The sequence below is a fragment of the Equus asinus genome, chromosome 20, assembly GCF_041296235.1.
Source record: "Equus asinus isolate D_3611 breed Donkey chromosome 20, EquAss-T2T_v2, whole genome shotgun sequence".
Classification (NCBI taxonomy): domain Eukaryota; kingdom Metazoa; phylum Chordata; class Mammalia; order Perissodactyla; family Equidae; genus Equus; species Equus asinus.
The window spans coordinates 40370009-40442097 of NC_091809.1; the positions used below are offsets into that span (position 1 = coordinate 40370009).

Sequence of the window (72089 nt, forward strand, 5' to 3'; positions counted from 1 at the left end):
TTCCCTGATAGGTAATGATGTTGAGCATCTTTTCATATGCCTGTTGGCCATCTGTATTTTTTCTTTGGAGAAATCTCTGTTCAGATCTTTTGCCCATTTTCTAATTGGATTGTTGGTTTTTTTGTTGTTGAGCTGTATGTGTTCTTTGTATATTTTGGATATTAACCCCTTATCTGATATGTGGTTTGCAAATATCTTCTCCCAATTGTTGGGTTGTCTTTTCATTTTGTTGATGGTTTCCTTTGCTGTGCAGAAACTTTTTAGTTTGATGTAGTCCCATTTGTACATCTTTTCTTTTGTTTCCCTTGCCCGGTCAGACATGGGACTTGAAAATATGCTGCTCAGACCGATGTCATAGAGTGTACTGCCCATGTTTTCTTCTAGAAGTTTTATGGTTTCAGGTCTTACATTCAAGTCTTTAATCCATTTTGAGTTGATTTTTGTGCATAGTGTAAGGGAATGGTCTACTTTCATTCTTTTGCATGTGGCTGTCCAGTTTTCCCAACACCATTTATTGGAGAGACTCTCCTTTCTCCATCGTCTGCTGTGGGGTTTCATTCCGGGGATGCAGGGATGGTTCAACAACCGCAAATCTATCAACGTGATACACCACATTAACAACATGAAGAATAAAAATCACATGTTCATCTCCATAGATGCAGAGAAAGCATTTGACAAGATACAGAATCCATTTATGATAAAAACTCTAAATAAAATGGGTATAGAAGGAAAATACCTCAACATAATAAAGGCCATATATGACAAACCCACAGCAAATGTCATTCTCAATGGAGAAATACTGAAAGCTATCCCTCTAAGAACAGGAACCAGACAAGGATGCCCACTGTCACCACTCTTATTTAACATAGTATTGGAAGTCCTAGCCAGAACAATCAGGCAAGAAAAAGAAATAAAAGGGATCCAACTGCAATAGCCAATTAGTTCCCTTCTCTCCTTCCTACTGCATAACATTTTTAAGAAAGATTTGTCCATCGTATGCTCTTGGCTCCCTTGTCGAATATTAGCTGTCCATAAATGTGTGGGTTTACTTCTAGGCTCTCAATTTTGTTGAGATTGAAAAGAAGAAGTGAAACTATCACTCTTTGCAGACGACATGATTTTATATCTAGAAAACCCTAAAGAGTCCACTAAAAAACTTTTAGAAATAATAAAGGATTACAGTCAAGTTGCGGGATACAAAATCAACGTACAAAAATCGGTTGCATTTCTACGCACTAACAAAGAAGTAGCAGAAAGAGAAATTAAGAATACAATCCCATTTACAATTGCAACAAAAAGAATAAAATACCTAGGAATATACTTAACAAAAGAGGTGAAAGACCTGTACACTGAAAACTATAAGACATTGTTGAAAGAAACTGAAGAAGACACAAAGAAATGGAAAGATATTCCGTGCTCTTGGATTGGAAGAATTAACATTGTTAAAATGTCCATACTTCCTAAAGCAATCTATAGATTCAACGCAATCCCTATCAAAGTTCCAACACCATTTTTTACAGAAATAGAACAAAGAATTCTAAAATTTATATGGAACAACAAAAGACCCCGTATAGCCAAAGGATTCCTGAGAAAAAAGAACAAAGCTGAAGGTATCACACTCCCTGATTTCAAATTATACTACAAAGCCGTAGTAACCAAAACAGCATGGTACTGGCACAAAAACAGATACACAGATCAATGGAACAAAATTGAGAGCCCAGAAGTAAACCCACACATTTATGGACAGCTAATATTCGACAAGGGAGCCAAGAGCATACGATGGACAAATCTTTCTTAAAAATGTTATGCAGTAGGAAGGAGAGAAGGGAACTAATTGGCTATTGCAGTTTGTTTTTGTTTGTTTAGCTGGAATGGGCTCTGAATTGTTATTCACAGCTGCCAAAATGTGACAACCGCCTGATATCTCTAAAGATTCTAAATTCTGTAACTTTTTTAAAGATTTCTCTGGGCTACCTGCTCACTGCCTCTGAGATACCACAGATCTCGATCCTTCTTGGCTTTCCCCTAACTAGGGAAGAACTGAAAAACACACCTCTGCCACAAAGGGAAAAGTCATCAGGGTTATTAAGGTCTCTAGTGAGAAGGAAAAGGGAAATAGGAAGGCAGAGGCTCCTAGAGCCACCAATATTAGTACAGAACCCTTCCTTTCCTCACTTGGATGTTTATTGCCTAGTGCTGTGCCCATCCATCCAGCACATAATGACTGCTAAGGCTCACAGGGAATGGAAAGCATTAAGATGAAGGCCATCTCCTCCAGCACAAAATTGTCATGGTCCAATGGGTTTATCATTTTCATGACCATAGTGGCCATCATTTCTAACCCTGAAGAGGCCCCATTTAACCCTAATTCTGGAGAATTATTCTTAACAGGGCTCTCCACTAATTACAGAGTGGTGCTAGTACATTTTAATTGGGTCTGCCAAAGCCATACAAAAGTCACTAAAACTCGTAGGAAAAAACTTACATTTTCTTTCTCTGTTCATTGAAGATGTAAATCTTACCATGTCTAAAATGTGAACACCCCGGGACGTAATAAAAATTCTGCCCAGACTGAAGAAAAAAGAAAAAGAGGGAAAGAGACCTTTTTAAAATACAAACTGCTGTTTAGACTTTCTTGCCACAACCTCTATAAGATTACTTGTCAGGGGAAAATACAGATTTTAAAAATCTTCTCCACAAATAGTTAAACACTGTAGCCATCTGAGTGAGTAAAATTAACTTTTTCCAACTACTATTTATAAGCTAGTCAGTTTTATATTGTTGTAAAACAGAAGCTACCGGGTCTCTGTTTGTGTCTGTCTGTGTGTCTATGGATGTTTGTTTTATATATGTGATATTTTTCTACCTCTGGGTGTCATTGCCAAAATTAATTTGTAAAGAGCTCTATTTAACTGGCTTAAAAGAACAAACAGTGTTTATACAAACTAAGGTTTCTTAGAGTTAATCATTATAATTAATATTTGTAATTATAACTACTAGAAATTGTAAGGAAAACATCTCTATATGCAAGGACAATAAGACATGTGCTTTTGATCAGAAAAGATATGAGGATTGGAGAAGAAAGAGACTATAGATCTGAGGATCTTACATAAATCTTCAAGAGACTATATATCTGTACAAAAATACATTTTATATGAATATTCTTGTATACATTCTTCAATACATTTTGAAGATCGCAGAAGTTATTATGTAAAAAACATTTCAGGATGAATATGACTGACCTAACATACAAACCTCTTCTTAGAATATGACAAAGCTGAAGGGAGAAGTAGTTCAAAGCCTTCTGCCCATCAATACATTTCAGTCCATTTTTGTCAGAACATTAAATCTCTGTCTGGTTCATATTAAATCTCTTAAGTCCCCTTCAATCTTTTGGATACCCTTGAATTATCAAGTAACAAAGAAATGCAGATATTAGTCTATCTCATTTTCATATTCTTAACAGGGTTGATTGAATCATGATATGCATCATGAAAGTAGGCAATAAAACACCTCAAGCCCAGCTTCAGGAAACAAACTTTTACGAATAATCTATGCTAGTTAACTCCCTTCATATATCAAAATGACCTTCAAAATTCTCTTTTAGTACAATTTTCTCTTATTACCATAAATAATTGATTCTAAATGAGCAATAGGGGGTTTTATCAAGTGAAGTAAAATGAAGGGTGTTGATGATCCTCTTTAGGGAGTCTCATCCAGCGACAGCATCTTCATCTTGTAACACTGAGCATATCTGGCTTACCAATCCGTTACCTTGGTAATGATAGGCCTGGGACTCCCAGTATCTTGGTGTGAGAGAAGGATTAAAGACTCAACTGAGAGATGGTTTGGAGAAGCAAGAAACAGGCAAAGAGATGGAGAAGATTTGAACAGAAGGTAAATGGCAACTTGAATAAAGTTGTGTCATGGAATCTGAGCGGGAAAAGAACCTCTGGATGAGCATTTATATTTGGTTGTCTGGACTTCACTGGAAAGAACATTTTCCTAACACTGGCATGGAACACAAGTAGAAAATAGATGGCAAACCACTAGCTAGAGAATTTTGGTGGTTGAAGGAAGCTCAGTGATAATGATCATTTGGGTTGAAGACATGGCATTGAGAGTCTCAGCGTTTTATTGATCATGAACCCAATGGTGCTGTGGTTTATATGTGTGAGCATCAATCACATCCTGCTATCCATGAAGTTTCGCATTTAGTAAGATAAAATATCTATTAATGTGTTCTTCCAGAATTGTTCCAGGTTCTTCCAGGGGTTATTGTGGCCTTATCGTTCACTCAGACTGGGAATCATTTTCTAAAGGAGGATTTCTCTTTCTCCTGAAGCTTACCTCTTTACCTCCGTCACTTCCCAGCTTATGCAGATTGGCATGCACAGGGAGCTGTGCATTTAACCTTAGAAAATTAAAGAACAATAGAGGTGTATCCGTCAGCATGGTAATTCACAGCAAAATAGAACATAATCCCGACTGAGGAGAAAATTAGTGACGTAGTAGAAAAAATGAAAACAGAGAACCCAGAAATCTTATGATTCTGCCCCAGCTTCACCACATATTTGCCACATGAGCTCAGAAAATGAAAGAGAAAGGGCCTAGAAGGTAAGTTGCAGGGCAGAGGAGGCCTCTGAGCATGACTGGTGTGCACTCAAATGCAAAATTCAGTGGATAGGAAGTGTGAAACAGTGCACAAGACCAGAGCTATCTCCATTTCACTAACGCAATGCACATGCAATGCCTGGGCTGGCCAGATACTCTCAGGGCAGAATAATTTCACCTGTCATTAACACCTGGAATGGATCCCTGTTGTCCACAGCTTATTCTTCAGTTAAGAATCCTTAGCTTTACGTAGTGTCCTTTATTTTATTAAATTCAACTTTCCTGCCTAGTTTTCTTTCCACCAATCTCTTCTTTCTTCCTGTTATGCATGACCATGTCCAGTTGCTCACTTCCCTCTGACTAGCAAGTACTTCCTCTCACCTCTTTGCCTGAAATTCATTCATCCTTTCATTTCTTCTGTTCTATCACAGATTTTGTTCATCATCAAAGGTCTTATTCTCATGTAACCTTTCTCGCAAAGCCTTCCTAGAGCCCCAAGGCAGAATTCATAATTATACTGCCCTGCACTCTTATCGCATCTGTGCGAATATCATAGCTATAGAGTTTTAAGAAGGAATGGTTAAGGGGAAGTTCTTAAGTCAGACTGCTTGGGCTGTAACCGTAGCTCTGACTTTTCCTAAGTGTATAACATTTAAAAATGTGTTTAATCTCTCCAGCCTCACTATCCTCATATGTACAATGAAGATAATATTAATATCAACCAGATAGCTTAATCGTGAGAATTAAAGGAGATAGTAAATAAACGTACTTTAATTAATGCCTGGTACATAGTAAGTCTCATTCTCATGTGTTTGCGTCTGTTATTATCACATTTTATTATGAATGATTCTATGTGCATCTGGTTCTTCACTGATTGGTGAACTGCTACATGTCAAAGACTATTGCTTAGCTCCCTTTACAGAATTAATGATGAGAATTATGATTGAAATAAAGTAAGTAACCAGTAAACACTTGACTGATCAGCAAGGTGGCTTGTTGCATAAATTATATGAGCATATTAGGCTGATCTTTGACAAATTGAAATCCAGAGAAAAATTTGTCTTTGGTGTCTTCTCTTCTCCATTTTTGTTACTCTCCTTCCCTGTAACTTGAACAGAGACCTCTTTTTCTTAGGAAATTATCTCATTTTGTTTATTTCTAGGATAATTTGCATTTGAAATGAGATTTTAGAAGATGAGAACACATTAATTTGTAAAGGCAGAAATTAGACAAACATCCTTAAAGAGGGCTCTGAACTACCCAGTACCCCGCTCTTTGTTGGTCCACTATTCCGGGAAGAACTAAAATAAGCATCAATGATGGAGTCACTATAGCTTAAGTTTCTAGGCTGTGCTTCCTGTTTTGCGTTGTCTGCTATCAGACCTTAGGCCATGTCTTCCTTTCAGCAAGAATCAATTAATGTGGGTATACTGTAATAAAATAAGAGAGAATAAAATTAACTGCTGAATGAACTAAATAATTGGGTCTTATCATTTTTGTTGTTGTTGAAGAAAATCTGAAATATTTGTCAAATAAAAAAGCTTGTCATGGGGGCCGGCCCGGTGGCGCAACAGTTAAGCTTGCATGTTCCGCTTTTCGGCAGTCAAGGGTTCACTGGTTCGGATCCCGGGTGCGGATATGGCACCCCTTGGCAAAAGCCATGCTGTGGTAGGCGTCCCATGTATAAAGCAGAGGAAGATGGTCATGGATGTTAGCTCAGGGCCAGTGTTCCTCAGCAAAAAGAATAGGATTGGCAGCAGTTAACTCGGAGCTAACCTTCCTCAAAAAAAAAAAAAAAGCTTGTCATTTTTGAGATTAGTGTATATGGGAGAAGGAAAGGGCTGTGAACAGGAGAAAGAAAGCTCCTGTGAGTTTCTACACTTAGTTTTTCTTTCGTATATATACATATATGTGAAAGAATAAATGCACATATATACATATATAAATTGATTTGTTCAGCTTCAGATATATAAGTATATGCGTATTTATATATCTCAATTTGAATCACGTGGTTGCTATAGAAACCCTTTTTCCCCAAAAGTAAGTAGAAGAAGAAATAAAGCATGATGAATTACTTATGGATTTGTCTCTTTTTCAATAACTAGAAGAACTTAAAGCATAAACGAGTTTTCCTGTTCTTTCATTTTAAAGGTTATATTCAGATATGAATAGAAAGCACGGATTGAGAGAATATTAGAAGAAATTAGGAGATAAATGGATGCTTTTAGTTTGAAAATAGCAGTTAATTTAAGTATCCCTGACAAGACATTTTTAATGTAATTAATATTGAAAAGAGTCTTCTACATCTAGTAATGTAATTTAAATACCTTTTCCTATGTAAGACTGTGCATTAACAAAACCCTCCCCCCAAAAGCAGATTTAGCTGAATTAGTGATGGAGTACAAATTAAATGCCATAAAATGTACTTAATGAAAAGTTTTTAATATATTTTTTTCTTCAGATGAATGTCAGATTTTTATTTGAGATTTATTGAGCTTTATTGGGATATAATTGATATAGAATTATCTGTTCATATTTAAAATATATAACTTGGTATTGTCTACCTACACATATGTGTATATAAATAAATATACATATATACATATATGTAAAACCATTACCACAATCAAGCTAATGAGTGTATCTATCATCCACAAACGTGTTCCCTGCCCATTTGTAATCCCTCACTTCTGCGCTCGGGCAAACAGTGATCTTCTTTCTGCCAGTATAGATTAGTTTGATTGGTCTAGAATTTTATAGAGGTGGAATCATGTAGATGTACTTTTACTGGGAGTGGGTGTTCTGGCTCTTTCAGTCTAGCAGAATTATTCCGAGATTCACCCATGTTGCTTTGTGTATTAATAGCTCATTGCTTTTATTGATGACTGACACTCCGTTGGAAAATAAACCACCAGGTGTGTTCTATTAACAGACATTTCTGCCATTTTCAGTATAGACTATTGTAAATAAAGCAATTGTGAATATTCATATGAAAATATTTGTATAAACATTTATTTTCATTTCCCTTGCTTGCATACTTTGGTGTGAAATGGCTGGATAATGTAGTAGATATACATTTAAATTTTTAGGAAATTGGAAAATAGTTTTAATTTTTTATTAATGTTTTATTGAGGTTGTAATGGCTTATAACATTATTTCAGGTGTAATTATTATGTATCAGTTTCTGTGTAGACTACATCATGTTCACCACCAATAGTCTAGTTTTTATCCATCACTTGGAAAAATAGTTTTTAAAAGTGACTGTATCATTTTAGATTCTTTCCCATAGATTACGATAGTTCCAGTCAATCTACACCATCATCTACAATTTCAATGTTACTCGCTCTAATATATGTATAGTAGTATCTCTTCTTGTGTTTATTTGCCATCCATATATCTTCTGTGGTGAATTCAAATATTTTTTCCATTTCATGGGCTGTTTGTTTTCTTATTATGGAGTTTTGAAAGTTTTTACATATTCTGCATACAGAACTTTTATCAGATATATGGTTTGCAAATATGTTCTGTGACTTGTCTTTTATTCTCTTAACGATGTCTTTGAAAGAACAATGTATTTTAATTTTAGTAAAATCCATATTATCAATATGCTTTTTTATGAATCTTGCTTTTGGAATCGTATCTAGAAAATCTTGCCTAACCCAATGTAACAAAGGTTTTCTTCTAGAGATTTATATTTTGGGGTCTTATATTTAAGTCCATGATCCATTTTGAATTAAGTTGTATGCGTCTGTATGATGTGAGACATACATCAAGAATTTTTTACTTCGTTGATATCCAATTAATCCAGCTCTATTTGTTGAAAAGGTTTCCTTTCTCCATTGAAGCATTTTTTATCTTTATAAAAAATTACTTGCCCACTTATGGGTGTATCTATTCCTGGAATCTTCTTTCTGTTCCATTGATTTATTTTTCCATCGGCATATGAACACTACATTGTCTTTATTGTTTTATGTTTTATAATTTTGCAATTTTATACTGAGTCTTGTAATAAAGTAGCATTCGTCCTCCAACTTTATTCTTTTTCAAACTGTTTTTCTCTATTCTTGGTCCTTTGCATTTCCACGTGAATTTTGGAATCTGTTTGTGAATGTCTAAAAAAATTTATCATCCTAAGGTTCTCATTTTTAAATGTTTTCTAATGTCTCAGGAAGATGCACATGTTCTCTTCAATTGCCGGCTTCAAAGAAAATGTGTGTATTAGGGAATAACTGAGTTTGACCCCTTAGATCCATCAGAATATACAAACCAAACAAACCTTCACACTTGAAAGGGTGGGGCTCAACGTTAGACATTCCTTATGTGTACTCTCAAATCAATTTGGCTGCACTGTACCTAGAGTACCAATCACTGTATTGTATTTAAGATGCTCTGTTTAAGCATCTACATCTCCACAAGGCTGCAAGAACCACAATGGAAAAGCCTAGATATTATTTCTCTTTGTATCACCACCTAGCATGAAGCCTGCCACACATAACATATTTATAGGTTGATCTGAAGCATTCTTCTGGATCATCTATGCTTTAGTATATTCTACACTTCACCATTTCCTCAACAGTATTTTCCAGAGCCCTAGAAATTTCAAGCACTGAACACGTATCGTCTTTGTCCTTTAAGAATTGACTGTTTAGGTGATCAAAATGTACAAACTTCCAGTTATAAAAAAAATAAGTGCTGGGGATGTAATGTACAACATGGTGACCATAGTTAATAATACTGCATTGCATATTTGAAAGTTTCTGAGAGTAGATCTTAAAAGTTCTCATCACAAGAAAAAAAATGTGTAACTATGTGTATGATGGATGTTACGTAGACTTATTGTGGCAGTCATTTCCCAATATATACATATATTAAATCATTTGTTATACACCTGAAACTAATATAATGCTATATGTCAATTATATCTCAATTTAAAAAAATGGATTGTTTAAAAACAAAAATTAAATATAATAAAGTCAATTTACTAGGAAACTTAATTGCATCTGCAAAATCCCTTCAGCTATGCCATATAACATAGCATACTCACATACTTATGGGAGTGAAAGCCCAACATACTTACAGGTTCTGCCCACACTCAGAGTTCCATATGGGGTTTACATACCAGGGGCCTATTATAAAATTCTGCCTGTCACAATCAGATAAATTTTAAGATATGAATGGGTCTTCTAGAGTGTGGAGCTTACAAGGTTAGACTGTAATACTTTCAAGAGGCTGCTTATTTCCCCATAGTTTTTGGCCTTCAATTAAAATATAAAATCAAATTAAAACTTTGGGTTTGTGGTTTACTAAGTTGTGTTTCTTAATACATAGTCTTAGACAATATTACATTGTGTTTTTTCAGATTTTATTTTTTAGAGTAGTTTTAGAATCCCAGCCAAATTAGCAGAAAGTACAAAGAGTTCTCATGTACCCCCTGCCCCTCCCCAGCCTTCCATACTGTCAACTTCTCACATGAGAGTGCGTTAAAATCAGTGAACATGCACTGACATATTGTAACCCACAGTTCATAGTTTACATTAGGGTTCACTGTCGTTGTTCATTCTGTAAGATTTGACAAATGCATAATGGCATGTTTCCACCATTATAGTATCCTACAAAATAGTTTAACTACCCTAAAAACCTTCTCTGTTCACCCATTCATCCTTCCTCATTTTTAACCCCTGGTAATCACTGATCTTTTTATTGTCTCCAAAGTTTTGCCTTTTCCAGAATATCATGCAATTGGGATCCTACAGTCTGTGACCTTTTCAGTTTGGCTTCTTCCATTTAGTGATATATATTTAAGTTCTTCCATGTCTTTTTGTGGCTTGATAGTTCATTGCTTTTTAGCCGTGAACACTATTCCATTGTATGGATGTACTACAGTTTGGTTATCCACTCAATTATTATGGACATGTTGGTTGCCTTAAAGTTCTAGCAATTATGAATATAGTTATTATAAAGATTTGTGTGCAGATTTTTGTGTGGTCATAAGTTTTCAGCTTATTTGAGTGAATACTAAAGAGTGGAATTTCTGGGTTACATTGGTAAGAGTATGTTTAGTTTTGCAAGAAATTACCAAATTGTCTTTCCAAGTGAGTGTAACATTTGGCGTTCTCACCAGCAATGAAGGAGAGTTCCTGTTGCTCCACATCCTCACTGGCATTTGGTATTCCAAGTTTTTCAATTTTAACTATTTGAATAGGTGTGTAGTTGTATCTCACTGTTTTAATTTTGAATTCCCTAATGACATAATGTTGAACATCTTTGCATATACTTTAAACTTTCAAATACAACATAAATTTTCATATACAACAAAGTATGTTGAACATTTTTCATACACTTATTCACTGCCTGTGTATCTTCTTTGGTGAGCTGCCCACTCACATCTTGTGCCATTTTTTAATGTGTTTTTTTTTTTTGTTTTCTTACTGTTGAGTTTTAAGTCGTTCTATATTTTGGATAACAATCTTTTATTAGATATGTCTTTTGCAAAGATTTCCTTTCAGTCTGTGGCTTGCCTTCTCATTCTCTTGACAGTGTCATTCACAGAACAGAAGTTTTTAATTTTAATGAGATCCATCTTGTCAATTTTTTCTTTAACAGATCATATTTTTAGAGTTATGTATAAAAAGTCATCACCAAACTCAAGGTCACTTAGAATATTTCCTGTGATATCTGTTAGTTTTTATACTTTTTGTTTTACATTTGGGCTTATAATCCATTTTGAGTTAATTTTTATGAAAGGTATAAAGTCTATATCTAGATTCTTTTTTTAATTTATGCATATCTGGTTGTCCCAGCACCATTTGTTGAAAGACTATATTGTTCCCTTCAAATAACCACTGTACCTTGATCAAAGATCAATTGACTGTATTTATGTGGGTCCATTTATGGGTTTTCAATTAGGTTCTATTGATTTGTCTATTCTTTTGTTAATTCCACACTGTCTTGATTATTGTAGCTGTATAGAAAATATTGAAGTTACATAGTGTCAGTCCTCTAACCTTGTTCTTCTCCTACAATATTGTGTTGGCTATTCTGCATCTTTTGCCTCTCCATATAAACTTTAGAATCATTTTGTCAGTATTCAGAGGGTATTGAGCTGATTTCAGGGAGTTTCTGAATTCCATTAATTGATTTGTGCATATCATTTTATTTTAAATAAATAAATAAAATCAGAGTTTCGAAATGGGAGTAGGGAGACAGGTTGGCATCTTCATACATGCAAAGTTTACCACTAAATTAATATTTATTTTTCTACTTAATAGACTTTATAAATCCCTCTCAATTTTATTTAATTCAAGATTATATTTATGAGATGTTTAAATAAATATATTAAAAGGTAAAGGTGTAATTTTATTGGGGGTATATCTTTATTTTTTTAACTGAAAAATTATAAGTCAAATTGTATTTGAATTTTACTTTAATTCCTATTGTGGGAATTGACAAATAAAGGCGTTTGCCTTCCCATGTAGAGAGAAGTGAAGATATAAGACAATTCCCATTCTACAAAATGCTAATCTACTTCTTAAGCCTGTATTATTTAGTGCAGTATTGTCATATTAAACACAACAAAATGTGTTAAGCATATGATATTCAGTCAACTTCAAAGCTGAGCCACTTTCAGCACAGTGATAAGAGAGTTTTATTCATCTTATAAATGTTTATTTTAAAATTAACTTTTAAAATTTAGATAAAAATTAAATTATTACCTTAAATTAATTGTTTTGATTGATGTGTACATTTATTACTGAAATATATTGTTTGTTATATCATGAGTAAAAAAGAGCAAGATAGAGGTTCAAGAACAGATAGAAGGCACATCCCATAACCTTATCTGAGGGTTTCTAGTTTTCCTCTTATAGTCTCTTCAACTGATGCCATTCCAATACTGTTGTTCCAGGTAGGTCTCATTCAACTAATAATATATTTCTCCTTGTTTTATTCCTATAACAGAGAATTTTCTTATATGCATTATTGGGTTGATATTTTCTTTCTTCCCTAGCCATTTTATCCAATGTCAATTTCCCCTTTCGTTCTGAAATATAGCAAACTGAGAAAAATATTTAAAAATATTCAGTATACATTAATAGCATACATATGTATAAATTTAATATATGTATCTATACAAAGTCATCTATAAAATTATTTCAGTATTATACTTGACAATAATATCTGTACATGTCTTTGACTGTAATGATAGGCAAATCCTTGCCATTTTTATAGTTTTACTGCATATAGGGGCCCTTAAAATATAGTTTATTTTTACCAGGTTTTCAACTTTTTAAGTTCATGCAAAAATATTATGCATACTTTTTCTTAATTCTCTTTTTTAATAACAATGCTTTGGAGATTCAGTCATTTCACTGTATGTAGATCCTTTATTTTACTTGATATTATCTTGTAAATCTATAATAATTTTTCACTTTACACTTGAACTTTAAAATGATTATAAACAATGGTGCTAAGAAAAGCCTTTTGGTCTAGGTTTAATATCATGGAATAGAATTAATGGAGTATAGCATTGCTTATCTTCAATTTCACTAGATATTGACAATGTTTTAAAAGTGGAATTGTGTACCAATCTACAAGTTCAGGAACCAGGAATGGAGAAGCGAGAAGAGTAAGACAGGAAGAAAAATATCCAATATAAAACTATGTTATTGAGATACTGTTTATGGGCAACGGGAGCTCAATTTTATTAGTATTTGCTGAGGAGTGCATATTGCGCCTCTCAGAATTGTCATTGTAATGATTAATTTTATGTGTCAACTTGACTGGGCTAAGGGATGTCCAGATAGCTAGTAAAACATTATTTCTGGGTATATTTGTGTGGATATCTCTGGAAGATATTCGCATTTGAATTGGTAAATTGAAAGAGATAATAACTCTCACCAATACGAGTGAGCATCATCCAATCTTCCTGAGTAGAACAAATAGGTAGAAGAGTAAATTCACTCTCTCTGTTTGAAATAAGACATCTTTGTCTTCTGCCCTCTAACATCAGCACTTCTGGTTCTTCAGCCTTAAGACTTGGCCTGAGACTTAGACCATTGGCTCCATGGATTTCATGTCTTCAGGCTTAATCTAAAACTACACTAATGTCTTTCCCTGTCTCTAGGTTGCAGACATCAGATTGTGGGACTTCTCAGCCTCCAAGCCATAAGAACTAATCCCTCATAATAAGTCTCTTTCTACATATCTCTATATATCCTATTGTTTCTGTTTCTCTTGAGAACCTTGACTATTATAGTGACGCTGAGGGACTAGAAAATGGAACATGTATACACAAGATCTATTGGCTAAGGGTTCTTCCCAATGGAAATTCTGGGTTGGCTCCAGCAATGGGAAGAAGGCCTCAGGAAAATATGAACAGACAGTGCTGAACTTTCTCCTTAAGATTAGGAATAAAGCCTTATGTACCTCAATTAACACTCTTACTCATTTTATTGGAAGTCCTAACTTGTACAATAATATAAGGAAATCAAAGATATACATATTAAGAAGGATGACATAATACACTTTATTATCAGATAGCATGATTGTCTTTATGGAAAATCTCAAAGAATACACACAGAAAAAATCCTAACATGAATAAGCAAGTATAGCGAGGTCACAGGAATCAAGGTCAATACGTAAAAGTCAGTTGCTTTTCTATATACCATCAATGAACAATTGGAATTTTAAATAAAAATAATAAAATTCATAATACAAAAAATGGAATGATTAAGCATAAATCTAACAAAATATGTACAAGAATTTTATGTGAAAAACAACAACACTTTGATGAAATAAATCAAAGATCTTAATAAATGAGGAGACAGTTCATGTACATGGACTGGAAGACATGATGTTGTTAATGTGTCTGTTCTTCAAAACTTGATCTATACATCCAGTACCATCTCAAATGACATGCCAGCAAGGAGTTTTGTAAATATTGACAAAATAATCTTACAATTCTTAAAATGGAAAGGCAAAAGGCCATAATAGTCAACACAGTGCTGAAGAAAAAATACATATCTGAAAATGACTTGTGTTCAAAATATATGAACTACACTTAAAACTAAAAAAAATAAAAGGGTATGCAACCTACTGAAAAGTGCACAACAGATGTGAACAAACAACCAAAGAAGATGCATAGATGGCCTACAAGCATATGAAAAATTTTCAACATTATTTGTCATCAGGGAAACTTCAATTAAAAACAACAAGATACCACTAAACACCAATTTGAATGGCTGAGATCCAAAAAATTCCTGACAATGCCCATTGCTGATGAGGATACGGAGATGAAGGAACTCTCATTGATTGCTGTTGGGTATGTAAAACAGCTTAGCCACTTTGGAAAACAGTTAAACAGTTTCTTACAAAGATAGACATATTCTTACCGTATGATCCAGCAAATATAGTCCTAGGTGTTTATCCAACTGATTTGAAAACTTATGCCCACACAAAAAAATGCAAATAAATGCAACAGCTTTATTCATAATCTTCAAAAACTGTAAGTGACCAAAAAGTCCTTAATTTGCTAAGTAGATACACAAAGGGTGGTACAACTATACAATGGAATATTTGAACAATATAAAGAAATGATCTGTCAAACAATGAAAAGACATGGATGAATCTTAAAGGCATATTGCTATGTGAAGGAAGCTAGTTTGAAGTGGCTACAATCTGTGTATATGTGACGTTCTAGTAAAGGTAAAACTACAGAGACAAAAAATACATCAGTAACTGCCAAATATTTGGAAGTATAGACTGGGAAGCACAGGAGATTTTTCACAGCAGTGAAATGATTCTATATGATGCTATAATTGTGGATATGCAAGACTATGCATTAGCAGAAACCACTGAACTTTGCAGCACAAAAAGTAAATCCCAATGTATGCAAATTTAAAGAACAAAATCACTTAGGTTGAGGAACTCAGGATGGATGCAGAATGTGACAAAACAGTCTAAATGTATTGCAAATGTATAAAACAATCTCATTGATGGAGTTGAGGAAAAGATGCTACCCTAATAAACTTAGGAAAATAAAAACTGTACATAGGCATTGTACTCTAGTTGATAAAGTTGATTCCCATAAGGGTATGGGGTAGCAATTCTGATACTGCTATACAAGTATAGAGGAATTGGACAGTTAAGTAAATGTATGGCAGATAATGGAAACCAGATTTCTTACTATTTGAGTTGGAGTTTACATGTAAGCAAGGAGAAGAAGCTAGAATAATCCAGGTGCTAATGGAATAGAGTTATAGACATTATGAACTCATGTTTAGCTTTATATATAGAGAGAGAGAGAGAGATGATTATACATAACAATATTTATAGATATAAGTATCATAAGTTAATAAACCTATATGTATTTTCTTGCTCTGTCAGCTGAGAGGGCCTAGAAGCAATGACACCATGGTAGCAACAAGCACACCTGGTACTCAGATCTCAGTTTCTAAGACCATTCTCCAATAAAAGGAAGCAGGACTCCCTGGAGAAATAGCTGATTCTAAGACTTGGCAGAAAGTTTATAAGATGAGCCCGGGGCATGTTGTACTGCCTGGAAACAAGAAAGTTATAAAAAACAATTACATTCACGATTGATGGATATTTGTCAAAGGGACACAAGAGCCAACTGAAAGAGCTTCCCATGGCCAATGCTAAAACAATTTGAGCAAGAAAATAAATATAGTAGTATTGAATTATAACCCAAAGTATTAAGTATGTATCCGTGAGTCCATACTGATAATATAAATACATGATTGGACACATAAGTAAACAGGGAAAAAGAAAAGATCCAGAAATAAGAATTCCAAATAATTTTTGTAGATATTCCTCCCTGAATGACTTGGAGCATAATTTCCCACTCTGTAAGTATGGACTTCACATAGTGACTTCCTTCCAAAGAGTACATAGAAGAGGGAAAAAAAGATAACAGATAGCTGTTCAGTGCAGACACCAGACAAACACTACCTCAAACAGATCAAAAAGGTTAATATCAACAATGATAAGTCACGCTGAATGTTGACAGTATGTATCTTTGATGTGATATAGTGAAATGACACTTTAACTTTGTGATCTTCCTTTCAAAAACCCATAGCCAAAGTGTAACAATACAAAAAACATCAGATAATTCCCAATTAATGGACATTCTACAAATTGCATAACAAGTACTCCTAAAAATTCTCAAGGTCATCAAAAGCAAGGAGAATCTGAGAAACTGTCACAGCTAAGAGAAGACTAAAGAGACATCATAGCTAAATGTAATTTGATATCCTGGCTGGGATAATGGAACAAAAAAATGGAACTTGTAAAAACTAGGTGGTAAATGTGGACTTCAATTAATAATATATGTATCAGTAATTGTTTATTAATAGTGATTCATGTGGCATACTAGTGTAAAATGTTAATAATAGGGGAAATCAGGTACAGGTAAATGGGAATCCACTATCTTCATCATTTTCAATAAATTTAAAGCTTCTAAAAAATAATGTTAATTTAAAAACATGAAAAGAAAATCAAGGTGGGTACTTAAATAGAATACTGTCAACGCATGCTGAGTTTGAACTTGCACAGAATGAACAAATGTATATGAAGTTGAAACGAGAGGCTGTCAGAGGATGTGAGGGGGTTACCAGAGGTGTCTGGTACAATTTTGAAACTATATTATTTGAGTAACTACTCTATACCCTGGTAGAGCTTCAGTCAATTCATAAAAGGGAGATTAAAAGAATAAACATTCAAGTCACACAATTACCATAAGCAGTCAGTGTTAAGAAGAAAGGAGGTAATATCTGAGAGCTAGAAGAGAGAAATAGTGTAGAAAGTAATTTAAATTGGAGCTTCAAAGACGACTTTTCTGAGGAAATGACAATTAAGTTCTTATGGCCGTTAAAGGTGTATTTTTTCAGGTCAGATTCTGGCACATTTTATTAGTTATCTCAAGGTAGATTGATGGAGATCTTGACCAGGTCTGCTTGGTATGCTTAGTGTACTTGGTATGCTCAGTGTTAAACATTTTTAGAGTTCTCAGGGAACAGCCTTTGAAAGCTGTGACTCCTTTTCCTACCTTCCCTCCAGCTAATGATTTGGATGAACTACAAATTGTATAACTCCAAGACTATGAATACACATATAGATAAACCAGTCTCCATAAACTGGAAGTCAAACGGAGAAACTTAACCACTTCCACTAAAAAATCCAGAAACCAAAAATAAATAAATTAAAGGAAGGGTAAAACGTATCCGCTGGAAACAGGAACCAAGCTGCTAACTGGATATATGGTAGTGAACCAAATGTACAGTGGGCTACCTTGATGGAGATTAACAGTCCTGTGTGAATTTGGACAATAAACAGACCATTACAAACTAGAATAATAGATAACAAAACAGGGGGATATTGAATTAGGCACTATAACAACATATACATAGGTCTATAACTCAGATTTTAAAGTTCTGGTTAGATTTCGAAGATAAGAAATAAAGAAAATTACTCAGAAAAAGAAGGTGTATAATGAGATATGGTTAGAAAGAGAATTTTCCCGACTAGAGATGTGTAAAGCTAAACATTACAGTCATCATATTGCTATGATTTTTGCTGTTTTTGACTAGATAGAAGAAAGGAGGTTGGTAATCACTGCCAGAAGGTATTTTCATTGAGGGTTTTTATCAATTGTATGGGAGAAAAAGGGGAGAAGATGGTGGTGATGGCATTAGTGGGTCCATGTATGCAGGTTGTCTTTAGTATTTCTTCTAATCCATGTCTCAATGATATTTATGAGAGAAAATTCCATAGGGAAATGGCAGCAAAGGCCTTGGGATAAGAAATGTCAATAGAATCCTGCTAAATATATGGATACATGGATATATGTTTATATATATATATCCAACATATAGATATATTTTGAGGATATATATATATTTATGACAGGTGAGCTAAGATTAAACATATCAATTAATACAATGTAATAGCCAATGACTGAGACTAATAAATCATCCTTGTGTTATTTCTTATTACAAGAATATTCTTCTTTCTAGCATTTTCTTTATGGCAACACTAACATCTTTATTCCGTAGGCTATAGATGAGGGGATTCAGCATGGGCACAACAATAGTGTAAAACACAGAGGACACTTTCCCTTGGTCCATGAAGCTGACTGATGATGGCTGCAGGTACATGAAAGCAGCAGATCCAAAGAAAACAGCAACAGCCAAGATGTGAGAGCTGCACGTGCTGAAGGCTTTGGACCTGCCCTTAGTGGAGCGAATGTGGAGGATGCTGGCAATGATGAAGATGTAAGAGCTAAGGATGGTCAGGCTCGGGGCAAGGATATTAATTGCACTAAAGATTAGAATCAGTAATTTGTTGACATAGGTACTAGAACAGGAGAGTTTTAAGAGGGAAAGAAGATCACAGAAATAATGGTTGATCATATCAAATTTGCAGAAATGAACTCTAAACATGCAGCCTGTATGAGCAAATGCACAAATCAGGCCTATAATATACACTCCTAAAATCAGGGAGAAACAGGCCTGATGAGACATGATAACATTGTAAAGCAAGGGGCTACAGATGGCGACATAGCGGTCATATGCCATTGCAGCTAACATGTAACACTCCGAGATAGCAAAAACGAGGAAGAAATAGAGCTGAGTCATGCATTCAGGGTAGGAGATAATGTTCTTCTCTGTCACAAAGTTCCCCAGCATTTTGGGGGTAATGACAGTAGAATGGCAGAAGTCAATGAAGGACAAGCTGCTGAGGAAATAGTACATGGGGGTGTGCAGGTGAGAAGTGAGCCCTATTAGTGCGATCATGCCCAGGTTCCCCACCACTGTGACCACATAGATTCCTAGGAAGAGGAGGAAGAGGGGCAGCTGGAGTTCTGGCTGTTCTGTTATCCCAGCGAGGATGAACTCAGTCACTGTGGAATGATTTCCTGCTGCCATTTTCCTTTGGAGAGTTTCTGCAGAGGAGAGAGGAAAACACGGTTGTTGGAAGAACTTCATTATTCTTCTCTATTTAGAGTAGGGTGCCCCATAAAGATGTTTCATGGATTAGGTATCCTCTTGGTCTATGTCATCAATTAATTATGGGTCAATTTATGTAAGTAAAATTTATCTTGATTCAATATTTATTAAGCCTCATTTTCAAATATAATAAATGCATTTCATATAAAAATAGTTTAGCCATGTTTATAATCATTGAAAACATTAAGAGTGTCTACTTCCTATTTTAAACATTTTAATGATTATTGAATCAACATTTATAATTAAGACTCTCAAACTTAAATATTAAAGAAGCCAATATCAATGAAGAAAACTGGTTGAGTGACAACTTGGGAGAGTAAACTCTGCCTAAGGGTAGTAGGAGTCTTTAATAACCTGCAATTTTCTGGCAGAGGTGAACAGAGACTTTATTATTTTTTGACATTTCAGTTTTTAAAATAATTATCATAAATCTAAATTTCTTCATAAAACTTCAGATTTTCAAATCTTATTAACATGAAACAACACCTACAACAATCATTGTACAAATCTACCACGTGGATTGAACCACAGTTAGCGGGTTCTGGTCTCTGGACCAAGTACTTCTGCCTTTGCTTGAGAGAAGCACTATGAGTAACAGTTAAATGGACAGGCCTTAAAGGCAAAGTGCCTGTGTTCATATTCTGATCCCATCATTTACCAGCTGATATCTTTGGACAAGTAAAACAACTTCTTTTTGTCTTGACTTCTGAGTCTGCAAAAGAGAGATAATGTTCTCTACCTAGAATAAAATCAGGAGAGACTTATCCATCAGAAAGAGCACGATCATTACTGTGATTTCATTATTACCTATTAACATTTTATCAGTTGGAAAATATGCTACAATTGCTCACTTCAAATTACAGAAACAGAAATCTTAATATTACAATTGTAAGGATTCTCTTTCATCTTTTGCACAAAGCAGAGGCATCCTATTAGCAAAACAGAATTACAAATGTGATTCCTTATTCTGTTAAATGGAAAACTGATGATTTAATCATTCTACACACCAAAGTAAAATTTTCAAATGGATTAGAGTTGAATTATAAAAATATAGGAAATATAGAAAATCTAAAATTTTTATCTCATATCCGCACTAAAATAAACCTGAATGCATAGATCTGAGCACAAAGGCTAAACTATAAAACATCTAGAAGAAAATCTCTGAGATAATAGAGTAGTTTAAGATTATTTTTTATAAAGGACATACATGCACACACAAAAATAAAACAAAAATAAAACCTTAACAAACAAGTAAAACAAGTAAACATAAAAATGTTTAAATTGTACTTCATCAAAACTAAAAACTACTCTTCAAAAGACACCATTAAGAAAATGTAAAGGTTAGCCCAAGGCAATACATATATCTGACAAAGGGCTTTAGTCCCAAAAAGGTAAGTAATATTTACAATTTTTAACATAAATACAAGTAAATTTAAAGAGTTTAAAATATCTGAACATATACGTCACAACAAATGTATATGAATAATCAATAAGTAAATGAAAATATGCCAAATGTCATTAGTCATCAAGGAAATGAAAATTAAAACCATAATGAGACCTCTCTACATACCTATATTGGAATAGGTAAAACAAACCAACCAAAAACCCCTGGAAATACCAATTGTTGATGAGAAGCAACTGGACTTGTCATACAAATCTGATGAGGGGATATAAAACTTTTCAACCATTTTGGAAAACAGCATGTCAATTTCTTGCAAGTTTAAATGAACATTTACTATCCAATCCAACAATTTTACTCCTCAGTATTTATCCCCAAAGAAGTGTAAACATTTGTAAACATAAAGGCTTGTACAAAAATGTGCATGGCAGATTTATAAATAAAATTTCAAAACTGGAAACAACCCAAATGTATGTTCATCAACTGATGAATAGATGAATGAGTTGTGGTGTACATACATACATACATATTTACATATATATATGGAAAGAGAGAGAGAGTTGGAATACTATTCAGCATTAAAAAAGGAATATATCAAAAATACATGCAATAACAGAAATCTCAAAAACATTATGTTTTTTGGAATAAATTGCACAAAGTTTAGCGAAATATTTGGAACTCTTCACCAGTGTAGCAAACTAGACCTGTGGTTTTGTTTTCTTTGAGAGTTTTTAACAAGGTTTTGGATTTACTTCATAGGTATCACTGATTCAGATTTCATTTTCCTTCTCTGCTTTTCTAAGTTGAAATTTCAACATATTCATCCACTTTGAAAATTCTCAAATGTGTTGCATTAGATTTTTCATAATGATTTCTTTACTATTTACAAAAAATTGTAGACTATGCTGAGATTTCTGCTTATTCATTTCTGAAATCGGTAAACTATGGTTCTCTTTTTCATCTTGATTTCTCGTTCTACAAATATTCCAAATTTATTAATTGGTTCAAGTAAACTAACTTCTCACTATGCTGATTTTATGAATTATATATTTATTTTCTATTAAATTACTTCCAGTAACTTATTTTATTCTTTATGCATTTGTTTGGTATGATTCTCTGTTATTATCCTAACTTCTTAAAGTGGAAACTTAAATCAACATCTTCGAATTTTATTTTTTCTAACATGTAAATATAAGTTATCAATTTCTCTCTAAGCCCATTTTAGCTGTATCTCCTGTTTTCATATATCAAATCTATGATATCATTCAGTTCAAAATATTTTACAATTTTTGTTCTATTTTTTTCATTGTCCCATGGATTATGTGGAAGTGAATTATCTACACAATAGGTGGGATTTTTTTTAAGCTATTCCTGTTTTTAAATGCCTGTCAATTTCATTGTGGTTAATGAACATACTCTGAAATATCTAAATTACTGAAAATTGCTAAGATATCTTTATAATAAAGCATATGATCAGTTTTTATAAATATTCCCAATGTGTTTTAAAATATGTTATCTGTTTTTGAGGGCCCTGTGGTGTGTATATTTCAATTATGGTCACTTCATTAGTTATGTTGTTTAGATTTTGCATATACCTAGTGATTATTTTGTCTGTTGTTCTAATGGCTATTGAGATAGGCATGTTAATGTCTCCCACTAAAGTTTCTGATTTGCCTGTTTACCCTTTTAGTTGTTCAAACTTTGAATTAAACCCTTTATCATTATTGAATGGCCCATTTTATATTTTCTAATGTTTCTTGGTTAAAGCTTCTTGTCTGATATTAGTGTATTGTCACAATGTTTCTTTTTTTAATTTTTCTTTTGAGGAAGATCAACCCTGAGCTAACATCCATGCCCATCTTCCTCTACTTTATATGTGGGATGCCTGCCACAGCATGGCTTGATGAGCCATGTACCCAGGATCTGACCTGGTGAACCATAGGCCACCGAAGCAGAATGTGTAAACTTAAATCACTGCACCATGGGAAGGCCCCCACAATGGATATTTTTCATTAGAGTTTGTGCACCATGTTGTTTTCCATCCATTTGGTATCTCTCTGTATTTTTTGAAAGAAGCAACACATGAAATAATCATTTTAAAATAGTGTTACATAAAATAGCAGCAAGTTAGCATAAAATGACTAGTAAAAAATTCAACGAAATATGTGTGATGCTTATATCCTGACTTAATTCTAAGAGAACCTAGAGAAACGTCAGTTGCTCAATATGAATATGACACAGAGAGTTCATCATTATTTCATACAAGCAAGTGGCATAGGCTCTCATAAGCTTATGGGTAAGAGTCCTGCGGGCTGGTTGCTTTACAGTCAGATGTGGAAAGACCATATCTGAACACAAAGAGTGTTTATTAATTCAGGGATTTCTCCATATGGTTGACCATCAGAATCATCTAGGAAGATTATAGTATTTACAAAAAATGATGAATGTAAGAACATAAACATGATTAAAAGGAGAGACAAATGTTCCTTAATCATCCTCTCTATGCTCTTAATTCTGCTACCAAGAAATAATACAATCTCTGTAGAATAGCTCTGAAAAACAGTTTCTTTCTACTTCTGAAAGTTACTTCCACAACTCTAAATAATTTGTTCATATTTCTATTTCCAGAATTATCAACTTTGAACATGAAATCAACTTTCCAGATTACATGTGGAGTTACTTTATTTTATTTATGTATTTTTGTTGTTGAGAAAGCGTCACCCTGAGCTAACATCCGTTCCCAATCTTCCTCTTTACATGTGGAGTTACTTTAGTTAACTGGTATCATTACCTCTTCTTCCATTCTGATATCTCATAGTTGTCTTCTATTTTAGATATTAATAGCCTTTGGAATTTTAAAAATTTTCTCAAAAACTATTCATCAACTTTCGAAATCCTCTCATTTGGAGAGATTTTGTTTGTTTGTTTAATATATATTTCCTACCCCTATATTAGACACTGTGAATCAGAATCTCTGAGGGTGTGGTTTAGAGATCTGAACTTTCTAAAAATAAAAGAAAACACACAAAGCTATCACGGTAATTCTGATGATTGTTTGGGAACAATTGGATTAAGAAATTAAAGTCAGTCTAGTAGTTCAAGTGAAGAATTTCAGAACTTTCTCTCTCTTGCAGTTTCTCTCTCTCTCTTTTATTGAGCCAAACTTACTGAGAGACAACAAAGTGCCAGATACTGAGCTGAAGTCTAGAGATATAAAAAATAAAATGGCACATTCCTTGCTCTAATGGAACTCACAGTCTAAGTTCTATTCTACTCTGTTACATATGAGTACTATGGAATTAGTACTCATAATCTCTGTGAAATGTTCCTTATCTGAGTTCAGCTTAGATTTAGAGATTGGCAATCCCCCCAAGTATGATGTACACCCTGAGGTCAACAGTATTCCCACCTTGCTGTAACTTTAGCACTAAATAACGATAAGAACCAGGAAAATGAATCCAGATCCTGAAAATAGTTCAAACGAACAAATTAAAAGTTAGCAGAGAAAATAATTAACTTCTAGTCTTAGTTTTAAAAAATAATTCTTCACATACATGATATCTGGTTTGAATGCAATTCCAATGAAAACAAAATAGGCATATTCCTTGTGAACTCAATAAAGCCCACAGAATAGTGGATGATGAAAAAGCAATGGGAGATTTTGATGTTATCTGTAAAAATACTAGACTATGATGATTAGTAATCTACATAAGATCGATAACATAGATTCCCAACTCATGTGCCGTGGAAATGAAATGTGATGAACAAATCACAATGGTGCTGTATTATTTATTCTTAGCCCTGAGGTCCTGGGGATAAACTTGTGACATCCAGAGCCTCTTAGTTGGTCACTGGTAGCCACAAACTCTTTCATCCATTTACCCCATTATCCATAACAATATTACCGTTGTCTATGTGTGCTAGGAAGTTAGGAAGTACTGTTCTATACTTCTCAAATTATATCTGGAGTTCAGTATTTAGCTATGGATGTCTTTGTGAAGGAGGGATGCTGAGAAGATGGAAGACATAGAAAAGCTGTCAAAAGCTTGAAAAATATTTGAAGGTAATGGGATAACTTGCAGGCATATTTATATATCCTAAGGGAAGCAAAAGTGAGAGAGTTTATTTTGTGTATGGTGTTTGAAAGATTTACAAATACACTTTTAATCAATGTCAGGAAAAGTATTCTAACATTTGAGCTTTTAGAAATGGAATGAACTGCTTATTCTTCTCCTGAAATGCACTCAACCATAAACCAGATGATGATTCACGTACACTGGAGAAAAGATCTCCTTAATTCATTTTAGGATAAAATACAAAAATCTGCACTCTTTTGACCCTCTCAAACACTCTTAGTTTTTGTAATCTTCCTGCCACAGAACGCTTGCCTTATCTCCAGAATATGTCAGGTTTTCCCTACTATTTGCCTTTTTATTTGCTCTTCTTTTCACATGAAATAGTCTTACCACCTCTTTCTCTCTGTTGTCTAGTAAATATTTTTTTTTCTTTTCAAATCTCATTTAGAATTGAAATCATCATGGAAACATTCTCCAATTCCTTTTAATTGATTGGATCTTCTAAATACAGAAAACAGTCATTTCTGAGCAGCACGTTTTCAGACTGAGCTATGATGAAAGCCAGATGATGGACCAATCAGAATTACTCTCCTCTGTACCCTAAGTAACTAGCACAGTGTTTGGCACATTATATAGGATTAAAAAAAAGTATTTTATGAATAATTCAAAAATCAATATATTGAGGAATATTTGCCTGAATTTTTACATTGATTATTTACAGACCTAATATTCTCAATTCAGAAGTGTGAAATGAACACACTCACCTTTCTTCTTCCTGGAAACCTCAGTGTGAAATTTTATTTACAACTTGTTTTCTTTGACTAAGGAGAGAATAGCACTAATGTTGATGTTGTGAGATGCACATATCCGACACTCTGCTGTCTTTAGTGCTGGGAAGGCAGGCACAGCCCTGGGTCTCAGAGTCACTTTTGAACCTGCTCTGCATCACAAGTCAGTATCTCCAACTGTACGTAAATTTTCAATTTGTGTTTCTCCAGCTTCAACATAGCAAACATTCTCACCCTTCACAGTCCCCTGAGCAGTTCTGATTGCTGTGCTATGAAGGTGTGTCCTTGACTTAGATATGCCAGACCCCAAATAACTTGGAGAGAAATACTCTCCAAGGATTTCCATTTCTCAGAGAACAAGCCCTTGAGAAAAGAAGCAATTACAGTTGAAATTTCCCAGTTATCTAGCTTTATCCTTCAAGAGGGGTTCTTTGTCAATCCTGAATTACCAATTAGTGCTAACGATTTGATCACAGGATCACCTAAGGACTTATTTTAATGCAGATTCTGATCCAATGGTGTGAGTGGGGTTTGAGAGATTGAGATTCTGCATTTCTTACAAGCTCCTAGCCAAGGTTATTGGTTCACAGTCCACACTGAATAACTGGTTTTAGAGGACCATGGCACATTCTGAAAAGTTATCTTACCTTTAATAGGGCTAGAAATGTTTAAATAATGAACTAAACCACTTGTTTCCTTGTATGAAAATATGTTTAATTTATTTTCTGTATAAATAGGTAATACATTTACTCGATTCAAAAGTGAAATCTATACATAATTAGATTTTGGAGTTTGGGGGTAAGAATTCAAAATATTGACGTAATATTTACCCTTTTGAGGACTTCACTATTAATATTCTACTTAATAAATTGTATATTTAAAAAATACTTTGTTATTAAGCACCTATGTTTCATAAGCCTTCTTCTTTCTTGTGTGTTTTCACTTTTTTTTTCCAAAACAAGAGTAATTAGAAACACTCTTGGATTAGTTTGAATCAAGGTAAACTGAAAATGACACATCAAGGAAGTTGTGGTAAGCCATGGCTGCTAGATCAGGTGTAATTCTCTTTACAGCTGTTTAGACTTGGGTTACATTAGTGTCTCTCAATTTTGGATGCATATCTAAAATGATCAAAGAAATCTTATTTTCCTTTTATTTCAATACACAGTGTGTATCCCATATCAATTAAATCAAAATCTTAGAGTCTGAGGTCAGTTATCAATATTTTTTAAAAGTTCTCAATATTTAATATGCACAGGAATAACCTAGAGATCTTGTTCAAATGTGGTTTCTGATTTAGTAAGTCTAGTACATGGCTTGAGACTATACATTTTTAACAAACTCTCAGATTTTGCCACTGCTACTGGTCTATGGACCACTCTGAGAAACAAGGTGTTAGATGATCTCTTGTTTTGAAGACCTTTGTTTATAATTGTTTCAGATTCAAGCAAGGTCCTTCATGACCATGCATCAGAAAGCTGCTTTTAGCTATGGAATTACAGTGGCTGCATGATTCTAAGAGACTGTTACTTCTTTGTGCTGAATAAAAGAAGTGACAAAGAGAGTTAGAGCCTGGTTGAGGTCAGAAATAGAAAAGACATAAACATACCTTTTGATAAGTGATTGTACAATAATGAAAACTACTAAGAAACTCATGGAAGCTATTCTTTCAATTCTGTCAGAGTATTTGTTCTGATTCAGGAGAGAATATATATATATATGTATAATATATATTCTCTCTCTATATATGTATCTATATTATATATATATATATGAAGACACACACACATGTATATGAAGAAATATATATATATTATAGGTACTATAGATGTATGAAGAGAGAGACACAGAGAGAGAGAGTTTGAATTTGACCGAGTCTTATGTGATCCAATTTCTTTGCTGTGAATTATTACCTAGTTAGTGAGCTCTATCTTGAGAATTCTACATTCATCCATCCTTTTATTTAGTAATTCAAACTAGAAACTTGCCTTCATCCTTATGCATTCTTCTACTTACAACTCATTTCTATTTAGCCATCTCTGAGCAATCCACCCTTTCACAAAACTCTTGAGAGTCTCCTTTCTTTCTAGTTTCACTATCACTGGTATGCAATATCTTGCTTAGAACAATAAAATTACTGCTCCCCATCTTGGATTCTGCTTTATTCTCTTTCGATCCATCTTCCACACCAACTTAGGTGTAATATTACTTCACTAAAGTAGTTATATCTTACAGTGACCCAGAGGTAATTCATGAACTGTCTTCTGTCTACTTTTCTATTTTTGTAGCTTGATCATATTACCCTAAATATGATATGATTTTCTGGATCTTCACATTACCTTTCACTGAGTCTGTATTTTCTGTGTGAGATCAAGTCCCAGTAATTCAAGGGTCAACCCACCAAGACTCTCTTTGTCCATTGTTGGTCCATTTGTGTCTGTTGGACAGAGCATTGGGTTAGTAATCATGCCTAAGACAAGAGTTATGATTGTAGCATTTTTCATTTCCTTTGTAGGACCGATGAAAATTAAGTCAAATAAATATGAGGGCTCTTTGAGAATTAATGTCTGACATCAATGAATGGATGTATCATGGAGTACGAGGGTGATAAAGATATAGTATACATTTTTGTCCTATATTTGGCAACTACAGGTAAACACCTCAGCTTGTTATATCAGGTGAATAACATAGCACACTATCCAAAGAAAACTGATCTGGCATAAAGAATAAGATAGTTTGAATTGGGAGGAGAGAGAAGACAACCGAATATTTAGAATATCCTGTGAATTCATAGTTACAAGATGTTAAATGTACAGAAGCAGAAATGCAATATGAGAGAAGGGAAGAGATGTTTTAAAGAAAAACTTAACATGAAATGAAAAGTATTTGTAAACTATAAAGCAAAACAGCATGAAGGGCATGAAAGTGATACAACTTAGGATATTTGGCTTTCATGAGCAGTTGCTTCATAAATAACTGCAGAATTATTGATATAAAAATAAGACAATGTTGTTTGATCTGCTTGTATACAAATTGTAGCTATCAAGTATAATAATTTCAGTCTCTGTACTGTGTGTCCACAATGAGACTATACCGAGTTTCCATTTTTGCTCTTTTTTGCCTCCACTAGAATAGTATTGAAAGATTTTGATTCATTACACCAAATGAAATAAAAAAGTGAAAATACCATTGAAGACACCTGGAGGAAAGCAGCACAGTCATATATGGACTGGGGATGCTTGATGTGTAGAAGAGAGTTCTCAGAAAGTTCTTAGACCTACCCACAATTATCTGGGTACAAAGTCCCACTTTGAATAAAATAGTGGGTCCCAGAGCCAAACTTTCTAGGCTGATAATTTATTATGTTTGAGACCCTGGGCATTTATTCAGACTAAATAAGTTCTAATTTCTTTAGTTTTCAAAGGGAAATAATACTAGGGCTTGCTTTGAAGGAATACTGTAAAAATTAAATAAAGTTATCCATTTAAAGTGTTAGACATAGTGCTTAATATTTCATAAAATCTTAATGATATAGTTTACTATTATTATATCATCATCATAATCATCATTGTTCCTGTTTGTATTTTTTGAGGTAACACTGGTTTATAACATTATATAAATTTCAGGTGTACATCACTATATTTCAGTTTCTGTGTAGACTACATCATGTTAACCACGCAGGGACTAATTACCATCCATCACTTTACACGTGCACCCAGTAACCCCTTTCACCCTCCTCCCTCCTCCTTCCCCTCTAGTAACCACAAATCTAATCTTTTTCTCTTTATGTTTGTTTCTTCTTGTCATTGTTGTTTTTATCTTCTATTTATGAGTGTGATCATTCCATGTTTGACTTTCTCTCTCTGACTTATGTCACTTACCATAATACCCTCAAGTCCATCCTTATTGTTGCAAATGGCAAGATTTCATCTTTTTTAATAACTGAGTGGTACTCCATTGTGTATATGTACCACATCTTCTTTATCCATTCGTCCAGTGATAGGAACTTAAGTTGTTTCCAAGTCTTGGCTATCGTGAATAACACCACAATCAACATAGGAGTGCATATATCTTTATGAATTTGTGTTTTCATTTATTTGGATAAATACTCAGCAGTGGAATAGCTGAATCAAATCGTAGTTCTATTCTTAACTTTTTGAGGAATCTCTGTACTGTTTTCCATAATGGCTGCACCAGTTTTCATTCCTACCAGCAGTGTATCAAAGTTCCCTTTTCTCCACTTCCTCTCCAACACTTGTTATTTCTTGTCTTAATTATAGCCATTCTGACAGGCTTAAGGTAATATCTCATTTTAATTTTGATTAAATCCTTTAGTTTTTGTTTGTCTGGAAATCTCTTTATCTCTCCTTCCATTCTGACTGATAACCTTGCAGGGTAGAGTATTCCTGGCTGTGGGTTTTTTTTTCTTTTCAGCACTTTAAATACATCATGCCACTCCCTTCTAGCCTGTAAGCTTTCCTCTAAGAAGTCAGCTGATAGCCTTACGGGGTTTCATTTGTATGTGACTTGGTGCCTTTCTCTTTCAGATTTTAGGATTCTCTCTTTATCTTTAGTTTTTAATATTTTAATTACAATGTGTCTTGATGTGGACCTCTTTGGGTTCATCTTGTTTGGTGCTCTCTGTGCTCCCTTTACCTGTGTGGCAGTCTCCTTCCTTAGGTTAGGAAAGTTTCCATCTATTATTTCTTCAAATAGATTCTCCTCCCCTTTGTCTCTCTTCTCCTTCTGGGACATCTATAATACGGGTGTTAGTGCACTTGATGTTGTCCCAGAGGTCTCTTAGACTGTCCTCATTCTTTTTAGTTCATTTTATTTTTTCTGTTCAGCTTAGGTGATTTCCTCTACTCTTTATCCAGTTCACTGATTCTTTCTTCTGTATTATCTACTCTACTATTAATCCCCTCTAGTGAATTTTTCATGTCTATTATTGTGTTCCTCAGTTCTAATTGGTTATTTCTTTTTTTTTTTTTTCCAAGATTGGCACCTGGGCTAACAACTGTTGCCAATCTTTTTTTTTTTTTTTTTCCTGCTTTATCTTCCCAAATCCCCCCTGTACATAGTTGTACATCTTAGTTGCAGGTCCTTCTAGTTGCAGGATGTGGGATGCCGTCTCAACGTGGCCCGACGAGCGGTGCCATGTCCGCGCCCAGGATTGAACCCTGGGCTGCCGCAGCGGAGCGCACGAACTTAACCACTCAGCCACGGAACCGGCCCCCTAATTGGTTATTTTTTATATTTTCCAATTCTTTGTTGAAGTTCTCATTGTATTTATCTATTCTTCTCCCAATATCAGTTGGCATCCTTATGACTATTAGTTTGTACTCTTTATCAGGTAGATTGTTTATCTCTGGTTCATTTAGTTCTTTTTCTGAAGACTTTCCTGTTCCCTTATTTGGAATGTATCCCTTTATCTCCTCATTTTGCCTATTTCTCTGTGCTTATATCTGTGTATTAGGTAGATCAGCACCATCTTCCAATCTTGGAGAAGTGACTATATGTAAGAGATGCCTTATGAATCACAGTTTCCTTCTCATCACCAGTTCCAAGTGTTCCAAGAGTGTCCCCTGTTCTGGCTACATGTGTCCTTCTGTTGAGGTGGGGTTGCTCTTACAGCAGGTGCATGAGTAGGGTAGGCTGTCCCTCTGCTGATTGATTGTAAGGCTCAGCTATGTGCAGCTGCTATGGTCCCTTCAATCACCTTATTGGGTGAGAGAGCCCCAACACTGTTGGCTGCAAGGTCTAATAGCACATTCCTGCTGCAGTTTTTCTGTTAAGTGAGTAGGCCTACAGTGTGGCTGGTTGCCAGGCTCAGAGGCTCACAATTGTAGGCCTCCAGTCTGCAAGGCTGTTATCTTCTCTCTCAGTAGTGCATCTGGGTGGGGCCAGCCTCAGGGGTGGCTGTACAAAATTTATTCAGGCATTGGAAGTTGGAGCAAATCCCCTATGTGGCTTTTTGAGAAGCACAAGTCTGCTGCAGCTGAAAAGCCCCAAATCTTGCAGGCTTACACACCCCATCCATGCAGTCCTGCCCCATGTGCATGCCAAGCCCCACTAAAGCAGACCCACATGCCCTATTCCACAGGTCCTACACGCTCTACCAACACAGGCCCACCCCTCACATATGCCCTTCCCCATTAAGGTGTATCTACTCACTCTGCTACAGAAGTCCTACACATCCCACCTATGCAGGCCCACTAGTTGCCTGAGGGCTTGCTGGTAGGTGTGCCCCATCCCTAGGGTGGGCTGCCTGCCCTGGCTGAGATGAATGAAATCAGTGCTCTAGATGAAGGAGATAAACCCTTGGGCTAACCAGCTGGGGGAAGAACTCAAATGGCATCTGCCAGTATCTGTGTCAGCATGCCTGTACAAGGTCAAAATAATGTCTGCTGCCAATCTCTCACTGTCTGAGGAGGTGGTCTTAGCCACCTCCTGCCTCCCTGAGATGTGCCCAGAGCCTGTCAAATGAGTCTGTTGTCACCAAAAGACTGTACCTTTCTTTCTGGTGACGTTGTGTTGCTTTCTGAAGTGAGTGAACTTGTGCATGGGCCCTTTAAGAGCAAGCCTTTCTTTGTCTTACATTTGATAGCTTTCCTAGGGGTGTTCCCTGTTGTTGTTAATAGACAGCAAAGCCACATATTTAGACAATCATCTTGGTTGTGGTGAGTTCAAAAGCTGCTTACTGTTGCAAAGCTCTCCTGCTTAGATACCCTGCTACTCTAGGGAACGATTTGTACCTTAAGATTGCTCCTGGCCTTGAAGCACTGCACGAGAATGTGGCTTTTTTTCTTCTCCACAAAGGAATTTCTGCCTCTTCCTGCTCAGTCAGTACTGTCCCTTGTTGTGGGGATTCTTCTCCTCCAGCTTCTGGTTCTCTCAGGGGTCATTGTTTCAATGATACTTGAAAATATGTTGTGTCCCTGGAGAAGCTGAGTTCAGAGTCCTCCTGTGGTACAATCTTCCCAGCAATCACTTTGTTGTTTGTACTTTTAACAAAAATATTTTAAGAAAAATAAACCCAGGTCGCCTTTAATCCTCAAGAGTCTTTTATGTTATTCTTAGTGTCGCCCGTACATAATCACTGTAATACAGGATCAAAAGAGGTGGCCTAGAGGGGAATTTTGGAGATCTGTTATATTGGTAAATGTCACACAACATCCAAAAATTTGAGCAATAAACTTAATAAATTACATATTTCAGCAAACCAAAGGCCTGTTCTGATATTACATCATGACATCGATGTTCTTCATGAACATTTTCTACTGTCTAGATCTTTTTTGAGGGCAAACTTGATATCCTTATTCCACAGACTGTAGATCAGGGGGTTCCGCATGGGCACAATGATGGTATGAAACACAGAGGACAGTTTCCCTTGGCCATGGAGCTCACAGATGATGGCTGCAGTACATGAATGCTGCAGATCCAAAGAAAACAGCAACATCTGAGATGTGGGAACTGCATGAGCTGCTGGCTTTGGACCTGCCTTCAGTGGAGCAAATTTGGAAGATAATATAGAAAGTAAAGACAGAGGATGCAAGGATAGTTAAGGCAGGAGTCAGAATGTTAAATATACTGATGACTAGAACCAACAATTCATTGATGTAGTTGCTGGAATACGATAGCTCCAAGAGTGGAAAGAAATCACAGAAATAATGATTAATTACATTGTTCTTGCAGAGAAAGAGTCTCAATATAAAGCCTGCATGGATTGTAGATCCAACGATGCCCAAAATATAAACTCCCACTGTGATCCAAAAGCAGATGTGATGATGGCATAAAGCAAAGGCTTACAGATGGCAAGATGGTGATTTTATCTCATTGCAGCCAACATATGACACTCAACTATATTAAAAACCATGATGAAATAGAGCTGAGTCAGGCATTCAGGGTAGGAAATGATGTTCTTCTCTCTCACAAAGTTCTCCAGCATTTTGGGGGTAATGACAGAGGAACAGCAGAGATCAATCAAAGACAAGCTGCTGAGGAAATAGTACATGGGGGTGTGCAGGTGAGAACTGAGCCCTATCAGTGCGATCATACCCAGGTTCCCCACCACTGTGACCACATGGATTTCTAAGAAGAGGAGGAAGAGTGGTGGTTGGAGTTCAGCATGTTCTGTTAGCCCAGCGAGGATGAACTCAGTCAATGTGGAATGATTTCCAGGGCTTATTATCCTTTCAGCAGGTTCTAGGTTTAAAAAAGAAAAATGAGGGTACCCATGAGTGTGTATGTGTGAAGGGGAGAATAATTCTGTGAAGATGATTATTTTATCTCTCATCAGAGGAGGTTCATAATGCAGGGATCTGTTGAGTCTTTTCTGCTATTCTGGGACAATCAATGATTCTGGTTGAAACAGATAAGGAATTATAGTCAGCAAAAACCTTACAATTGATATATTTCTTAAATTTTTATTGGAAAATATCTATTTCTGTATTTTTATTTTTTAATATTTTTTCTTTTAAGATTGGCACCTGAGCTAACATCTGTTGCCAATTGTTTTTTCTCTTTTATGCTTCTTCTCCCCAAAGCCCCCCAGTACATAGTTGTATATATACTAGTTGTAGGTCCTTCTAGTTGTGTTATGTCTGATGTCACCTCTGAACGGCCTGATGAGTGGTGCTAGGTCCACGCCCAGGATCCGAACCAGTGAAACCCTGGGCTCATAAAGCAGAGCACACGAACTTAACCACTCAGCAACAGGGCCAACCTCTTCTGTATTTTTAAAGTCAGTCAGAAAGAACATTACTACTGTTATCTCTGAAGACTCTTTTCTTTCCTCCCATATTCTATATGTATATATTAATATCATCCATGTAAAATTGCATAATATTTTCATTTCGCTCAGAATACATAACATTAGTGTATGCTTTCTATAATTAATAAACATATGATTCATAAGTCTGTGAAAAGTACTTATATTAGTCTGGGTTATTTTGTTACTAGAATTCCAAGTCAAAATATCTGATGGACTGGGCAACTACCAATATCATTTTACCTGAGATCTGGCTGCTCTGCATTTCCCAGCTCCCTTAACCCAAGCCTACTCCCACAGAAAGCAGGAATATAACTGCTGGCAGACATCCTGTTTATATCTCATCAGCTTTTCCAAGAGCAAGGAGCAATCATCTCTTGTTCAAATTTGGATAATCTCAGGGTCCATAATATCACGGCCTAGAATTAGGTCATGTATTCCTCCACTTTGACGAAGGGAGCAATGGACTATGATTAGTGAATGCAATTTGGACATCATTGTTGAAGTGATGGATGTCAGAAAACTAATCATAGTCCCAAAATATGAGAAAGGTTTAGGAAGTGAAGATAGACACTAGGTATGACTTATGTTGATATTTTTTTATAATGCTGTGTTTTGCACGTACTCTCTACAGAATTCAAAGATGGTGGAGATGTGGATTGGCAGAAAACATGCAAAACATAATTAGAAACTTTAGTTTAAATTCATACAAGTCAACAGGGTGATGTGTTTTTTTAAAAAAGGCCAATGTATCTTTAGATTTGCTAAAAAACACATAGATTCTAGAAAATGGAAATTCATATTCTTGCTTGATACTCAAGCAATAGTTGGATTAGTGTTTTCACTTTGGGAAAAATACTTTGTGTGATATAGAAATACTGTACAATTTCAGAAAAATGATCTAGAAATCTGTCATTTTAGAATGGCTAAAATAACAGGATATTTCTCGAGTAAAGCAAAAATTCACGTAGCACATGACAGTTATCTCAATGTTCAACATTTTTCTTTCAGAGATATTGGCCTCATGCTATAATGTCTCCAAGAAAGGGAAGTAAAACTAACTGCTTGAAACCACGGAGAGAAATATTTGCTTTCACAAAAAGATGAACATTCTAACCATCAGACATATCCTGATCTTAAAGTCAGAAATGTTTGAGCACAGCATGAATAAGCACTTACATAGCACATATTGTTTAAGGACACAAGCACCTAATGGGTTGTTGAATTAACTCATCTTTAACATTCCTTCAAGTTCCCATATTTCATGATTTCATAATTCTAATAGGTCTTGATATTAGATTACACAATAGTGGATTGAAACCTCAACTCAACCCCATACTTGCTGTGTGACCTTGGAATAACTATGTTCACTGTCCAACTATCTCAAAAGCAGAAATGCTAAGATCTTTTGCTTGTAAAAACTAAGTCAAGTGATGCCTACAAGTTGTTTAGCACAGTTCCTGATCTTGGTAAGAACTTAATAAATGTCGATGTTATTTTAATTTTAACGTATTGGTTTACTCTCTGATACATCTTTTATTTGACCTACATTTTTATTCCTGTAATGATGGCCAGAGTTTTAAATTTTTTTTCTTAGTACATGTTCTTGTTGCTTCTTTCCCCATGAATACATAAAATAATACAGAGATTTGGAATTACTTAGTAAATATTAACTTCCTGAAACTATTAATATTTTCTATGGTCTCCAAATAAAGTTCAAACCGATTTATTTGTCATTCAAATATTTATATCACCTAGCAGCAGAAGGAAAGTTTTCTTTTTTGTGTTCCAACAAGTATCACATAATTTAGCTATTTCAAAGAAGAGCATTTGGTAGATTCTCTTTTTTGACTCATCATATTCCCTTAGTTTTCTTTCATTCTGTCCCCCTCTGTCCTATATAATTTATTTAATAGTTAGGATCCTTTAGTTAAAGTCTGCAAAATCAAAGATCCAGTTAATAAGAACATTTTTATGTACCCATGAATATGTTTCTTATGTTTACATTTAGCATATACTTAATTCTGTATTAGTTATTATGAGTTATTTACTGGTTTTTCTTCTGTACTAGACTGTAAACTCAATACAGAGCTTTACACAGTCTTATTTACAAGTATCAATAATTATCTGTTTTAAATAAGTTATTGCAAGAAGCCTAGTGATATGTTAACATAGACTCGATATAAGTGAACAAAGCCCTCACATTGTCTCAGTTGAAATGAGAAGACAAAGAAGTGTTTATCATAATTTTATTCAGCAAGGGAAAGGTAGATGATCAGGGAAACTTTGCCTATCAAGGTGTATGAATATTAGAGTGAGGGCAGGAAGAGATAGATAAAAACTTGCATGCATCTCTAAGTGCACTGGGAAGGAACTAGAAGAGAGGACTCTAAAATTTTAAAAGTCAAGAACTAGGATTCAGACAAACCCCACTTGCTTCCTAAAACTTCAGCACTGTGTAGTTTTCTCTTCCATTTCTCTGAAGGGAAATGATTATGAAGATCCTGGTGAACAGTTCCTAGTACTAACCTGGCAGGACTCCTTGGTATTGAGGGGGTCATAGCCTAAAAGTCTCCAAGGCAATAATTTTAAATTGGTGGTCCTGATCTCTGATGAAGCCGATGATTCTCTGCGAAGGCTGGTTGATATGACATCGTGATTTTATACTCTGATTATTGACCCTAAGAAACTGATTAGGAGCAAATATGATAACGACTTCCCGTTAGAATCTTATCCCAGAAGTATTAACTCTTGGGAAAGGAAACTTTAAACTTGGGAAATGAAACAATTGAAATTTCCCTTTTCGCTCTTGGTTCTCAACTATTTAATAGTGCCACGTAAGTGTGATTCATTGTTCTTTTAGATTATGAATCAGAAACAAGGATGTGATATTTTTTGTTAGAACTCCAGTCAATTTCATGCCAAACGACTTAAAAGTTCAAAATTTCAGCAAATTTTTAAAACATACACTAAAGGAATGTTCTAAAGTGATTTCTGACCAGAGTAAATAGAAAATCATGGAAAATAACCTTTGCATGTAAGATCTAAAAGTTTTTATTTTCATTGACCTCTAATAACTGTATTTAGATACCATGATATACTCATAAAACAGTAATTCTTGGAATATTTTAACTTGGTGGCTGAATGAAAGCATCAGCTGGATATTTCCATAACCCTATGAGAAGTTCCAACAAGCCTAACAAGGAAGTTGATGACTTTATTTTCCTCGAAAATTAAAAGGGGAATGTTGAGGAACAACATAGAGATTCATGTGTTATAGAGATTGTTTTAGTTCTATACAAATATTAAATTATTTTGTTTGGAAACAAAAATTGCATTTAATAATATCATTCAAAGTATTCATTGAATGTTATATCGTTTTTGAGATAATAATTATAAATCTTGTTAAATTTATTTTTTCTTGCTTTCAATATAATTGATGTATAAAATTGTGTAAATTTAAGTTGTACAACATGTTGATTTGATAAACTTACATGTTGCAAAATGATTACCACCCTATCGTTAGCTGTCACCATGATGTCACATAAGTACCATTTTTTTTCAGTAATGAGAATATTTAAGATTTACTCTCTTGGAAACTTTGAAGTATGTAATACAGTATTATTAACTATAATTACCATGCTTTACATTAGATCCCCAGAACTTATAACTGAAGTTTGTACCTTTCGACTAACTTCTACCCATTCCCCTGATAACCACTTGGTAACTGTCTTTTTACTCTCTGTTTCTAGGAGTTCAGCCTTCTGACTTGTTTCATTTAGCCTGTTGCCCTCCAGGTCCATCCATGTTGTAGCAAATGGCAGGATTTCCTTCTTTCTCATGGCTTAATATTTCATCGTACATATATATACCACATCATTTAGGTTTTCTCCATATCTTGGCTAAAAGAAATATTTTATAATGCTTTAAATGATTGTTAGATATGAGAATTTAATGTTTTTTAAAGGCAGATTTGCAAATTTCTGTGAAAAGGGCAAAAAGCTTCGAACAGAATAATTCACAAATTCTATGAAAAATGTGCTCATCAATTTTATCAAACCTTAGGACAAGAAATATGGAATAACGTAAGACACAATAGTTGTCCTCAAGAATTTGACAATTTTGATAAAGATAATATCCACAAGTATGCATTAACAGTAAACAATACCCGAAAAACATTATTATAGTATGTATGATGAACCAGAGAGTGCCTAATAATAGCCTGGAATGGTCATAAATGCATGAAATTAAACACTTCTGTTTGTAGCTGTGTAAAATTGAAAGTTGTGTAAATTTGGAAGGGAGAATGGAGTCAAGATGCCCTTTCCATATGGGAAAGCAGCATAAATGAAACAAGGTCGTAGGAATGAACGCAGCATTGTTGGGATCTTATAGGAACTACCCCACCCAGATGACACACAGCTTTCTAGGAGAGCTTAAAAGTTAGCAAAATATTAATATATTTTATTTATGCACTACACATTTTATTTTAATCACATTTCACATTATTTTTCTTCTTAGACACAATGCTAAATTCAAATGTTAAGCTCTAGGGAGAACAACATAGCACTGTCTATGGCTAAATACAAGTATTTGAAAGCATGGAAGAAACCGCTACTAATTCCTAATTTTCATTCTCCCTTTTTATCTCAATAATAAATGCCTTGAATCTTAGTTTGTCAATATAGCTAAACAGATAACTGTGGTATTTCTTAGCCCCTCTTATAGCTATGCTTGATCATATGATAATGTCCTTACGAAAGAGAAATTGGTGGAAGTGAGATCTGTCACTTCTAGGTAGTGTTCTTCAAGTAAGGGAATATTCCCTTCTCTTTCCATATCTTTCTTTATGAATAGTGGGTGGTGGAGATGAAGGATGAATCTGGAGCTATTACCTGAAACCAAAAGATGGAAGCTCTGTGTTGTAGCCGTAAGAGCAACAATTAAAAGAAGCTTGTGTCCCTGATAAGCCACTGTACCGGCCCTTAATCATCATCTGGTTTAAGACACCACGGTGCACGTGTATATCTGTGTGTGTGTGTGACACACAGCCAGACCTAATTTTAAGTAATTCAGAAGATAAAAAATGATTCTGTCTAAAGTCCACACTTGACATACAGATGATACTTAGAAATGCTAATTATGTGAGAAACTGTTTCTTTATGAAATTAATATCTGCTGTATCAGAGTTAATGAAAGAGAAACTCTGTATGACAACATTCTCCAAGTTCACCATAGTGCCTGTTGTTAGAAGACATCGACTCTGTCATGCTGTTTGCAATTACTAAAGCACTTCATATGTATTTGTCTGTAATGGTACTTAAGAAATCCTACGTATTTGCTACTTTTTTCTCATTTGTAGTAGGTCTCCTTCTTCAAGGTATTCTGTCCGTCTTATTTGTGGCAGAGCTCCTTCTCCATTTTGGAATCTGATATGTATTATATTTTAATAGCATGTCTTCCACGAGTTCTCAGAATCACTAGAGACAGTTCGGATATTTTTTATCCTTCTTAATACTCCTTAGCAGTTTAAATGCACAAATAGATGCTCAGAAACAGAAAAAATTCTCATAAATAGTCATTTTTATCTATCACCGATCAATGTGAAAAAAATTACTAAATGTTGATTTTTTAATGCCTAGAGTAATAAAATAAGAATTACACATGAGAGTTCTGGTTCAAGATGGCAACAAAGGAAGATCAAAAATTTGCTTCATCCCATGGCCACACCAAATCTACAGCTACATATGGAACAATTACCTCTGAAAAAGAAATTTACATGAACAACTTTTATACATCAAGCAAATGAAAAAAACCAACATGGAAGTGGCTACGAGAGGCTGACAAACAATCCTACTAAGAACCACAAGCACAGTGTGGCAACCCACAATTGGGAGAGAATTCAAAACTATGCACTTCTCCCTGAGGACTGAAGTGTTTTGACCCCATATCTGGTACCCTGGTTTTTCAGACATGCACTTGAGATATGAGCCCCCAAAACATCTAGCTTCGATAGATGATGGGGCTTCTATCCAAGAGACCCACAAGGCAAAAGTGAACTGAGAAACAGTTCTTAAAGAGCTTGCATGTGCAGACCTACCCACCCCAGAGCCTAGTTCAAAGCAGCTGACTGAAAAGCCAAGAATTTCTGTGAAAGAGGTTTACTTGTTTATTTTAAAGCATAAACAAGAGATTCAGCTATAACATGCATCAGGGCCTATTTAAATATTTTCTAGGGACAGAGGCCACAGGGTATTATCTTTGTCTTCTTTCCAGTCTCTGGTATCTCCAAGAAAGTAGGTTTTGCACTACTCCGACACCCTGATTTTTTTGGCTGCTTCCCAGAGGATACATCTAGGTCTCCTGGCTCTGGTAGCCAGTCAGGCTTATGCCTGCAGGTCCCATAGGACTAAATCAACAGAGAAAGAGTTCTTAATCAGCTGTTACCTCCAGGGCAGAGCAAGAGACAACAGAAGGAGGTACCCAGTATTTCTGTGAAAGGGTCTATCAGCTTATCTTACAGCTGTGGCCTGAGGGGCAGGCTTCTAATTAAACACATATCCAAGGGCCAACTGTAATCTTCTACAGAGACCTTGGCTGGCAGGCACTATTATTGCACTTTCCCTGTACCATGCTCCAGAGCATAGTATCTTCTAGAGGCAGATTTCAGACCATATAGTGCCCAAGTTTTTATGTCTGGTGTTCTAGGTTTTGTAGGCTGCTACTCAGGCATGCCCCTTGATAGCCTGGCTCTGATATTCAGTGGGGCTTGCATTCCTGCATTGTATAGGACTATAACAATCAGACAGGTAATTAAGGCTGGCTTCCACCCACAGGGTGCAGTGTAGAGAGAAGACTGAAAAATACCCCGAGTATTTCTATGAAAGAATCTTATTTACTTGTCCTGCAGCTTCAGTCTGAGGGTCAGTCTTCCATTTTGACACACCTTTGGAGGCCTACTGGGGTGCTCTCCTGGGACAGAGGTCAGTGGACACCATCTATGCACTCTCCCCATGCCTTGCTCCAGATCACTAGTGTCTCTTGAAGAGGAGTTTGCACATGCATCTGGTGCCCCTGTTTTTGCAGCTGACACTCAATGGACACCTCTAGATCACCTGGTTTTGGTGGCCAGCAAGACTTTCACTCATTGTCTCATAGGACTGTATATATTTGCATTATTTAACATCTGCTGCTTAATGGTCCAGCTTCCAATAACCCTAAATCTAGGAGCTGACAGAGATCTTCCCCTTTGGGACACTGACAGGTTTGTCACACCCTTAATAATTGGGAGCCACTAAAAAGAGTGCAGGTTATTTGGACAATCACAACCAAACTAGGACAGGGTTGTACCACAAGGTTTTTCTCCAACCTGAGGCCACTCCTTCATGATTAGGAGACTTGGAGGTTTTATTTAATACATACAAACCAACACAAATGGTCAAGGACAATAAAAAAAAAAAAGAGAGAGAGAGAAAGAAACATGTTCCAAACAAGAGAACAAGGTAAAAATTCAGAAAAAGACCCTAGTGGAATGAAGGTAAGTGATTTACCTGATAAAGAGTTCAAAATAGTAGTGATAAAGATAAAATAGCAGTGAAGAATACAATAACTCAACTGAAAAATACACTAGACAGGTTTAACAGCAGACTAGGTGAAGCAGAAGAAAGGATTAGTGAACTCAAAGACAAGGCAGTAGAAATAACCCAAGCAGAGCAGTAAAAAGAAAAAAGAATTTTAAAAAGTGAAAATAGCTTAAGGGAGTTCTAAAACAACAAGAAGTGGACCAAAATTTGCATTATCAGGATACCAGAAGGAGAAGAGAGAGAAAGGGGCAGAAAACTTATTTAAGAGATAACGGATGAAAACTTTACTAATTTGGAGAAGGAAACAGACGTCCAGACCTAGGAAGCCCAGAGAGTTCCAAATAAGATGAACATGAGGACTCTCACCAAGATACAATATAATTAAACTGTCAAAATTTAACGACAAGAAGAGAATCTTAAAAGTAGCAAGAGACAAACAACTTGTTACATAGAAAGGAACCCCTAAAAGACCATCAGCATATTTTTCTGCAAAAAACTTTCAATTCGGAAGGGAGTGACATGATATATTCAAAGTGCTGAAGGAAAAAAAAAAGAAACTTCCAACTAAGAATACTCTAGCCAGCAAAATTATCATTAAGAATTGAAGGAGAGGTAAACCTTTCCAGACAAGTAAACTTAAGTTGTTACCAAATTAAAACAGACAGTTACAAATATAAGTTGTTTTATGTAAGCCTCATGATAAGCACTGTACAAAAACCTATAGTAAATACAAAAGAGATAAAGAAAAAGGATCTAAGCATACCACTAGAGAAAATTATCAAATCATAAAGGAAGAGAGCAAGAGAAAAAGAAAGGAAGAGAGGAACTACAAAACAGCCATAAAAAAAATTAAAAATAGCTTAAGGACGTATCTATCAATGGTTACTTTAAATGTAAATAGATGAAATTTTTTAATAAGAAAATACAATGTATAAAAACAAGACCCATCTATATGATTCCTACAACATACACTCTTCAGGTGTAAGAAACACACAAACTGAAAGTGAAGGGATAGAAAAAGATATTCCATGTAATTGGAAAGCAAATGTAGCTGGGGCAGTTACACTTATATCAGACAAAATATACTCTAATAAAAATAAACAAACACTGCAATAGGAGACAAAGAAGAACAGTAGATAATGATAATGGAATTTATCCAAAAAGAAGATATAAAATTGGTAAATATTTATGCATCCAACATAGGAGCACCTAAACATATAGAGTGAACATTATCAGATCTAAAGGGAGAAATAGATAGCAATAGAATAAAAGTAGGGTTCTTTAATATCCATTCACCAATGGACAGATCATCCAGACAGAAAATCAATAAGGAAACATCAACCTTAAAAACATTATATTGGATGTACTAAACAAATATATAGAGAACATTTCATTCAAAACCAACAGAATACCCATTTTCTCAAGTGCACATGAAACATTTTCCAGGATAGATTACATGTTAGGCTATGAAACAAGTACTAACATATTTAAGAAGAAAAAAAAATGTATTAGTCACCTTTTCTAACCACAATGGAATGGAACTTGAATTCAGTTACAAGCAGAAAACTGGAAAATTTACAAATATGTGGAGACTAAACAACTCACTTGAGCAACCAATGGATCAATGAAGAAATCTAAAGAGAAATGAAAAAATTCCTTGAGACAAATAAAAATGGAAAAGCAACATTCCAAAACTTATGAAATGCAGCAAAAGCAGTTCTAGGAGGGAAGTTCAAGGCAATAAACAACTACATCAAGAAAGAAGAAAAATCTCAAATAAAAAACCTAACTTTACGCTTAAAATAACTAGAAAAAGAAGAACAAATGCAGTTCAAAGCTGGTCAAAGAAAGGAAATAGAAAATATGAAAGTGGAAATAACATAGACACTAAAAAGACAATAGAAAAGATCAATAAAACTAATAGATGTTTTTTTGAAAACATAAACAAAATTTTCAAAGCCTTACTTAGACTCAACAATAAAAAACGAGGGGGAACTCAATTAAATAAAATCAGAAATGAAAAAGGAGACATTACAGCTGAAACCACAGAAATACAAAGTATCATGAGAGACTACTATGCACAATTATATGCCAACAAATTTGACAACCTAGAAGAAATAGGTACATTTCTAGAAGTATACAACCTCCCAAGACTGAATCATGAAGAACTAGAAAATCTGAATAGATTGTTTACTAGTAAAGAGATTCAGTCAGTAATCAGAAACCTCCCAACACAGACAGAAAGGTCCAGAAACCTTCACTGGTGATTTCTAGCAAACGTTAAAAGAATAATTAATATCAATGCTACTGAAATTCTTCCAACAAACAGAAGAAGTGAAGTGTAAAACTAATTTTACAAGGCCAGCATTACTCTGATACCAAAAACAGACAAGTATTTCACAAGAAAAGAAAATTACAAACCAGTATCCCTCATGAACATAAATGCAAAACTCCTCAGCAAAATATTATCAAACCCAATTTAACAATATATTAAAAGGATCATAGACCATTATCAAGTGGAATTTATTCCAAGTATACAAGAATGGTTCACCATGTACAAATTAATCAATATGACATACCACATTAACACAATGAAGTATAAAATTCATATGATCATCTCAATTGATGCAGGAAAAGCATACGGCAAATGCAACATTCATTTATGATAAAAATGCTCAACAAAGTGAGTGTAAGGTGAATGTACCTTAACATAATTAAGGACATATGTGAGAAGCCCACAGATAATATCATGCTTAATGGTGAAAAGATAAAAGCTTTTTCTATAAGATCAAGAACAAGACAAGGATGCCTGCTTTAACCACTTTTATTTTTCATAGTATTGGAAGTCCTAGCCAGAGTAAGTAGACATGAAAAAGAAATAAAAGTCATCTAATATAGAAAGGAAGAAGTAAAAATGTCACTATTTTACATATGATATTATATATAGAAAATCCCAAAGACTCAATAAACAATTGTTCAAAATTATCAAATAATTCAGTAAAGTACAGGATACAAAATCAATATACAAAAATCTGCTGTGTTTCTATAGACTAATAATGAACTACAAGGCAGAGAACTTAATAAAATAATACTATTTAAAATTCCATCAAAAGGAATAAAATGCCTAGGAATAAATTTAACCAAGGAGGTGCAAGAATTTTACATTGAAATTATGGCATTAATGAAAGAAATTGCAGAAGATAAAAATAAATGGAAAGATATTCTGTACTAATGGATGGGAAGAATTTATGTGGTTAAAATATCCACACTATGAAAAAAATATGCAGACTCAATGTAATCTTTCTCAAAAGCAATGGCATTTTTCACAGAAATAGAAAAACAATCCTAAAATTTACACGGAGCCAAAAAAGACCTCAATGGCAGTGACATCTTGAGAAAGGATAACAAAGCTAGAGGTATCATGCTATTTGATTTCAAACTATATTACAAAGCTGTAGTAATCAAAAAAGTATGCTATTGGCATAAAAACAGACACATAGATCAAAAACATAACACAAGCCCAGAAATAAATCAACATTTATATGGTCAATTAATTTAGGACAAAGGAGCCAGAATACTCAATGAGGAAGGACAGTCTCTTCCATAAATGGTGTTAAGAAAATTGGACAGCCACATGCACAAGAATAAAACTGGACCACTATCTAATACCATACACAAAAACTAAATCAAAATGGATTAAGAACTTGAACATAAGACCTGAAACCATAAAACTTCTAGAAGAACAGATAGGCAGTAAGGTTCTTGACATCAGTCTTAGTGATGGTTTTTTGGATTTGACACCAAAAGCAAAGACAACCTACCAAATGGGAGAAAACATTTTAAAATCATATATCTTAAAAGTGTTTAATATCCAAAATACATACAGAGCTCATACACCTCAATAGCAAAAACAAACAAACAAACAAACAATCTGATTAAGAGATGGATACAATCTGAATTGATAATTTTCCAAAAAAGACATACGGATGGCCAATAAGTACATAAAACGGTGCTCAACATTACCAATCACCAGGAAAATACAAATAAAAACCAAATCAGATGTCGCTTGACCCTATTAGAATGGCTACTATCAAAAAGACAAGAAATAACAAGTGTTGGTGAGGATTTAGAAAAAAGGGAACCATTGTGCACTCTGAAAAAGAGAAACAATCATAGTTTCCATTTGTCTCCACTGATTTCCTAAGTGTTTAATTTTGTTACATGTCTGTTATTTATTTCTCTTGTTAAATTATGCTTTGTAAATTAGGATGTGACTGATATTGTTAGAGTTCCAGAGAGTTTCATGCTCACTTAAAAACTCAAAATTTCAGGAAATTTTGAAGACATAGGCTAAGGGGATTTTCTAAAGTGTTTTTCATAGATAAAGAATATAAACTCATGGAAAATAATTTTGTGTTATGTATTGTAGCTTGTTTCCCCAAAAACATATGTTGAAGTCTTGTCCTCCAAATGTGTGATTATAATCTACTTTGCAAGTTGGGTCTTTGTTGATGTATTCAAATTAAGATGGATTCAGTAGCATGTGTTCTAATCCAATATGACTGGTATCCTTATAAAAAGAGGGAAATTTGGACACAGATACATAGGCAGAACAGCATGTGAAGACAGATGCAGAGATTGGAATAATGGGTCTACAAGCTAAGGAATGCCAAGGATTGCTGGCCATCACCAGAAGTGGAAAGAAAAGCATTAACACATTCTTCCTCAGGGCACTAAGAAGGAACCAAGAACGCTGGTACTTTGATTTTGGACTTCTACCTTAGAGAACCAACACAATAAATTGTGGCTGTTTAAAGCCATCCTGGTTGTGGCACTTTGTTATGACAGCCTTGTAAATCTAAGAAGCTGTGTAATCTCTGAAAGATATTTTCATTGACCCCTACTAACTGTATTTAAATGGATATATTAATAAAGCAGTAATGCTTGGAATATTTTATTTTGTGGGTTGAATGAAAGCATCTGATAGATAATGCTATAAATCCATGAAGAGCTCTTATCAAGCCTGAAAGGAGAGATGATATTTTTTTTCTGTCTCAGAATAAAATACGTTTAGGAAAAATGGAAATATATGTGTTATTGAGAGTATTTTCACCCTATATAAAGACTAAATTACTCTGGAAATCAAAATTATATTTAATTTTTTATTCAAAATATTGAATGTATCATTTTAAGAAAACAATGGCACTAAATTTCTTTAACTGAACTTACTTTGGAAAGCTTTAAATCATTGCAGGATGTAGCGCTTTAAGTTCCTTCTTTTAAATTAATATTTACTCATTTGAGTCAAAATTGGACTAATGAAAAGCAAAAACTGAAGTGTAATGTTGAGGTTCTGTTATTGGCAACAACTTTAATTTTACTAGTCCTTTATTTGGAGTGTGTATAGTGTTTCCCCAAATGGTTGCCATGAGAGACAGGAAGATGCAGCATTTATACAGTCTTCAGTGACATTAGTACGGCTTATCAAAGGGCAAGATCTCTGGGCTGACGTGTACATAAGTCAAGCGGACATCTCGATTTGAGAAAGCTTCTGAGTGAAACTGAAAGATCATGTTACAGGTTTGATGTGAATTATCTTTTAATGTGAGCTGAGTCTCAGCTTGCACAGAACTTACAAATGTGTCTCCTGCTCAAATCAAAGGTAGTCTGAGAGAATGTGATATGGGAAACTAGAGGTGTCTGGTACAATAATGAATGAATATTTGAGTGTGCATGCTCTGCCTTACTAGAGCTTATAGTCCATTGAAGTGAGAGAAATAAAAAATAAAAGGAATTTAAAGTATTATATAATTACCATAGCACTGTAGGCTAAGAAGAAAAGGAGCTAGTTCCTCAAGGGAAAATAGAGAGTTGCCATGAAAAGTAATTTATGTGGAGTTTCAAAGATGAGTTTTCTGAGGAAATCACTTCCAAGTCCTTATAAACATTAAGGGAGCATTTTTCTAAATCAGATTCTGGTAAACATTCCACTTATTATTTTGCAGTTCACTGGTAATAGTAAATAAGCCAATAGCTTGGTTTAGCTTAGAGAAATCATTTACTTCAATTTACAGTGTGATGAATGGATGACAGTATGGTCTTCCTGGCCTCACATTAATAGAATACACGATTTATTGAGACCTGCTCAAGCAAGGAGGCCCAACTTCTTGGCTATATGATACAGTTTTGACTTCTCAGATGACAGTACTAATAAGTTATGGCCCATTCACCTACCTTCCCTCCTGCTAAGGGCGTTAACAAACTACACTTTGGAAAACCAGGAATCTGTAAATAAGATACATACAGTAGGCTGTATAAGCTAAAATCTGACCAAAGTAACTTAATCAGCCTCACCAAAAGAAGGAAAAATAAATTATTTCCTCTGGCTGCAGCAATACAGGTTATTGTATATAGCTCTAGAGGGCTCTCTTTTTTCAATTTTATTGAACTATATTTTACATTTAATAAATTGAATCAATGTGTACATAGTAAAGGATTTTCTCATGCCAGGATAGGTGAATTTATTTTCTTCTCTGGGTATGCTAGTCTAGTGATTTTTGTTCCACATATCACTCTACCACCAGATTTTCTATGCTTACCTATCAGACATGAAAAAACAGTATTTTTTAACCCCCTCATACTTGAAAATCAAAAGAGAATAAGACTTGCTTCATAGACTTCTTGGATCTTCACAGAATTTAATGACTTAAGAAATCAGGTATCCACAAATTACCACAGCTGTGCTAGAGTTTGACAAAGAAGGAATGCAGGACTAATGCTTGTAAATTTTTGTATAGAAATAAGTCAGGATATCACCAATTATCTTGCAGATATTTGAAGAACTCTCCAAATATAAACTCAATTGATCTGAACAATAATAAAAAATCATATTTAGCTAATTGATTAATGGATGAAGACAGTATGAGATACATTTGGTTTTCCTAAAACTATCTTACAAGAGGAAATAACAGAAAAAGTATCAAGGACCTTCTAGTTGGCAGGACCTGTACTACATCTTGGACATATAACAGTGAAATGTAGGTGTAAGGGGGTACCTCCATGGAGATTACAATACAGTGCAGATTTGGACAATAAGCAGGCAAATACAAGTTAGAACAATAAATGTCAAAGCAGAGGTGTATATTGGATTGAGCGCTATCACAGCACATGGATGAGCCTCTAACTCAGAGGTTAAGTTCTGATTAGAATTCTGAAGTAAGGGCTGGAAGAAATAAGTCACATAGATGAGATATGAGGAGAGACAGGACAGGAAAGAGACTGCCCCAGGGTTAACGTATGCAAAAAACAACTATTTTGTTTCTTGGCTAGAGAAGAAAGGAGGTAGGTAATCACTGATGAAGATGGTATTTTCCTTATGGTTGAGGATTGTGTTTTTATCAATTGTATGGAAGAAAAAGGGAGGAAATGATGGTGATGGCATTACTGGGTCCATATGCCTGGGCCATCCTTAGTATTTCTTCTAATTTGCTTCTCAATAGTATATATGAGAGAAAATTCCAGAGAGAAATAGCATCAAAAAGGCCATGGAGATATGAAATATTGTCAAGAGTCCCAACAAATGAGAACAAATGTTGACAGATGGACTAAACTGAAATATATAAATTCATACAATATAATAGCCAATGATTTAGACCTACAAAAACATCCTCATTTATTTCTGTTCACAAGAAGATACTTTTCTCTAGTATTTTCTTCAGGGCAATATTGACATCTTTATTCCTCAGGCTGTAGATCAGCAGGTTCAGCACGGGCACAACAATAGTATAAAACACAGAGGACATTTTTCCTTGATTCTTGAGGGTGACTGATGATGGCTGCAGGTACGTGAATGCTAAAGAACCAAAAAAGACCACAACTGCCAACATGTGGGAGCTGCAGGTGCTAAAGGCTTTGGACCTGCCCTCAGTGGAGCGAATGCAGAGGATGCTGGCAATGATGAAGCTGTAGGAGCTAAGAATAGCCAGGCTTGGGCCAAGGATATTAATTACAGTAAAGATTAGAATCAGCAGTTCATTGAACTGGGTACTAGAGCAGGAAAGCTTTAGAAGGGGAAGGATATCACAGAAATAATGGTTGATCACATCAAATTTGCAGAAAAGAAGCCTCAACATACAGCCTGTATGAGCAAATGCACAAATCAGGCCTATAATATACACTCCTAAAATCAAGGAGAAACAGGCCTGATAGGACATGATGACATTGTAAAGCAAGGGGCTACAGATGGCAACATAGTGGTCATATGCCATTGCAGCTAACATGTAGCATTCTGAAATAGCAAAAACGAGGAAGAAATAGAGCTGAGTCATGCATTCAAGGTAGGAGATAATGGTCTTCTCTGTCACAAAGGTCTCCAGCATTTTGGGGGTAATGACAGTAGAATGGCAGAGATCAGTGAAGGACAAGCTGCTGAGGAAATAGTACATAGGGGTGTGCAGGTGAGAACTGAGCCCTATCAGTGCGATCATGCCCAGGTTCCCCACCACTGTGACCACATAGATTCCTAGGAAGAGGAGGAAGAGTGGCAGCTGGAGTTCTGGCTGTTCTGTTAGCCCAGCGAGGATGAACTCAGTCACTGTGGAATGATTTCCTGCTGCCATTTTCCTCTGGGGAGTTTCTAAAAGGGAGAGAGAAAGACACCGTTTTTGGAGACATTTCCCTGCTATTCTTCATTTGATAAAAGATACCTCATATAGAAAATTACTGTTTCCGATATTCTCTTGGTTTCCATATAACAATATTAACTCTGGATAAAGTTACCTAAGTACTATTTATCTTAATTAAATATTTCACACCATAATATCTAATGTAATAAATTATTACATATAAAATTATTTTAGCCATAATGATGATGTCACATGTTTTGAGAGGCCACTACCCATTTTGAACATTTCAGTTATTTTGAAGCCAATTTTTTCTAAAGTGAGGTTTGCAGACTTGAAAACTTAGAATAGTCATTGAAAATGAGAGAGGCTGACTGAGCAACACAGAGCAGAGAGCAAATCCTGATTACATGCAGTATTGTTTCTAATCCAGAAACTAATTTCTGCCAGAGGTGAAAGAGGCACATTATTGCTAGGCCTTTGGAATGTTTTGATAAAAATGAGAAAATTTGGGTTTCAATGTAAAATCTTTGGATTTTAACATTATTTTGAATATTTTTGAATTAGTTTTTATATTTTTGAGTATTTTAATATTATTATTGAAATAAATCACTACAAACAACACTCACTTTGCAGATTTTGATAGCTGAATTGACCCACTGTTAGGCAATTTGTGACCTCTGGAACAAATATTCTGCCTTTGCTTGAGGGAAGAACTATGAGTAGTGGCTAAGTGAATAGGCCTTAAAATTCAAGTGCCTGTGTTCAGATGCTGACCCATCATTTACTAGTTGATAAACTTGGACAATTAAAATAACCTCATTATCAAATTAGCAGAGGTTAGCACTCTGAAAATAATAAGAATAATGATTGCTGTTGTTTTTATTACTTACAACATACTATCAATTGGAAAATAAGGGATAATTACACACTTCAAAACACAAAAACAGCAAATATGTTGTTTAAACCTTTCTTTTCACCTCTTTTATCTTTAATCAACTGAGGGGGTAGGAAAAACAGTCATAAAATTAGGGGATACAGAATCGTAAGTGTAGTCCTATATTCTGTTAATCACATAGAGATTTTTTTTATCATTACATTCATCAAAGTAAAATTAGAAATGAATTCCCCTTGAATAAAAATAAAAAAAGAATAAAAAGAAAATCTGAAATGTTCTACTCCATTGTTAAACAAAAATGAACTTGAAATGAAACTTAAATCTAAGTATAAAGGCTAAACTATTAAACTTCTGGAGCAAACACTAAAGAAAATCTTCAATACATTGAAGTAGTCTAAGATTTCTTAGGACATACACACTAACTATACAATACTGATAAATGCAATTTTATCCAAATTAAAAACTGTTATTCAAAAGTTACCTGCAGAAAATTAAAAGCAAGCCACAGACAATACGTGTATCCAACTATGGATTTTTATCCAAAATTATAAATAATATTGACAAGACAATAGTATGAAGACAATCAAGCAAATTAAAAAAATAAGGAAACTATTTGAACAGATATATCACAGAAGAAGATAAAGGAATATTTAATAAGGACATGAAAAGATACTAAAATCATTATTTATAAGGGAAATGAAAACTACACTAACACCATAATGACAAACCACTACACAACTATATTTAAATGACAAAAAAGAAAAGAAAGGAAAAAAACAAAAACTTACAATGCTAATGTTTTGAGAGGATATGGAGCAACTGAAGCTCTCACACACGACTGGTGAGGAACAGCATAAAATTTTCCAAGCATTTTGGAAAACTGGCAATTCCTTAGAAAGTCAACTATGTATTTAAATATAACCCAACAATTTACTCCTCAGTATTTTCCCAAAAGAAATGAAGAGTAGATAAATGAATTGTAGTATATGCATAGAGTGCAATATTACTTATCAGTAAAAATTAATAAACCACGGATGCATGCAATGACATGGAATAATCTTGAAAACTCACATTAAATAAAAGGAGCAAGACATCGAGGAGCACACATTGTACACTTCTATTCATTTGAAATTATAGAAAAGCAGAACTAATCTATAGTGATGGAAATGTGGTCAGTGGCTGACTGCAGTGGGACATGGGATAATGACTGGGAAAGGGGATGAGAGAAATCTTTAGGATGATAAAAATGTGTCATATCATTAATGAGGTTTTGGTTTCACCAGTGCACAGTGTATGCATTTGTCAAAACTCATTTAGTTGAACTATATCCTTAGAGTGGGTACATTCCTTCTTGATGTAATCTTGATAAAATTATACCTTGTTATAATCATAGGAAAATATTAATATAGCAAAATATAAAATAAATTAATAATTATTATTTATAATAAAATTAATAATATTAATTTTAAAACAGAAAATCTAATAAAAATCTATAAGGAAAGGATGAAGATCTGAATGAGATTCATAAACGTAAGTATATATATATATGTATATATATAATCTCATGGCATACAGAAACTAAATAGCACGCATTTTTTTAAGGGCGCATAGAATCTTTACAGAATTATTTACGTGCTGGTTCATAACACAAGCTACAATACCTTCCCAGATGTTTTCACTGGTCTTCACATTTAAGAACGTAATAACACCAATCCTACAAGTTTTATCCTAAAATATAAAGAAGGAACATCCAACATTAATAATAAAATAAAATAACCTCATGGAAAACTCAGAATAGATAGTAACTTCTTAAAGCTGTTTGAAAAGCACATATAGCTTACAACAAACTTAATAGTGAAACATGGAAAACTTTGCTCTGTTAATGAGAAGGAGACAAAGATGTTTGCTTGCCATCTCCATTCCTGTTCATCATTATACTAAGAATACTAGCCAATTCAATAAGGCAAGAAAAATAAATAAATTTAGTAAAGATTGGAAAGGAAGAAATAAAACTGTTAGCATAGATGACATAAATGACTAGGTAGAAAGATCAAGGAAACATAAATAAAAATCTTTAAATTAATAAGTAAATTAAAGAAAAATCTTAGATGTAAAGTTGAATATTTGAAAATAATTTACAAGATCATATTTGATTTTAGAATGTGAAAATGTTAGTGCGTATCTGAAATAAGCTTATTTTCTCTCTTTGCATACAGTTTTTGTGTGTGTAATACGTTTGTTTGTGTATGTTTGAATGTAATTAGATTTAAATTGCCAATATTTTTTCCATAATTATGAGACAGATTGTCCTCTAATTTTTCTTTTCTGTAATGTTTTTCTAAGAATTTTGTTTCAAAACATGCTGGCCCCTTAAGAGATTTAGAAAAATATTGCCTATCTTTCTCTCACTAGAATAATTTGCATAAAGGTTACCTTAAATGTTTAAAAGTATTCACAAGTGAAATTATCTAGACTATAGTTTTCTTTGTGTTCAGGTTTTCAGTAAGAGAATGAATTTCTTTAATAACTCTCTATTATTCAGATTTTTGTCTTTCCTTTCAATTCTCCAGAATTGAAATTTCAAGGCATTTATCCATTTGGAAAATTATCAGATGGTTTATATTCTCTTCTCTTGTACTTTGTTTTATGTTGATAAGCCATGCAGTGCTTTCTGTTTCTTTATTCCCAAAGTTAATTTATGATTCTTCTCTCTATTATCTAAATAATAGATCTTGCTCAGGACTACCACAACCTGGCCCAGGTTTACTGAACACCAGATTCCTGTTGCCACATTTCTTTCCTGTTCTACAGTCAAGCTCCTTAGTTCCTATGTGCTGCCTGATGCCTGGGGCATTTGCTGATAGCACAACATACCTTGTCGCTAAAACAATCTATATGTCTTCCTAGACTTTCAACATTTGATAAGTTTAAGATTTGTATAAAACGAGATGCAATCTACTTTTTCTACTATAAATCCTTTCCCCTTAGGACTATTCAAACTTGGAGGGTCTGTCTCATTTCAGTCCCCAATTTTCCTCTGTTTTTTCTTGGCTCCAAAGAGCTCTAGGTATAACATCCAAACTAAGATAATCAATACCTTAAGGCAACATAAAAAGATATTGTAGGGATCATTGGGCTGTATTTGGTGATCTCTTAGAATTTATGAATAATATCAGCTCAGCTAGAAGACCTATCCTGGAAAGCATAATTCTCAAGAGCTTATAATATTGAAATATGGAAACTCAAGGTAGATATTTTAATGAGCTAGGCTTCATATTCTGTACCCCTTTCTCCTTGTATCTGTCCATTTAAACTTCACATAGAGTGCTCACTTTGGCAGCACATATACAAAAATCCACATATAGGATCAGTAAATACCTTCCTTTCTAGAGTCCAACCTGTGTGAAGGCAGAAAAAATTTACATCAAGGCCAATATTTCAGTTGATCAACATAAATGTGACATAGATACAGTTCATCTTCATTTAATACAGGTGAGTGGCACAGGCTCTCATAATATGCTTGTGGGTAAGAAGGAGTTCTGTGTGCTGATTGCTTTACAGTCAGATGTAGAAGAACATGGTGGAAACCAAAGAGTGTATATTAATTCAGGAATTTCCCAATGTGATTGATCATTACCTAGGATGACTACAGTACATACAAAAATGATGAATGTGAAAATATAAACATTATAATGAAAAACAAATGTTTGTGAATCATCCCTACACTATTAGTGTTTTAGTCAGGGGACAACTTAATCTCTGTAGAATAGCTTTGATAAACAGTTTCTGTTTTCTTTCTTCTGAGAGTTACCTCCACAGCTCTATATAATTCACATATCTTGGTACTTCCAGAATTATCAGCTTTGAACTTTATTGGAGCTTTCTACTATATTGCAGACACAGTTACCTTAGTTAAATCATTACCACTGCCTACCTTTTAACTCTAACAGTTGACACTTGTTTTCTTAAATTTGTTTCGTAGTTGCAGTATAACCTTAAAAATATTTTCAAAACTTTTTATTCATCAACTTTTCCAATCAACTTTTCCGAACTCCTTTGGAGAAATGTTTATTACAGTTACATGATCCTAACACTGAATTAGTTAATCAGAATCTTTGACGGTTTTAATAATCTGACCTTTTGAAAATCAAAATAATTTAAAACAAACAAAACAGCTAACAAAACTACAAAAGTAATGCTGATGATTATCTAGCTTTGGGAACTATTGGATTAAAAGACACAAAGTCAGTGTAGTGGCACACTTCAGGTGAAGAACTTGAGAAATTGTATTTTTTTATTTTCTTTTTTCCCTATTACTTTCTTTCCATTTATTTTCTTCTGTTCTACCCTTTCCTTCTTTCCATCTTGCTTTTGCAAGCTCCTTCCTTCCTTCCTCTTCTCCCCTCTCTATTATTTTGAAAAGTTAATGAGAGAGCAACACACCACACAATGAGCCCTGGAGCAGAATCTAAAAATCACAAAAACACAGTTACTGCCTTCATAATACTCAAGAGTTGATATTAAGGAGGGCTAATATTCACCATAATGAAACATGATATGAAAACAAAGTTGAAGTGAACTCAGAGTTCATAAAAAATTGAATAGATACCCTAATGAACGCAAAACTAGGGAACCGAATGTGTTGGCATTTGTATGTATTTCAAAATGTATTCGCAATTGTTTATTTTTTACCCCAATCTCCATAAGATCCACTTCTCAGGTTCTGAATAATATATTTGCTTCTGAAACAAGTTATGATCCCCTATTTACATAAATACTAATTAATTATAAATGTTTTCTTCCTATAATTAAGATAATTAAGAACTGGCTACATGTAGCAATGTCAATTAAGTAAGCATACCCACTGAAGTAGGGATGTAGAATATTTCATCAGAATATGAAATGAGATCACTGAACATCAAAAACATCAAAGGCTTTTCTTTCTGCCCTTTAGCTTATTTGAATTGTAAAGGGGATGGGAGAGAGTGTAATTGGAAAATATCAGTTTGGACAAACTGTTTCTGTGAAATTTTCCTTTTCTCAGTTAAGATTGGACTTTGAGATGCTAATTCTCCATGGTACAGTGCACACTCAGAATGAAACATAATATGCCTAGTTACTGTAACCTAGACCACAAGGGCTGACAACAACTGGACAAAGGAATATGGAAACTGAAAACAGTTAAAACAAATTGAAATTCAGTGGGGCAAAGATTCAATGCTTTTAACTTTAAAAAATCATTAATTTTCTTAATGAATATTGGTTTTGGGTATAATTCGTTTAAAAAGAAAGGGCTCAATTCTTTATTAACTCAGTAAAACCCATAAATTAAGTGACTGTTTAATAAGTGATTAGTTTCAGATTGCATTTATAGAAATACCATGTCTAGAGTATGATTGATAATAATCCTCACAAGATTCATAACGTAGCTTCCCAACTTGAGTTCCATAAGCCTAGAACATCATGAATGGATCATAAGTGTTCCGAGGTCTTGGTCTTCTCAGCCCCTGAGGGAGTGAGGTTGAGCCTGTGGCATCCATAGACTCCTAGCTGGTCACCGCTGGCTACAAGCAATCTGGTCCACTATCCCTACTACATCACACAAATATTTCCAATCACCGTGTTTGCCATGAGGTTAAGGAGCACTGTGCTACACTTAAATTACATCTGCACTTTTGTGTTTAGTTATGGATATTCTTTTTAACAAGAGACATTGACAAGATAGAAGACAACTAAAAACTGTCAAGAACTTGGAAAATATTTGAAAGTAACAAGATAATTATCGTGTATCGTCATATATCTGAAGGGAATCTAAAAGGGTGAAAGATTTATTTTACGTATGGTGTTTGAAATATCTTAGAATATACCCTTTACTAGATACAAGGGAGAATATTCTAAAAATTTGAGTTCTTAGAAATGGGCTGAGGTAATTATGCTTAATAATAGAATACACTCAACTATTAATTAGACGATGATCTAATTTCAAGGACACTGAGAAAGGATTTTCGTCATTGCTTTTAAGATAAAGTATGAATATCCACATACCTCTTGCCACTCTCCAGATTTAGTTCACATTTGGTTCCTCTCAGTTTCAGAAACTTTCCTTTCAAGTTCATAAACTATTCATTTTCTGGAATACGTCACATTCTCTCAGCTATCTGCATTTTTATATGCTCATCTTTTCACATGAAATGATAGTCTTTCAGCCCAGTTTATCTCCGTTATCTGGTACATATATATTTTTCAAATTTCATTTAAAACTAATGTCATCATGAAAATATTCTCCAATTTCTTGTCATTGATTGGACTTTTTACTACATGCTCAGAAATCTACCTTTTCTAAACAGCACATTTTCAGACTTCAGCTGCATTATAAGCCAGATGATGAACCATATCAGATTTATCTCCTCTGTATCCTAAGTAAATAGTACACATCTGGCACATAATAAGAAATTTAAAAATTACTTTATGAATAAATGAACATATAAATGAATTAAGGAAGATATTTAGGAATATTTGTTTGAATTCCCAATGTGATTAGTTCCAGACTTAATATTATAAATCCCATGTGAAATAAACACACTCACCTTTCTTCTTTCTGGAAACCTCAATGCCAAATTTTATCTGCAGCTTGCTCTCTTTGACACTGAGGAGAACAGTGTTAATGTTGGTATTAGGAGTCCTAGGTACTGAACATTCTGCTACCTTTAGTGCCGAGAGGGCGGGCACAATCCTGGGTCTCAGAGCCACTTTTGAAGCTGGTGTCTGCACCTCAGGTCAGCATTTTCAATTGCTAAGCATTCAGTTGTGTTTCTCCACCTTCAGGGTAGCAAACATCCTCAAGTTTCACAGTCCCCCAAGTGGTTCTGATTGCTGTGCTGTGAAGGTTTGTCCTTAGTTTACATATTCCAGGCACCAAATAACATGGAGGAAAATACTCTCCAAGGATTTCCATTGCTCAGGGAACAAGCTCTTGAGAAAAGAGGCAATTGCAGTTGACAGTTCCCAGTTCTCAAACTTTTTCCATTAAAAGGGATTCTTGGTCCATCCTGAACTTATGAGTTAGTAATAAAGATTTGTTCCCTGGACCACTTGAAGATCATTTGTTTTTTAATGAAGGTTCTGATCCAGCAAGTCTGAGTGGGATTTGTGATTCTGCATTTCTTACAAGCTCGTAGACAGAGCTATTGGTTTACAGTCCACACTGTGAATAGCAGTTTTTAGAGGACCAGAGCACATCTTGACAAGTTATTTTATTGTTAATAGGGCTAAAAACTTTTCCTTTTTTATTTACAAAATACATATATAGATACATGTAGATAGATAGAGATAAAGATACAGATATAGACTTTACTTATTTAAACTAAAAAGAAAAACCCAGTTCATCCATTTCCCGAACCCCCATCCCCTGTCTCTGGTATCTACCAATCTGTTCTGTGTACCTGTGAGCTTGTTTTCTTTTTGTTTTTTTAGATTCTACATATAAGAGAAGGCATACAGTATTTGTCTTTCCCTGTCTGACTAATTTCACTTAACATCCTGCCCTCAAGTTCCATCCAAATTGTGGCAAATGACAAGATTTCATTGTTATGGCTAAATAATATTCCATTATGTATATATATATACACACACACACATCTTCTTTACCTACTCATCCATTGATTGACTCTTAGGTTGTTTCCATATCTTGGCATTTGTAGATAATGCTGCAATGAACATAGGTGTTCATATATTTTTTTGAGCTAGTGTTTTTGTTTTCTTTGGATAAATACCAAGAAGTGGAATTGCAGGATCATATGGTAGTTCTATTTTTAATTTTATAAGAAGCGTCCATACTATTTCATATACTGGCTGCACTAATTTACGTTCTCACTAACAGTGCTCAAGTGTTCCCTTCGCCACATCCTCCCCAACACTTGTCATTTCTTGTCTTTTTAATAATAGCCATTCTAACAGGTGTGGATTGATATATCATTATGGTTTTGATCTGCATTCCCCTGATAATTGACGATGTTGAGCATCTTTGCATGTACTTCATGGCCATATGAATGTGTTCTTTGGAAAAATTCCTATTCAGATCTTCTGACCATTCTTTAAATTGCATTGTTTTTTAAATATTGAGTTGTCTTACTTCTTTATATATTTTAAAAATTAGCACCTTATCAAATATACGATTTACAAATATCTTCTCCTATTCAGTATACTGCCTTCTCATTTTGTCAATGGTTTCCCTTGACGTGAAGAAGCTTTTTAGTCTTATGTAGTCCCCACTTTCGTTTTTGCTTTTGTTGCTTTGCTTTTGCTTTCAGATTCAAAAAATCATCTCTGAGACCTATTTCAAGGAGCTTACTGCCTATATATTTTTTTGAGAATTTTTCTGGTTTCAGTTCTTACATTTAAATTTTAATCCATTTTGAGTTAATTTTATGTATGATGTCAGATAGTGTTCCAGTTTTATTCTTGTGCATGTGGCTGTCCGGTTTTCTCAACACCATTTATTGAAGAGACGTTCTCTCCATTGTATGTTCTTGCCACTTTTTTTGAAGATTAGCTGTCTATAGATGTGTAGATTTATTTCTGGGCTCTTGATTCTGTTCCATTGATCTATATATCTGTTTTTCTGCCAGTACTATCCTGTTTTGATTACTATAGTTCTGTAAGATGTTTTGAATTCAGAAAGTGTGATACCTCCAGCTTTGTTCTTTTTTTCTCAGGACTCCTTTGGGTATTAGAAGTGTTTTGTTTTTCCACATAAATTTTAGAATTCTTTGTTCTATTTCCATGGAAAACATCTTTAGGATTCTGAATGGGATTGCATTGAATCTGTAGATTGCTTTAGATTGTATGAACATTTTAACTATGTCATACTTCCAATCCATGATCATGGAATATCTTTCTATTTCTGTATGTCTTTTTCAATTTCTTTCAACAATATCCTATAGTTTTGAGTATACAGGTCTTTCACCTTCTTGACTAAATTTATTCCTAAATATTTTATTCTTTTTGTTGCAATTGCAAATGATATTCTTTCCTTGATTGCTTTTTCTGCTAGTTCATTGTTAGTGCATAGAAATGAAATTGATTTTTTTATGTTGCTTTTGTATCCTGCAATTTTATTATATTTTTTAATTATTTCTAATAGTTTTTTGGAGAATTCCTTAGGGTTTTCTATATATAGAATCATGTTATCGACAAATAGTGACAGTTTTACTTATTGTTTTCCCATTTGCATCCCTTTTACTTATTTATTTATTTTTGTCTAATTTCCTTGACTACAACTTCCAATACTATGTTGAATAATGTGCTTTATTATGTTAAGGTACTTTCCTTCTATACCTGTTTTATTGAGAGATTTTACCATATATGGGTGTTGGATCTTGTCAAATGCTTGCTCGGCATCTATTGAGATGATCATGTGATTTTTATTTTTCATTTTGTTAATGTGGTGTATCACATTGATTGATTTGTGGGTGTTGAACCATCCTTGAGCCCCTGGAATAAACACCACTTGATCGCGGTGTATGATCCTTTTAATGTATGGTTGTCTTTGATTTGCTAATGTTTTGTTGAATATTTTTGCATCTAAGTTCATCAGCAATATTGGCCTGTAATTTTCCATTTTGTGCTGTCTTTCTCTGGTTTTGGTGTCAGGGTAATGTTGGCCTTTTAAACGCAGTTAAGAAGTATCTTGTCCTCTTCAATTTTCTGGAAGGGTTTTAGAGGGATAAGTACTAAACCTTGGAATGTTTGGTAAAATTCACAAGAAAAACCATCTGGCCCTAGACTTTTGTATTTTGGGAGGTTTTTGATTATTCTTTCCATCTCTTTACTTGTGATTTATCTATTCAGATTCTTTATTTCTTCTTGATTCAGTTTTTGAGGTTGTATGATTCTAAGAATTTATGCATTTCTTCTAGGTTATCCAATTTGTTTATTCAATAATTTTTCATACTATTTTCTTATAATTGTTTGTATTTCTGTGGTCTCTGTTGCAATTTCTCCTGTTCATTTATGATTTTATTTATTTGATCCTTCACTATGTTTTCTTAGTGAGTCTGGCTAAAAGTTTGTCAATTTTCTTTATATTTTCAAAGAACCAGGTCTTAGTATCATTGATCCTTTCTATGTTTTTTTTTAATTGTTTTTAGTCTCTATTTTATTTCTTTCTGCTCTGATTTTTAATATTTCCTTCCTTCTACTGACTTTGGGCTTTGTTGGTTCTGGTTCTTATTTTTCTAGATCTTTTAGGTATAGTGAAAGTTTCTTTATTGAAATTTTTCTTGTTTCTTCGTATAAGCCTGTATTGCTATAAACTTTCCTCTTACTACCACTTTTGCAGCACTCCATAAGTTTCAGTATCTTGTATTTTCACTTTCATTTGTCTGAAATATTTTTCAATTCTCTTTTTATTTCTTCATTGACCTAATAGTCGCTCAGTAGCATGTTGTTTCATCTCCACATATTTGTGACTTGTCCAGTTTTCTTCATTTAGCTGATTTCTAGTTTCACATCATTGTGATTGGAAAAGATGCCTGTTGTGATTTCAATCTTCTTAAATTTATTGAGAATTGTTTTCTTTCCCAACATATGGTTTATTTTTGAGTTCCACATGCACTTAAGAAGAACATGTCTTCTGCTGGTTTTAAATGGAATGTTCTATATATCTGTTAATTCCATTTGATCCTATGTTTCATTTCAGGTCATTATTTCTTATTGATTTTCTGTCTGGATAATCTAGCCATTGATGCAATGGGAGCGTTAAGGTCCCCTACTATTATTGGGTTGCTGTCAATTTCTCCGTTCTGGTCTGTTAATTGTTGCTTTATATACCTTGGTGATCTTATGTGCATATATATTAATAAATGCTATGTCTTCTTGGTGGAATGTCTATTTATCATTATATAGTATCTATCTTTGTCTCAAATTTTTGGCTTCTGGCCCGTTTTGTCTGACATAAGTATAGCTAAACATGCTGTCATTTAGTAGCCATTTGCTTGGAGTACCATCTTCCATCCCTTCACTCTGAGCCAATGTTTGTCTTTAGAGTTGAGATGCTTCTCCTGGAGGCAGCATATTGTTGGGTCTTGTTTTTTAATCTGTCCAGCTACTGTGTGTCTTAATTGGTAAATTCAATACATTCACATTTAGATTAATTATTGATATATGTGAGCTTAATACTGGTATTTAATATTTGTCTTCTCATTGTTCTATATTTCCATCACATCTTTTTACTTGTATTTCTGTCTACCATTTCAGTTTTGTGGTTTTCTGAGATGTTTTTCACAGTTTTCTCATTATCTATGATTTGCAACTTTTTATTTATGAATTTTTTGTTTTGTGATTATCATGAGGTTTGTATAAAACATCTTGTAGATGCGCTAGTACTTTTTCTGCTGATAGCAATTTATCTCTATTAGCCTACGCATGTGTCATCCCTTTCTCTTCCCTTTATATGTTTTTATTGTCACAAATTATTTTTTTTTGTCTTGTGAGTTTATGACCAAATTTATGCGATTATAGTTATTTTTGATGCTCCCAATCCCTTTAGCCTTTATATTACATTTAAGTGTTTATTAACTTATTCTGACATAAAGTCACAACATTCTGATTATGTCTGTCTATTTAGCACCTTGCTGAATGCTTTCTAAATATTTGCCTTCTTGTTTCCAGTAGGAGATCTCCTTTTAACATTTCTTGTAAGGCATATCTGGTGGAGATGAACTCCTTCAGCTTTAGTTTGCCTGGGAAAGCTTTTTATTTATCCTTCATATATGAAGGATGACTTTACTGGGTATTCTTGGCTGATAGCATTTGTCTTTCAATATTTTGAATATATCATTCCACTCTCTCCTATCTCAAGAATTTCTGTTGGGAAATCTACTGGTAGCCTGATGCAGGTTCCTTTGTAAGTTATTTTCTCCCCTCTGGCTGCACTTAATATTCTTTCTTTGTCATTGACTTTTTACAATTTTAATATAATATGCCTTGGAGAAAGTCTTTTTAATTGAGATAATTAGGAGTTCTATTAGTTTCATGTACTTGTATATCCTGTTCCTTCCAAATGTATGGGGAGTTATCAGCTATTATTTTTCTTTTAAATACTCTCTCTGCTCCTTTCTCCTTCACTTCTCCTTCTAGGATATCTGTTATCTTTTTGTTTCTTTTCCTAATCAAATGGGTTATTTCTGTAGAATTTCTTCATTTTTAAAAATATTAGTTCTCAGGGCTGGCCCCGTGGCCGAGTGGTTAAGTCCGCGTGCCCCACTGCAGGCGGCCCAGTGTTTCGTTGGTTTGAATCCTGGGCGTGGACATGGCACTGCTCATCAAACCATGCTGAGGCAGCATCCCACATGCCACAACTAGAAGGATCCACAACAAAGAATATACAACTATGTACTGGGGGGCTTTGGGGAGAAAAAGGAAAAAAATAAAATCTTTAAAAAAAAATTAGTTCTCTTTCCTCTTCCATTTGAATCATTTCTAGATTTCTATCTTTGAGCTCACTAATTCTGTCTTCCATATGGTCTGCTCTATTTTCAATGGTTTCTACTTTATTTTTTATCTCATTAATTGTAGTTTTCTTCTCCAGAATTTATGTTTGAATTTTCTTTTAGAGTTTCAATCTCTTTGGTAAAATACTCCTTCTGTTCATTAATTTTATTCGTGATCTCATTGAACTGTCTTTCTGAGTTTTCTTGTAACTTAATGAGTTTCTTCATGATAGCTGTTTTTAATTCTCTGTCAAATCACAGTCTTCTGTTATTTGAAGTTTTGTTTCTGAGGACTCATCATTTTCTTTCTGCTCTGCTATGTTACTGTATTTTTTTTTTTTACATTACCTAATGAGTTGATCCTCTGCTGGTACATTTGTGGTAGTAAACACCGTTCTTATTTGGGTAAGGTGTTGGTTACTTTGTTCTGATCGGCTTCTGGTTGTCTTTGCTTTTTTGCCTTTTTTTTTTTTTTGAGGAAGATTAGTCCTGAGCTAACTACTGCCAATCCTCCTCTTTTGGCTGAGGAAGGCTGACCCTGAGCTAACATCCAAGCCCATATTCCTCCACTTTATATGTGGGATGCCTACCACAGCATGGCTTTTGTCAAGTGGTGCCATGTCTGCATCCAGGATCCAAATTGGTGGACCCCAGACCACTGAGAAGCAGAATGTGCAAACTTAACCACTGTGCCACCAGGCCAGCTGCCTGGTTGTCTTTGAAAGTCTGAACTTTCCGCTCTCCACTGCCTCTGCTACTGGCATCATCAGTGGCCTCTTTCTACTGCCTGAGCCTCTGAGGTGCTACTGCCTTGACACTTACAATATTGCTGCAATCTCAGGTGTTGTCACCAGGGTTACCAGGCTGTGAGCACTTCTGCTGCTTCTGAAGTCTCCTGGATGTTATGTGCCCCCACTGGCTCTCCATGGACTCTCTGCAAAGTCTAGTGCTGCTGTGCCATGTACAACTTATGCTGCTGCTCCCAGGTAGTCTGAAAGTTCTGGCAGTACTACAGCCAGAGGTGTGAGATTCACAGGTATCTCTGTCACTGCCAGAGGCCCAGGGTCTTGTATGCAGCCCCACTGCTGGTAGAGCCAGTGTCAGTGATGCCACACCAGGGGGTGGAGTCACGGGTTTTGTGAAGCTTCACGTCACAGTGCTACCCACTTCCACTAGTGGGGGAAGGAGCTAAGCCACAAATGAGTATTGTTGCTGTTTTTGTAGTATGTGATTGCTGGCACGTGCCAGTGTGCTTTGAGTCATTTGGTCAGGGTGACACACTCCACCTAGGAATATCTGCATTTTGGATACAGTCCCCAGTGCTGGAAAGACTGGCATCACTGCCAGGGGAGGATAAGGAGGATGGATCACCAGCTGTGCCCCGTGTCTTGAATCCTGGGGATGTGTTCTTCACCTGCCACCACTGTTGGGAAGGGGGGCAGGAGCTAAACCATTAGTGAGCGTCATTGCTGCTCATGCAGCTCTGGTCACTGGCACATGCTCATGTACTTTGAACATCAGGTAAGGGGTCTCAGTCCTAGCCAGGAAAATCCATGTTTTAGAAACTTTCCCTGCTGCTGGAAAGACCAGCACCACTGCTGGGGGTGTGTGCAGGAGCTTGATCACTGTCTCCATTCTGTGTGGAGGGGACAGGGTCTAAGCCACAAGTGCCATGTCTGCCCTTGCATCCTCTGTTTGCTAGTGCACATGTCAGTGTGAGGATTCACTTTATTGATCCTTGCTGTCAAGGGAGGAGCGAGGGCTCATTCCTTAGTTCTACTGACTCCTGGAGGTCCAGTCTACCCACCTTCATATTTATAGATGCCTGGATCTCTCAGGCATTCTAGTGTGCTCTGCAGGGAGTCCATTTTTGGTCAATGGATGTCTGACTGGTTGTAACTTAGAATGAAGAGACAAAGGGAGCAACTCCTTCTGCCACCATGCTGACATCACACTTAGAAACTGTTTTCTTTACAAATTAACATGTGCTTGTTTCAGAGGTAATGAAGGATAAACTCTGTATGACAACATCATCCAAGGTCATCATGGTGCCTCTGGTTATAATACATTTACTCTATCAACTGTTTTCAATTATTAAGATATTTGGGGCTGGCCCCGTGGCCGAGTGGTTAAGTTCGCGCGCTCTGCTGCAGGCGGCCCAGTGTTTCCTTGGTTCGAATCCTGGGCGCCGACATGGCACTGCTCATCAGACCACGCTGAGGCAGCGTCCCACATGCCACAACTAGAAGAACCCACAACGAAGAATACACAACTATGTACCGGGGGGCTTTGGGGAGAAAAAGGAAAAAATAAAATCTTTAAAAAAAAAAAAGATATTTGATATATATCCTTCTGTAATGGTACTTAAGAAATCCTATATATTTGTTATTTTTTACTCATTTGTAGTAGGTATGCTTCTTCAAGTTCCTTTATCTTTCTTTTTTGTGACGGAGTTCCATATCTATTTTGGAATCTATTTGACATCTATCATATTTTAATATCATGTCTTTCATCAGTTCTTAGAATTACTAGAGACAGTTCAGATATTTCTTTTTCTTAACACTTTCTAACAGTTTTAATACACAAATAAATGCTTGGACAGACAAAAATATTCTCATAAATAGTCATTTCTATCTATCATTTATCAATGTGAAAAATTTACTAGATGTTGAATTTTTAATGCTTAGAGTGGCATTAAATAAAAATTACACATGAGTGTTCTGGCTCAACATCGCAACAGGGAAGAACAAGAACTCCTCCCATGGCCAAACCAAAACTACAGCTACATACAGAACAATTACCTCTGAAAAGAAAATTGCAGGAGCAACTCCTACACATCAAGCAAATGAGAAAACCCCATGTGGAATTGGATAGGAGAGGCTGACAATCTTGCTGTCAACCACACCCACAGTGTGGCCACCCACAATTGGGAGAGAACTCAGAACCCTGCACTTCTCTCTGAGGATTGAAGTATTTGGACCCCATATCTGTTACCCCAGCTTCTCAGACATGCACCTGAGAGATGAGCCCCCAAAACATCTAGCTTTGCTAGACAATGAGGCTTCTTTCTAAGAGACCCACAAGGCTATAGTGAACTGAGAAATGGTTCTTAAAGATCTTGCATTTGCTGAAGTGCCCACTCCAGGGCCTAGTTCAAAACAGTTCACTGAAAAGCCCCCAGACTTTCTGTGAAAGAAGCTTGTTTACTTATTTTAAAACATAAGCAAGATGTGCACGTATCTAATTTAACACACATCAGGGACTTTTGAACTACTGTCTGGGGATAGAGGTTGGGGGATGCCATTTTAGCATCTCCATCTACTTCCCTTCAGCTCACAGGTATCTCCCAGAAAGGTTGTTGTGCATTAGTTTGACACCCCAATTATTGTTACTGCTGCCCAGGGGACAGTTCTAGGTCACCTGGCTCTGTTAGCCAGCTAGGCTTAAGGTTGCAGTTCCCATAAGAATAAAGCAACAGAGAAAAAGTCCTTAATCAGCATAAAAAAGAGTTCTTACCTCCAGGGCACAACAAGAGACAACAGACAGGGGCTCAATATTTCTCTGAAAGAAGCTTATTTGCTCATTTTATAGCTGTGGCCTGAGTGGCACACTTCTAGTTAAAGACACATCTAAGGACCAACAGTAATCCTCCCCAGAGACCTTGGCTGGCAGGTGTTTTTTTCACCCTCTCCCACTGCTATGCTCCAGAGTGTCAGTGTCTCCCAGAGAGAAGACTTTGGACTATGTGGTGTCCCATTTTTACATCTGCTGCCCTGGTCTTTGTGGCTTTAGTTGAAGGGATGCTCTTTGATCACCTGCCTCTGGTGTCCAGTGGGGCTTGCATTTCTGGGTCCTATGGGACTTTAACAATCAGAGATACAGTTCTTGGCCGGCTACAGTCCCAATGACACAGCACAAACAGCAGACTGAAACACACCCCCAGTCTATCTGTGAATGTCTATTTGCTGGTCCTGGAGCTTCAACCTGAGAAGAATTCTTGCAGTTTGACATGCCTCTGGAGACACAGTGAAGTGCTCTCCAGTGACTGACATTGATGGACATCATCTCTGTGCTCTCCCCATATCTTGCTCCAGGTCACAAGCATTTCCTGAAAAAGAACTTGCACATACATTTGGGATTCCTGGATTTTTTTCAGCTGATGTCAGGGGACACTCCTAGATTACCTGGTGTGGTGGCCAGCAGGACTTACACTCATGGTCCCACAAGACTGTATATATCTTCATACACCACTCCCTCAAGATTGAGAGTCCTGGCTTTCTAATTTAATGCATATAAATCAACACAAAGAGACAATGACAATTAAAAAAACCCAAAATAACATGTTCCAAACAAAAGGACAAAATAAAAACTCAGAAAAGATCCTGATGAAATGAAAGTAGGTGATTTACTTGATAAAGAGTTCAAAATAACAGGGAGAAAGCAGTTCAACAAGTTCAGGATAAGAATGGATGGACAAAGTAAGACTCTTACTGAGACAAAAAATTTTAAGAAACTACACAAGGAGTCACAGAACTGAAGAATACAATAAATGAACTGGAAAATAGACTGGACAGGTTCAACAGTAGACTAGGTGACGCAGAAGAAGGGACCAGTGAACTTGAAGACAAGGCAATGAAACTCACCCAATCAGAGCAGTAAAAAGAAAAACAAGTTATAAAAAAGTGAAAATAACTTGAAAGATTTATGGGACAACATAAAGAGAACCAACATTTGCGTTATAGGGATAAGAGAAGGAGAAGAAGAGAGAAAGAGACAGAAAACTGATTTATAGATAATGACTGAAAACTTTCCAAAGCTGGGGAAGGAAACAGATATCTAGATCCAGGAAGCCCAGAGTGTTCCAAATAAGATGAAAATGTGGAAGTCACACCAAGACACAGTATAATTAAGTGTCAAATGTTAAAGTTAAAAGTTAAAGAATCTTAAAAGCAGCAGAGATGAACAACTTGTTACATAAAAAGGAACCCCCCAAAAACTGTCAGCATATTTTTCAGCTTAAACTTCAGAAGTCAGAAGTGACTGGCACAATATATTCAAAATGCTTAAAGAAAAAAACTTCCAACTAAGAATAACCTATCCAGCAAATTTATTCAGAATTGAAGGAGGCATAGTGTTTTCAAAATCAGTAAGAGCCAAAGGAGTTTATCACCACTACACTGACCTTACAAGAAATATTATGGGAACATCTTTAATCTGAAAAAAGGAGACTAATCAATAATACTAAAATATATGTTAGTATAAATCTCACTGATAAAGTTAAATGTGTAGTAAAATTCAGAATAATCAAATGTTGTAAAGGTGGGGGTTAATCATTTATAGAGATAGTATTAAGGTTAAAAGAAAAATGGACTGAAACCAAATATAACTACAATAATTTGTTAGGGATGCACAAGATCAAAAGATGTAAATTGGTATTAAAAACATAAAATGGGGCAGTAGAAATGTAGAACTTTAGAATGCATTCAAACTTCAGTTGTTATCAACTTAAAAGAGACAGTTAGTTACAAATGTAAGTTATTTTATGTAAGTCTTCTGATAATCATCAAGAAAAAACCTATAGTAAATATAAAAGAGATAAAGAATGAATCTAAGCATACCACTACAGAAAATTATCAAATCACAAAGTGAAAGAGAAAAAGAAAGGACAGAGAAAAGGGAAAAAGGAACTACAAAAAAAAGAGGAAAAACATCAACAAAATGGCATAAGGACACACCTATCAAAAATTACTTTAAGTAATTGGACGAACTTACTTAATTTAAGTAAATGGATGAAATTCTCTAATCAAAAGACATATAATGGAGAAATACAAGACCTATTTACATTCAGTCTACAAGATAGTAATTTCAGATGTAAGGAGAAACACAGACTAAAAGTGAAGGGATGGAAAAGATACTCCATAAAATTGGAAAACAAAAGGAAGCTGGGACATCTAAACTTACATCAGACAAAATAGACTTTAAACAAACACTGTAATAAGAGACGAAGGACAGTAAATAATGATAAAGGAGTCAATTCAACAAGAGGATATATCATTTGTAAGTATTTATGCACCCAACATAGGAACACTTGGATATATAGGACAAATATTACCAAACCTAACGGGAAAAATAGACAGAAATACAATAAAGTAGGGGACTTTAATACCCCACTTCACCAATGGATAGATCATCCAGACAGAAAATCAATAAGGAAACATGGACCTTAAATGACCTTATATCTGATGGACTTAGACAATCAGAGAACATTTCATTCAAAAGCAACAGAGTACACATTTCTCCCAAATTCACATGGAATATTCTCCAGGATAGATCATATGTTACACCACAAAACAAGTCAATAATTTTAAGAAGATGAAATCATATCAATAATTTTTTCTGACCACAATGGTATAAAACTAGAATTCAATTACAAGTAGAAAACTGGAAAATTTACAAATATGTGAAGATTAAATAACTCACTTGAAAAACCAATGGGTAAAAGAAGAAATGAAAAACCAAATGAAAAAAAATTCCTTGAGACAAATAAAAATGGAAAAACAATATGCCAAAACTGATGAAATGCAGCAAAAGCAGCTCTAGGAGGAGAGTTCACAGCATTAAATTCCTACATCAAGAAACAAAAACAATCTCAAATGATAGAAATAGAATAACTAGAAAAAGAAGAACAAATGAAGTTCATAATTAGAAAAATAAAGGAAATAACAAAGATTAAAGTGAAAATAAATGAAATGAAGACTAAAAATACAATATAAAAGATCAATGAAACTAAGAGCTGTTTTCTGGAAAATATAAACAAACTTTTTAAAATCTTTACCTTGACTCAGCAAGAAAAAAAGACAGAGGACTCAAATAAATAAAATCAGAAATGAAAAAGGAGTCATTACAGTTGACACCACAGAGATACAGAGGATCATAAGAGACTACTATGAACAATTATATGCCAACCATTTGGACAACCTAAAATAAATGGATAAATTCCTGGAAACATACAACCTACGAAGACTAAATCTTAAAGAAATAGACAGTCAGAAGAGACGGTTTACTTGTAAGGAGATTCAATCAGTAATCAAAACCCTCTCAACAAAGAAAAAAAGGATTAGATGGCTTCACTGATGATTTCTGCCAGACTTTCAAAGAATTGTTAACAGCAATCCTTCTTGAACTCTTTCACAAAATAGAAGAATGATTTCCAAACTAATTTTGCAAGACTGGCATTAACCTGATACCGAAAACAGACAAAAATGCCACAAAAAAAGAAAATTATAAACCAGTATCCCTGATAAACACAGATGCAAAAATCCTCAACAAAATATTAGTGAACCCAATTCAACAATACATTAAAAGGATCCTACACCATGATCAAGTGGGATTTATTCTAGAGATACAAGAATGCTTCAACACCTGCAAATCTATCAGGATGATACACCTCATTAATACAATAAAATTTAAAAATCATATGATCATCTTAATAGATGCAGAAAAAGCATTTGACAAATTCAACAGCCATTTATGATAAAAACTCTCAACAGCATAGGTATACATGGAACATATCTCAACATAATAAGGTCCATATGTGCCAATCTAATATATAGCATCATACTTAATGGTGAAAACATAAAAGCTTTTTCTATAAGATAGGCAAGGATGCCCACTCTGATCACTTTTATTTAACATAGTTTTGGATCCTAGCTAGAGCAATTAGAAAAGAAACAGAAGTAAAAGTCATCCAAATCAGAAAGAAAGAAGTAAAACTGTCATTATTGGCAGATGACATGATATTACATACAGAAAACCCTAAAGACACG

The 72089-nt window shown here is 34.9% G+C and overlaps 2 protein-coding genes and 1 pseudogene across 2 annotated transcripts; all 3 read right to left on the reverse strand.

The window, feature by feature from the left end:
* Positions 1 to 18620: 18620 nt before the first annotated feature.
* LOC106836015 (olfactory receptor 8G1) lies at positions 18621 to 24155 on the reverse strand. Its single transcript, XM_014848624.2, has 2 exons — positions 24131 to 24155; positions 18621 to 19597 (listed from the first exon to the last, which is right to left on the reverse strand). The coding sequence occupies exon 2, from the start codon at positions 19554 to 19556 to the stop codon at positions 18621 to 18623; it is 936 nt and encodes a 311-aa protein (XP_014704110.2). The 5' UTR covers positions 19557 to 19597; positions 24131 to 24155.
* Positions 24156 to 33164: 9009 nt separating this feature from the next.
* LOC106835973 (putative olfactory receptor 8G3) lies at positions 33165 to 38512 on the reverse strand (annotated as a pseudogene).
* An 11423-nt stretch (positions 38513 to 49935) lies between these two features.
* Positions 49936 to 50895, reverse strand: LOC106836014 (olfactory receptor 8G1-like). The gene has a single exon (XM_014848623.2). It carries the CDS (start codon positions 50869 to 50871, stop codon positions 49936 to 49938), a length of 936 nt encoding a protein of 311 aa, XP_014704109.1. The 5' UTR covers positions 50872 to 50895.
* Positions 50896 to 72089: the final 21194 nt, after the last annotated feature.

Excerpts from the sequence above, each read along its gene's own strand:
- LOC106836015 (XM_014848624.2), bottom strand. The coding sequence starts at position 19,556 with ATGGCAGCAGGAAATCATTCCACAGTGACTGAGTTCATCCTCGCTGGG.
- LOC106836014 (XM_014848623.2), bottom strand. The coding sequence starts at position 50,871 with ATGGCAGCAGGAAATCATTCCACAGTGACTGAGTTCATCCTCGCTGGG.